Source organism: Anolis carolinensis, chromosome 5 (genome assembly GCF_035594765.1).
Source record: "Anolis carolinensis isolate JA03-04 chromosome 5, rAnoCar3.1.pri, whole genome shotgun sequence".
Classification (NCBI taxonomy): Eukaryota; Metazoa; Chordata; class Lepidosauria; order Squamata; family Dactyloidae; genus Anolis; species Anolis carolinensis.
Window position 1 is genome coordinate 103223721 of NC_085845.1, and position 72089 is coordinate 103295809.

Below are 72089 nucleotides of genomic sequence, written 5' to 3' on the forward strand. Positions count from 1 at the left end.
AATTCATGCTAACTCTTAATAACCGCAGTATTTCTTTCTAAGTGCTTGGAGCCTGGTTTTTTAATTTTTGTGTATGTGTGTGTGTCAGGAGCAACCGGAGTTGCTTCTGGAGTAAGAGAATTGGCCGTCTGCAAGGATGTTGCCCAGGGGACGCCCGGATGTTTTGATGTTTTTTTTACCTTCCTTGTGGGAGGCTTCTCTCATGTCCCCGCATGGAGCTGGAGCTGAAAGAGGGAGCTCATCAGCGCTCTCCCCGGGTGGGATTCAAACCTGGCAGCTTTCAGGTCAGCAACCCCACCTTCAAGTCACGAGGCTTTTATTTGTGTCCGATTGATTGTTTGGTACATGTCTGGGGCCTCTGTTTTGCCCTTTTTTCAGATGGGGACAACATTAGACCACCTCCAAAGTACTGGGACTTCTCAAATTATCCAGGAATTCTTGAAAATTATTGGTAATGGCTCTAAGGACCTCATCAAAAAAAAATCAGGCCATTCAATGCTATGGTGGCCAATTGCAACATTCACACTTGCCTCCAAAAGACAAGAGTTCTTTCTCCCACCCTGGATATTCCACAGATATATAAATCTCCCTTGCTTAGTTTCCAACAGACCTCACAACTTCTGAGGATGCCTGCCATAGATGTGGGTGAAATGCCAGGAGATAATGCTTCTGGAACATAGCCGCACATCCAAGAAAACTCACATCAACACATTCAATGCCTGGTTACAATAAGGCACACATACATAGACAAAGACAATAGACAAAGCGGCCCATTTTGCCTGGTATCATGGCCAAAAGAGAAGAGCAGCGGAGTGAATCTGTCGCTCAGCGTGGAGCTTCCCCTCAGTGACACCTTTCCCATAAGACGTGAAACCTTTGGTTTTGTACATTTGGTACGGAAAAATTAAATTGGAAAAAAACTTTTGCCACCATTTTATTAGATCAGCCCTTATAAAAACATGGAATAAATACAAATTAAGAATGTATAATAAAATCCTGAGATGGATATCCCCTCTAGAGGCCGTGTAAAGGAGACTTTTAGGGTGGTCCCAGAGGCCAAAATACGATGACCTACAAAAACCACAAGGGTCAGAGCACATACTAAAATCCCAGCAGGAATTAAAGGAAGAAAATCTAAATATCTCATGGTTACAATTCGGCCAACTCAAAGAATACTTTTAAAAAGATAAAACAAAGGGCTTTATGGGGAAAAATAGCCTATGGGACAAAATATTGTTTTCAGAAGGAAAAATAATTTCAAAAATTTATAAAAAATGTATTGGAACGGAATACTGAATCAGAATTGGTAAAAAATAATATGATAAAATGGTCCAAAGATTTAGGAAGACCGATACAAATGGAAGAATGGGAGGCCTGCTGGGGCAGGCCTACCAATTAAAGTAGAATTGGATGAAAATGTTCTATAGGTGGCATATCACCCCTAAAAAATTAGGATTGATTAACAAAAGCATGAACTTCAAATGTTGGAAATGCGGAGAAGAAGACGGCACATACCACCATATCTGGTGGAAATGCAAAAAAGCCAAGGAATACTGGACTATGATTCATGAAAGTATCCAAAAAAATGTTAGATATCAAATTAAAAAGACTCCCAGAAGTTTATCTATTAGGAATCTTTAAAAAACTTTGAGACACAAACGAAGAGAAACTTATGACCTTCCTCACTACATCAGCCAGAATTACCTATGCTATTAATTAAACTGGCATAGAAAGGAAGATTAGCTAAATAGATAAATAAATAGATCTAAATAGGCCAATAAAAAAAGAATAATAAGAATAATAAGATAAGAAAACATAATAGAGCACTCATCCGCACTACGAAGAAAGAAAGAAAGAACTCAAAACTTGATCGATGAAGCAAATGAAGAAAGAGGAGGAAGAAAGTTAACCCTCTCCGAGAAAGTTAACCTTCTCCGAATGTGAAGTGGAAGTCAAGGCACCTTCTTTTTACCCCTCCTCCCCAATCCCTCTTTTTATAACCCCTTCCCCTCACTCCAATCCCCCTCCCTACCCTTCCCCTTTAAACCTTAATTCTTTCCCCAGTTCCCCCCTCTACTTTTTATATGTGTAAAAACGCAATAAACAATTTTTTAAAAAAAGACGTGAAACCTCCAGCAGCATGGTTGGCATGGGGCTCCATCCCCAAGACAGGGTAAAAACATCCTAAGATGCTAAATTTACCCTGTCTGATGAGGCCCTAAGGCCCCATCTACAGTGCCATATAATGCAGTGTCAAATTGCATTATATGGCAGTGCAGATTGATCATAGGATTCTGTGGAGCCGTGGTGGCGCAATGGGTTAAACCCTTGTTCTGCTGAACTGCTGAACTGAAAGTTGGCAGTTCGAATCCGCGGGACGGGTGAACTCTAGCCCTAGCTTCTGCCAACCTAGCAGTTCAAAAACATGCAAATGTGATTTGATAGATACCGCTTCTGTGGGAAAAGGCAAAAAGATGCTCCCGGCAGTCATGCCGGCCACACAACCAGGAGGTGACAATGCAGGCTCCTTGGCTTGGAAATGGAGAAGAATAACTCCCCCAGAGCCAGAGATGAGCACTGTTTCCAGAGCCGGAAATGAAAGGAGAAGACTTTGTCTTTGTCTATGTATGTGTGTCTCATCGTAACCAGGCATTGAATGGGTTGATGTGAGTTTTCCTGGCTGTATGGCCATGTTCCAGAAGCATTAGCTCCTGACATTTTACCCACATCTATGGCAGGCATCCTCAGAGGTTGTGAGGTCTGTTGGAAACTAAGCAAGTGGGGTTTATATGTCTGTGGAATGTCCAGGGTGGGAGAATGAACTCTTGTCTGTTGGACGCAAGTGTGAGTGTTGCAATTGGCCACCGTAGCATTGAATGGCCTTTCAACTTCAAGGCCTGGCTGCCTGGGGAATAGTTTGTTGGGAGGTGTTAGCTGGCCCTGATTGTTTCATGCCTGGAATAAATAAATAAACTGCAACTCAGCTTTTGCACTTTCTTCTTTCACCTTGGTTATGAGGCTCCTCAGCTCCTCCTCGCTTTCAGCCATCAAAGTGGCATCATCTGCATATCTAAGGTTGTTAATGGTTCTTCCTGCAATTTTAACTCCAGCCTTGGATTTGTCAAGCCCCACACATCACATTTCTTTCTATCTGCACCATTTTAGCATTCGCCATAATCTTTATGCAATAGCCTTACCCTTTCCTTGTTCTTCCTCATGTTTCAAAAATACTAAAAATACCTTTTAAAACAATATTTTAACCTCTCCAGCAAACCTGAGTTCATTCCAAGCTTTAGCTTTTCTGATACATTCAACAATTACTCTTAACAAAAACAGACAAACAAAAGAAAAAAAACTTTATAGAGCAATAGCTAAGGATCCCAGCAGCAATGTGTGTACCAAGGGCAATGAAAGACAACTTAGAAAGTGTCATGGTAACCATTCAAAAATTATGAAGGTTAGATTATTCACATGCAATATAAATGGCTCTAAATTTGAAGGCTGTCCTTCATTTAGTTTCATGTTTCACTTGCAGAAGATTGCACCTTCAATCTTATTTTTAAGCACAGGACAACATACCATACCTCACAACCTCTGAGGATGCCTGCCATAGATGTGGGCGAAACGTCAGGAGAGAATGCTTCTGGAACATGGCCACACAGCCCGAAAGACATACAACAACCCTGTGATTCTGGCCATGAAAGCCTTCGACAACACACAGGACAACATAGTTTCTTCCAATCTGTTTCCCATTTTTTGCATTCTTTCTTATGGAATGTTTCTCAACCACAAAAGACTTAATAGATGTAGTTTCATATTTTTAAAGCGCCTTCTTGAAATGTTAAATTATATCTCTAGATGCATACAGATTTTATAAATGAGATGTGTGAATGGTAAATTCGAGCCATAGAAATCTAGGTCTTTTGTTTCTCTGAGGCTACACGTTCACAAGCTGCTCTCTTTATTATTTGTAGAACACATCCCTCCTACTCAATTATTCATCTTTGTCATCAATGATCCTTTAAAAGGATTGAAATTGCCAACATGTTACAATTGGATCTACATAGTTACAACACAAGTTCCTGGAGCAAGGCATACAGAGGTGAGGCACACAGGGGAGACAAACAGGAATGTTTGTGTTTGTGTTTGGCAGGGGAGGCCCAGACTTCTGTTCCATTGTTTACTTAATTCTGACAAAAATGGATGGCAAGAAAGCTCATGCAGTCACCTGCAGCAGCTATGGAAACCTTGTGGGATGAGTTTCATGATTGGAATGTAGTAAAAACTTCTTAGTAGCTAAAGGGGATGCTGGGGATATAGCATATCTCTTTTTTAATTAAGGCCTTTGACAAGGTTCCCAGTGACATTCTCACAAAAAGCTAATAAAACATGGGCTAGACAATGCTATTGTTAGGTGGATTGGGATGGATGATGATGGATCCACACCAACATCCAAACTTAGTGCAAAAACCCAACATGTCCAAATGAGAATACTGGCAGGGTTTGGGGGTGACTGCCCCTGGCATACGGGAAAGAAAGTGAAAGGAAACAGCGATAGGGGGAGATATGCCCAACTAAACGCACAATTCCAGAGGCTAGCCAGAAGAGACAAAGAACTATTTTTAAACAAGCAATGCATGGAAGTGGAAGAAGACAACATAATAGGAAGGACAAGAGACCTCTTCCAGAAAAGCAAAAACATCGGAGGCATAGAGGAGGATAGCTTTGACGGTGTGGTGAGTGAATTAGAACCAGACATCCTGAGGAGTGAGGTTGAATGGACCTTAAGAAGCATTGCTAATAACAAGGCAGAAAGAGACGATGGATCCCAGCTGAGTTGTTTAAAATCTTGGAAGGTGATGCTGTCAAGGTGATTCATGCCATATGCCAGCAAATATGGAAAACACAAGATTGGCCATTAGATTGGAAAAAATCAATTTATATCCCCATACCAAAAAAGGGAAATGCTAAAAAATGCTCAAACTTCCGTACAGTGGCACTTATTTCCCATGCCAGTAAGGTAATGCTCAAGATCCTGCAAGGCAGACTCCAGCAATACATGGAGCGAGAGTTGCCAGATGTCCAAGCTGGGTTCAGAAAAGGCAGAGGAACGAGAGACCAAATTGCCAATAACTGCTGGATAATGGAGGAAGCCCGGGAGTTTCAGAAAAACATCTACTTCTGCTTTATTGACTATTCTAAAGCCTTTGACTGTGTGGATCATAATAAACTGTGGCATGTTCTTGGTGGTATGGGGATACCAAGTCACCTTGTCTGTCTTCTGAGAAATCTGTATAAAGACCAAGTAGCCACAGTAAAAACAGACCACGGAACAAAAGACTGGTTCAAGATTGGGAATGGAGTACGGCAGGGCTGCATACTTTCACCCTCCCTATTCAACTTCTACGCAGAACACATCATGCGACGTGCGGGGCTTGACAATTCCAAGGCCGGAGTTAAAATTTCTGGAAGAAACATTAACAACCTTAGGTATGCAGATGATACCACTCTGATAGCCAAAAGTGAGGAAGAGCTGAGGAGCCTTATCACCAAGGTGAAAGAAGAAAGTGGGTTGCAGTTAAACATCAAGAAAACCAAGATCATGGCAACTACACCTATTGATAACTGGCAAATAGAGGGAGAAAGCGTGGAGGCAGTGACAGACTTTATATTTCTAGGCTTGAAGACCACTGTAGATACAGACTGCAGCCAGGAAATCAGAAGACGTTTACTTCTTGGGAGGAGAGCAATGGCCAACCTTGACAAAATAGTGAAGAGCAGAGACATCACACTGGCAACAAAGGTCAAATAGTCAAAGCAATGGTATTCCCCTTGGTAACCTATGGTTGCGAGAGCTGGACCATTAGGAAGGCTGAGTGAAGGAAGATTGATGCTTTTGAACTCTGGTGCTGGAGGAAAATCCTGAGAGTGCCTTGGACCGCAAGAGGATCCAACCAGTCCATCCTCCAGGAAATAATGCCTGGCTGCTCACTGGAGGGAAGTATATTAAGAGGCAAAGTTGAAGTATTTTGGCCACATCATAAGAAGACAGGAAAGCTTGGAAAAGATCATGATGCTGGGGGAAATGGAAGGAAAAAGGAAGAGAGGACGACCAAGGGCGAGATGGATGGACGGTATCCTTGAAGTGACTGGCTTGACCTTGAAGGAACTGGGGGCGGTGACGGCCGACAGGGAGCTCTGCCATGGACTGGTCCATGAGGTCACGAAGAGTCGGAAATGACTATGCGACTGAGAGAGAGAGAGAGAGAGAGAGAGTTCTCCCTTATCCAAAGAACATTGAACCCAGCCAATGACGTATCTGGACCAAACTTGGTGCACAGACTCAACATGGCAAATTGTGAATACAGGCAGAGTTTGGAGAGGATTGACCTTGGCATATGGGAGTTGTAGTTTACCTGAATCCAGAGAGCACTGAACCCAGCCGACAACAGATCTGGATCATACTTGGCACACAAACCCAATATGGCCAACTTTGAATGCTGACAGGGTTTGGGGGTGACTGCTCTTGGCATACGGGTGTTGTAGTTCTGCCTTATCCAGAGCACTGAACCAAACTTGACACTGAGACAAAACATAACCAACTGTGAATACAGGCAGGGTTAGGAGGTGACTGCCCTTGGAATCTGGGAGTTGTAGTTTTCCCATATTCAGAGAATACGAAACCCAGCCAACAACATATATGGGACAAACTTGGTGCATAGCCCCAACATGGACAACTGTGAATGCTGGCACAGTTTGGGGAGGACTGACCCACGATTTTGGGAATTGTAGTTCACCCACCTGTGCATCACAATTCAAGAAGAATATTGACAAGTTAAAATATGTCCAGAGAAGGTCAACCAAATTGATCAAAGGTTTGGAAACCAAGCCCTATGAGGAATGGCTAGGTAACTGGGTATGTCTAGCCTGGAGAAGAGAAGGCTGAGAGGGGAAATAGCGATGTTTAGCTATTTGAAAGGATGTCACATTGAGGAGGGGCAAGCTTTTTTCCTGCTGCTCTAGAGATTAGGACAAGGTCTGTAAAAGAATGTACTCTGAATTCGGACAAACTTCTTTTGCTTAAGAAATTGTCACATATAAGCAAAAGCTCTTACGAGCCTAGTTGATATTAACCAATAACATAATTATTCTGTTTTTGGAAGTTTCCTGTTATCACATACAATATAATTAAAAATGAAAATATTTAAAAGTTTAGTAGTTATATAATTCTTTCTGTACTCCCTAGACTAGGCCTTTCATGACAGAAACAGAATCTGCCTCTTCGATCATCCTCAAAGGTATATTATTTTGCTAGAATCTGTTCCCCTGGCATAGTTTTGCTATTTGAGGCTCACATCCATCCTATGGTGAGGCAGCAAAGCAAGATGTTTTGAATGATTTAACGAAGCATAACTCAAATGACTATCGTGAGTCATTATTTTGTAGTACAGGCTGAGCATCCTTTATCTGGAATTCTGAAATCAAAAAAGCTCCAGAAGCTGTCCACATGGATGCCTGAAAAGACAGCAACACCTTTGATTTATGGTGATTCTGTGTATGTTCATGTTTGTTCATGTATGAAATTATTACAAATATGGTATAACATTAACTTGAGACTATGAAACATAAACGAATTTTGTGTTTAGACTCTGATGTCATCTCTAAAATATCTCAATAAGTACATATATAAAATGCAGATATTTCAAAATCAAAAACAAAAGAAGATCCAAAGAAGATCCAAAATACTTCTGCTCCCAAGCATTTTAGAGGGGGGATAGTTAAGTTGTATTGAGAAAACTAGTGAAGAAAATGTTGTGTTTACATATGTTGCAGCCACACAATCCTTCCTTTTCTAACATAACATGTCTCTCCAGAAATGTGAGCGACTAGCAGTGTGAAGATCAGATTTCGTTGCCAGTGCAAACAGACATGGAAAGTGGGTTTCTGTAAAACTGGCATGCTGAACAATGCCTCCAAATCATTTGGGCTGGTGAGTCAGATTTTCTAACAGCATTACTTGATAGATCATGCACATGAGCCTGGGATTTGCGTATTTGTGCTCAGCTTCCTGGGTTTTGCCTCCTCCATGTGGGCTACACCAAAGTATAAGAATCTGCTTTTTGTGGCAGATTTGTGTGGAAGGGCCTTCAAAAACCGACAACAATGCTAAACAGGATTGCCTTCTCATTTTAACTGAATTTTGTCCCACAGCTTTCCTGTTTCCTCTTCCCCACAGCAGCCTCGCCAACTGAACAAAACACTACACAGAGGATTAGAATATTAGGATTAGAAGAGGGTGATGGGAAAGCTTGCCCAAAATCGAATGGTGGGATCTTTTATAAACAAAGTCCTTCTAATGCAGTGGTTCTCAACCTTTTTTTGACAAAGTCCTACAGTAGAGTCTCACTTATCCAACATAAACAGGCCGGCAGAATGTTGGATAAGCAAATAGGTTGAATAATAAGGAGGGATTAAGGAAAAGCCTATTAAACATCAAATTAGGTTATGATTTTACAAATTAAGCACCAAAACATCATTTTATACAACACATTTGACAGAAAAAGTAGTTCAATATGCAGTAATGCTATGTAGTAATTACTGTATTTATGAATTTAGCACCAAAATATCATGATGTATTGAAAACATTGACTATAAAAATGCGTTGGATAATCCAGAATGTTGGATAAGTGAGTGTTGGATAAGTGAGACTCTACTGTATATGATCAGGGCCCACTTGACCAGAGCCCACTTTTTCAAGGGACCACTTAACCAGAGATCACTTTGACCAGGGACCACTCTCCAACATTACTGCCAAAAGGGTAATGAATCAGTTTTTGGTCAACTTTAGATTCGGTTTGGTTATTTGGGATGCTGATTTAGAAAATTGCATTGGGTAGACCACATCAGCTCTAGTTTCTGAGACAGAACATATGCCATCCAGTAGTCGCCATCTGCTCACCCACAAAAAACTATATTTAATAATCTAGAGATGTGGTCAGCTTTGCGGAAAGGAGCAAAATTAAAATCAATAAGATAAAATAAAGAAAGAAAAAGGAAGGAGATTCACGGACCGGATTTTTGTTCTTGTGGTCCATTGCTGTACCCTAGCCCACCGGTTGAGAACCACTGTTATAATGCTATAAGGTATGAGCTATAAGATATGCCCCGGTGTTCATGTTCATGCTCCGGTGGCAAAGTGTGTTAAAGCACTGAGCTGCAGACTGAAAGGTCCCAGGTTCAAGCCCCAGGAGCGGTGGGAGCGGCCGCTGTTAGCTCCAGCTCCTGCCAACCTAGCAGTTCGAAAACATGCCAATGTGAGTAGATCAATAGGTACCGCTCCGACGGGAAGGTAACGGCGCTCCATGCAGTCATGCCGGCCACATGACCTTGGAGGTGTCTATGGACAACACCGGCTCTTTGGCTTAGAAATGGAGATGAGCACCACAACCCAGAGTCAGACATGACTGGACTTAACGTCTGGGGAAAACGTTTACCTTATGAGCTAAACTCAATCAATCTAACATACACTATGAGTCAATGTTCTATTTTTGCATTTCTATTAAGTATTGAATAGCTAGATATATTCCTAAAGTACAAAAATGTGGACTCACCTGGGAAAAGTTATATATGTTTGAATTCTGTAGCCCTCCCTGTGAGAGTTAAGCACATAACTTTGTATCCCCTATCAACATCCATGGGTGTTAAAAACACAGGTTTAGTTGCTCTGTGCCCATTATGATGATGGTTCATTGGAATCTTCCCAATGCAGTTCTGTAGGGTCCCTAGGCTACTCCTCTGTAAGCAAATGTCTTGTTTACTTCATTGTTGGGAGAATGCCTTACTCCCAATACACAGAAAGCTCAAAATGACCCTGCTCATGACAGTGTGTGTGTCCCTCTATTTATCCTGGAGCACTTATGTTTATGAATGCTGCAATGGTTTCTGCTGGTTTATACGTTCTTGTCATATTGGCAAATAAAAAGGGTTTTAGCCACGAGTCTCAAAAGCTCTTTGTGTTTTATGCGAAACTTGGAAACAACACAAAGCCAATAAGTTCATTTCAAAAGTGAAAATGGATTTTTAAGCAGGCGATCATATCCTTAATTAATCTTCTGTGTCACTCAGTGCCCTAAGGAAATGAATTAAGCCATTTGCTGCAATTGAACAAACTTGTTCAAAAAGTGCATACAAGGCATTGCTGGAATTTTAACTTGAACTGGAGCCAATAAGCTTTAAGAATGTCTGCCAGCCACAAAGGGCACAAACAGGGCCGGCCGGAGATATTTTTTAATGGGAAGCGGGGGTGCTGAAAAGCGCCCCCGCCACCCGCGCCCTGGCCCCGCCCAGCGTGCCCTGGCCCCGCCTCCCACGCTGCGTGGGAGGCGGGGCCAGGGCGATTAGTGAGGGGGGGCGGGGCCACAGTTGGCCCCGCCCCCGCCCAGCGTGGCCATTTTGCCCTTAGTAACAAACTAAGGGCAAAAATGGCTTATCTGGCTGTGCGCATGCGCACAGCCAGATAAGCCATTTTTGCCCTTAGTTTGTTACTAAGGGCAAAATGGCCTAGGTGTGCTGTGCGCACGGGCACAGCACACCTAGGCCATTCGGGCCTGACTTCCTGGTCGCGGCCGGCGACCGCCCGGGCGATCGCCGGCCGCGACCAGGAAGTCAGGCCCGAATGGGCTATCTGCGCTGTGCCCGTGCGCACAGCGCAGATAGCCCATTCGGGCCTTACTTCCTGGTCGCGGCCGGCGATCGCCCGGGCGGTCGCCGGCCGCGACCAGGAAGTCAGGCCCGAATGCCCTAGCTGTGCTGTGCGCGTGCGCACAGCACAGCTAGGCCATTTTGCCCTTAGTAACAAACTAAGGGCAAAAATGGCTTCTCTGGCTGTGCGCATGCGCACAGCCAGAGAAGCCATTTTTGCCCTTAGTTTGTTACTAAGGGCAAAATGGCCTAGCTGTGCTGTGCGCACGCGCACAGCACAGCTAGGGCATTCGGGCCTGACTTCCTGGTCGCGGCCGGCGACCGCCCGGGCGATCGCCGGCCGCGACCAGGAAGTCAGGCCCGAATGGGCTATCTGCGCTGTGCGCACGGGCACAGCGCAGATAGCCCATTCGGGCCTGACTTCCTGGTCGCGGCCGGCGATCGCCCGGGCGGTCGCCGGCCGCGACCAGGAAGTCAGGCCCGAATGCCCTAGCTGTGCTGTGCGCGTGCGCACAGCACAGCTAGGCCATTTTGCCCTTAGTAACAAACTAAGGGCAAAAATGGCTTCTCTGGCATGCGCACAGCCAGAGAAGCCATTTTTGCCCTTAGTTTGTTACTAAGGGCAAAATGGCCTAGCTGTGCTGTGCGCACGCGCACAGCACAGCTAGGGCATTCGGGCCTGACTTCCTGGTCGCGGCCGGCGACCGCCCGGGCGATCGCCGGCCGCGACCAGGAAGTCAGGCCCGAATGGCGCCCCTAGCAGCCAGCGCCCGAGGCGGCCGCGTCCGCGGCCGCCTAGTAACAACCGGCCCTGGGCACAAAGGTGCTCTCTGAAACCCTAGGGATTTGTTTTCTGGAGCCTTAAGACTTTTTTAAAAAATCCACAAAACTCTGCTGAAGACATCAAGGGTTTTATTTCTAATTTCCATAGAAAATGAAGTGTTTCTTAATCAGCCTGAAAAAAAATCCTTGTGAGTAAAGTCCATTTTTCCAAAGAGAAACTGAGAAAATGTAGCACGGCCTAGACAAAATCTTGTCCAAGTTCATGTCTGATTTTTTTTAATGTTGTTTTAAAAGATATAAATAAAATATATACATTATATTTTAAGAATAACATAATTAAAAATAAGTTACATTATAAACATGCCAAAAATAATTAATGGTTCTGCATCTGTCATGCACACACATTTCAATCATGGTAAAGGTAAAGGTTTCCCCCTAACATTAAGTCTAGTCATGTCCATCTCTGCTTATCATCTCCACCTCTAAGCCGAAGAGCCGGCTTGTCCATAGACACCTCCTAGCTCATGTGGCCAGCATGACTGCATGGAGCACCATTACCTTCCCACTGGAGCAGTACCTATTGGTAGGTAAAGATTTCCCCTAATGTTAAGTCCAGTTGTGACTGACTCTGGGGATTGGTGCTCATCTCCATTTCCCACCGGAGCAGTACCTATTGATCTACTCACATTTTCATGTTCTCGAACTGCTAGGTTGGCAGAGGCTGGGGATAACAGCAGGAGCTCACTCTGCTCCCCGGAGTTGAACCGGAGTCAGCAAGTTCAGCAGCTCAGCCATTTAACCCGCTGTACCACATACATGGACATTAAATTCAGTTTTTCATCTCAGTTTATTTTTTAAAATTACACAAAATATACACTTCCTTATCTTTTGACTTCTGCCAACCTAGCTTTTATTACAGGCAGTCCCCAAGGTTTTTTTAATTTATCATGTTTATGATTTATTTATCATCAGAAGTGAATTGAGAATACAGAAGTGAATTGAAAAACTATAAACAAAGTTAAAAATTTGGCATTACGCTAAATTTCCTTTGACCAGAAGCTGGCCACTTGGAGTGCTCCTGGTGTCACTGTGAGAAGGTCCTCCATTGTGCATGTGGCAGGGCTCAGGATGCATTGTAGTAAGTGGTCTCTACACTTGCATGCCGTTAACTCCACTTTGTAGCTCTGTTTCTTAAGGTTAGCGCTGCATCTTGTGGTGCCAGAGCGCAGTCTGTTCAGCGCATTCCAAGTCGCTCAGTCTTCTGTGTGCCCAGGGGGGAATTTCTCATCTGGTATCAGCCATGGATTGAGGTTCTGGGTTTTAACCTGCCACTTTTGGACTCTTGCTTGCTGAGGTGTTCCTGCAAGTATTTCTGTAGATCCTGATTTAAGGCATTGGCTTGCTGGCTATCCAAACAGAGAATGGGCCAGAGATGTCAATGTCTTGGTCCTTTTATTACAGGCTGCTACTTCCCGAAGGATGTCAGGTGATGCAATACAGGCTAAACAGTATAATTTCTCCAGTGGTGCAGGGCGTAGATATCTTGTGATAATACAGCATGTCTCATTAAGAGCCACACCCACTGTTTTAATGTGGAGAGATGTATTCCACACTGGGCATGCTTATTCAGCAGCAGAGTACCAAAGCGCAAGGGCAGATGTCTTTACTGTGTCTGTTGTGATCCTCAGGTTGCGCCAGCCAGCTCTCATATGATATTATTTCTAGCGCCCACTTTTTTCTTGATAGTAAAGCAGTGTTTCTTGTAAGTCAGAGCACGGTCCAGGGTAACTCCCAAGTATGTTGGTGTGCTGCAATGCTCCAGTGGGATTCCTTCCCAGGTAATCCTCAGAGCTCAAGGTGCTTGTCTGTTCTTAAGATGAAAAGCACACGTCTGCATTTTAGATGGATTAGGAATCAGCTGGTTTCCCTGTAATAGGCAGTAAGAGCACCTAAAGCTTTGGAGAGCTTCCATTCAAGCATTTCAAAACTCCCTGCTTGAGTGTTGATGGTATGATCATCAACATAGATGAAACTCTCTGTCCCTTCTGGCAGTAGCTGATCATTTGTGTAAATGTTATACATTGATGGAGCAAGCACGCTTCCATGAGCCAAGCCGTTCTTCTGTTTTCGCCAGTCCGAGGTACAAACATATGACTTACAAATGACTCCTAGTTAAGAACAGGGGTGAAACAACAGGAAGTGAGAGAAGTCTACCCCTTGGAAGGAAAATTCACTTCTGGAAGAGTTATCATGGAGAAAAGGTGTCTCCACTGAAGCTTTCTCACCAGTCCTTGTTTCCACAACAAGCCATATTTTAAAAAATCCAATTATCACAGAGACAGAAAGGGAGGTGAAATATTTTGAACAAGGGTACAGACTGAACATGCCCAGTATAATCGCATGTCTATAACCCCTCCCACACCAAAGAGGTACAGTCAAACTGGCAAATCAACATACACATAGAATACATATTAGCAAATATATACATTAACAAATAAATAGTGAAAGGCTTGGGAGGCTGCTATTTCCAGCAGCCACAAATGCAGGCAAAACGTCAGGAAAGAATGCTATTGGAACATAGCTATACAGCCCAAAAAAAACTCCACAGCAACCCAGTGATTCTGGCCGTGAAAGCCTTAGTGGAGGTGGATGTATGTGGTGTTTGGATTTCTGTAGAGAAATATGACTTTCAGACTTCAGTGAGCACAAATATAGTTAAAGACTATCGATAAAGAATTATACCCTGTATATTCAACACAGATAACTACATTCTATCTATAACTGGACTTTAATAAGAAATGTGCCTGTATGGTGAACTAATACAAGATGTTTATGAGTAAACAAGAATACTTTGTTTTTTTAAATCTCTGAGTGCATATTTTAAACCAAGAGGTTTCAAGGAAGTCTTTTGGGCAACTGCAACTTCAAAGAAACATCTTTAAAATTCTGCTAACCAAATATATTTTGTAGAGGCATGTCTTTGTTTCCTGATATATTGAAAACATTGACTACAAAAATGCGTTGCATAATCCAGAACATTGGATAAGCGAGTGTTGGATAAGTGAGACTTTACTGTATCGTGATATTTTGGTGCTAAATTCGTAAATACAGTAATTACTGTGTATTGAACTACTTTTTCTGTCAAATTTGTTGTATAACATGATGTTTTGGTGCTTAATTTGTAAAATCATAACCTAATTTGATGTTTAATCGGCTTTTCTTTAATCTCTCCTCATTATCCAACATATTCGCTTATCCAAGCTTCTGCCGGCCCGTTTACGTTGGATAAGCGAGACTCTACTGTACCTCACAACCTCTGAGGATGCCTGCCATAGATGTTGTGGGCGAAACGGCAGGAGAGAATGCTTCTGGGACATGGCCATAAAGCCCGGAAAATGCACAACAACCCATTACTAGCTTTGGGTTGTTGTATGTCTTTCGGGCTGTGTGGCCATGTTCCAGAAATATTCTCTCCTGACGTTTCGCCTACATCTATGGCAGGCATCTTCAGAGGTTGTGAGGTATGGTCATACCAACATATTCGCTTATTCAACGTTCTGCCGGCCCGTTTACGTTGGATAAGCGAGACTCTACTATACCTCACAACCTCTGAGGATGCCTGCCATAGATGTTGTGGACAAAACGGCAGGAGAGAATACTTCTGGAACATGGCCACACAGTCCGAAAGACATACAACAACCCTGTGATTCCGGCCATGAAAGTCTTCGACAACACATTACTAGCTTTCTTTCTATGTCCGCCTGGACGTGTGAGGCGCGAAGAGGGCGTGGCTACGCGGGAGGGCGTGGCCTCGGGGGCCGCGCGCCGCTTTCTCCGCCCCATCTCCCTCGTGCTGCTGCTGCTGCTTAGGCAGCGAGGCAGGCAGGCGGACAGGCGTGCGAGCGAGCGAGCGCGCGGGCGGGCAGGCGAGGAGCGCGAGCCGCCCTTTCCTGCCCGCCGGGCCATGGAGGCGCCCCTTCTGTTGTACCTGGAGGCCGGCTCGCGCAATGGGAGCAGCAGCAGCAGCGCGCCGTCCCACAACAGCAGCTCTGCCTGGGCGCCGCTGTCGGGTTACTCTCCTCCCGCCGTGGCTTGCCTGGCGGCCTTGGTGGGCTTCCTGATCGCCTTCACCATCGCGGGCAACGTGCTGGTGGCAGTGGCGGTGCTGAGCGGCGGGGGCGGGGGCGCGCTCCGGGCGCCGCAGCACCTGTTCCTGGTGTCGCTGGCGGGCGCGGACGTGCTGGTGGCGGCGCTGGTGATGCCCTTCTCGCTGGCCAACGAGCTGCTGGGCTCCTGGCCATTCGGGCGGGCCTGGTGCCGGCTCTACCTGGCGCTGGACGTGCTGCTCTGCACCGCCTCCATCGGTCACCTCTGCGCCATCAGCCTGGACCGGTACTGGTCGGTGACGCGCGCCGTGGAGTACGGCAGGCAAAGGAGCCCCCGCCGCGTCAAGGCCGCCGTGCTCCTGGTCTGGCTGCTCTCCGCCGCCATCTCCTCCCCGCCGCTGCTCCTCGGGGAAGCCGACGACAGCGGGGGCCCGGAGGAGGAAGTCCAGTGCCGGCTCAACGACCAGACCTGGTACATCCTCTCCTCCTGCGCGGGCTCCTTCTTCGCGCCCTGCCTGGTCATGCTCCTCGTCTACGTCCGCATCTACCGCGTGGCCAAGACCCGCACCGGGAAGCAGCAGCAGCGGGCAGCGGAGGAGGGCCTGAGCGACGCGGAGGCGGAGGACGACAGCAGCGGGGGCGGCGGAGGCAAGGAGGCCCCCCTGGGGTCCCGATCCAGCCGGCGGCGCCGCCAATCCGGGTACTTCTTCTCCTCCCGCCGGCGCCGCCGCCGCCGCCCCGCCTCGGACGGGCTGAAACAGGCGCGGGAGAAGCGTCTGACCTTCGTGCTGGGCGTGGTGGTGGGCGCCTTCGTGCTCTGCTGGTTCCCCTTCTTCTTCTGCTACAGCCTCTACGGGATCTGCCGCCAGGCCTGCCCCGTCCCCGAGCCCCTCTTCAAGTTCTTCTTCTGGATCGGCTACTGCAACAGCTCCCTCAACCCGGTCATCTACACCGTCTTCAACCAGGACTTCCGACGCTCCTTCAAGCGCATCCTCTTCGGGAGGAGCCGGAGGAGGCGGCGGAGGAGGACGCTCAAGGACCGGCTCTTCTCCCTCCACTGACCCTGCCCTTCCCAACCCTTGGGCCTCCGGGCTTTTGGACTTCAGCTCCCACACTTCCTAACAAGGAGGCGCAATGGGTTATTTACAGCGTTTCCCAACCTGGGGGTCGGGACCCCTGGGGAGGTCGCAAGGGGGTGTCAGAGGGATCGCCGAAGACCATCAGAAAACACTACAACTCCCAAATGCCCCTCCAGTATTTTCTGTTGGTCATGGGGATTCTGTATGAGAAGTTTGGCCCAATTCCATTGTTGGTGGAGTTTGGAATGTTCTTGGATTGTAGGTGAACTATAAATCCCAGCCACTACAACTTTTAAAGGTCCCTCAAGTATTTTCTGTTGGTCATGGGGATTCTGTCTGAGAAGTTTGGCCCAATTCCATTGTTGGTGGAGTTTGGAATGTTCTTGGATTGTAGGTGAACTATAAATCCCAGCCACTACAACTTTTAAATGTCCCTCCAGTATTTTCTGTTGGTCATGGAGATTCTGTATGAGAAGTTTGGCCCAATTCCATTGTTGGTGGAGTTTGGAATGTTCTTGGATTGTAGGTGAACTATAAATCCCAGCCACTACAACTTTTAAATGTCCCTCCAGTATTTTCTGTTGGTCATGGGGATTCTGTATGAGAAGTTTGGCCCAATTCCATTGTTGGTGGAGTTTGGAATGTTCTTGGATTGTAGGTGAACTATAAATCCCAGCCACTACAACTTTTAAATGTCCCTCCAGTATTTTCTGTTGGTCATGGAGATTCTGTATGAGAAGTTTGGCCCAATTCCATTGTTGGTGGAGTTTGGAATGTTCTTGGATTGTAGGTGAACTATAAATCCCAGCCACTACAACTTTTAAATGTCCCTCCAGTATTTTCTGTTGGTCATGGGGATTCTGTATGAGAAGTTTGGCCCAATTCCATTGTTGGTGGAGTTTGGAATGTTCTTGGATTGTAGGTGAACTATAAATCCCAGCCACTACAACTTTTAAATGTCCCTCCAGTATTTTCTGTTGGTCATGGGGATTCTGTATGAGAAGTTTGGCCCAATTCCATTGTTGGTGGAGTTTGGAATGTTCTTGGATTGTAGGTGAACTATAAATCCCAGCCACTACAACTTTTAAATGCCCCTCCAGTATTTTCTGTTGGTCATGGGGATTCTGTATGAGAAGTTTGGCCCAATTCCATCGCTGGTGGGGTTTGATTGTAGGTGAACTGCAAATCTCTACAACTACAAGGTCTATTTTCCCCAAACTCCACTAGTGTTCACATTGGGCATATTGAGTATTTGTGCCAAGTTTGGTCCAGTTCCATCAGTGTTTGAGTCCACAGTGTTCTCGGGATGTAGGTGAACTACAACTCCTAAACTCAAGGCCACTGCCCACTAGGGCCATAGCCAGAAAATAATCTGTAGGGGGTGTGTGCGGGTGGTTGAAACTTTTTTTTAGCGAATCATCAAGAATAGTTCCATATGGCAAAATAATTTAGAAATCAGGCAACATCAATAAACTTCAGTGGACATTCAGGACAGATAAATTTCAGTGGACACTCATGGGGATTTGGTTAACCACTTAAAATTCATGAGTAAACCAGGTTTTTTTAAACCTGAAAAATTTTGTGGGGGGGGGGGTTGAATCCCTACCCCCCCCCCCTTGGCTACAGCTCAGCCTGGGAGTGTCAGAAGGGTCGCCAAAGACCATCAGAAAACACTACAGCTCCCAAATGTCAAGGTCTATTTTCCCCAAACTCCACTAGTGTTCACATTTGGCATATTGAGTATTCGTACCAAGTTTGGCCCAGATTTATCATTGTTTGAGTCCACAGTGCTCTCTGGATGTAGGTGAACTACAACTCCTAAACTCAGGATCAATGCCCACCAAACCCTTCCAGTATTTTCTGTTGGTCGCAGTTCTATGTGCCAAATTTGGCTCAGTTCCATCCTTGGTGGAGTTCTGAATGCTCTTTGATTGTAGGTGAACTATAAATCCCAGCAACTACAACTTCCAAATGACAAAATTAACCCCCCCCCCCAAATCCCACCAGTATTCAATTTTGGGCATATCGGGTATTTGTGACAAATTTGGTCTAGTGAATGAAAATACATCCTGCAGATCAGATATTTAGATTACAATTCATAACAGTAGCAAAATTACAGTTATGAAGTAGCAACAAAAATAATTTTATGGTTAGGGGTCACCACAACATTAGGTGGGGTCCCGGCAGTAGGAAGGTTGAGAACCACTATGTTAAACCCTTGTGCTAACCAGAAGGTTGGGTTGCTGACCTGAATGTTGTCAGTTCGAATCTAAGACGGGGAGAGCACGGATGAGCTCCCTCTGTCAGCTCCAGCTCCCTATGTGGGGACATGAGAGAGGCCTCCCACAAGGATGGTAAAACATCAAAACATTGAGGCATCCCCTGGGCAACGTCCTTGCAGATGGCCAATTCTCTCACACCAGAAGTGACATGGAAAAAAAAGTTTCTAACTGGGATTTCGGGGAGTTGAAGTCCAAAACACCTGGAGGCCCAAAGATTGGAAACCACTGCCTGGAAGGAAGGGAGTGGCCCTGCGTTGTAGAGCCTGGCAGGACCATTAAGCCAGGCATGGGAGGGCAAGGAAGAAAGAAGGAAGAGGGGAATGTGGTAGGAAGAAAAGAAGAAAGTAAAGTGGTAGAAGGGAAGAAGAAGGAAGGTAATATAGGAAGAAGGAAGGAAGATGAATGAATAAAATGAACTTCAACAGGGACAAATGCAAGATACTCCACTTGGGCAGAAAAAATGAAATGTAAAGATACAGAATGGGGATTCATGGCTCGATAGCAGTACGTGTCAAAAAGATCTTGGAGTCCTCGTGGACAACAAGCTAAACATGAGACAAGCGGCAGCTAAAAAAGCCAATGAGATTTTGGCCTGCATAAATAGGAGTCTAATGTCTAGACCAGTGGTTCCCAACCTTTGGGCCTCCAGGTGTTTTGGACTTCAACTCCCTGAAATCCCACCAGCTTACCAGCTGTTAGGAACTGTGGGAGGCATCCCCTGGGCAACGTCCTTGCAGATGGCCAATTCTGTCACACCAGAAGTGACATGGAAAAAAAAGTTTCTAACTGGGATTTCTGGGAGTTGAAGTCCAAAACACCTGGAGGCCCAAAGGTTGGGAACCACTGGTCTAGATCCAGGGAAGTCATGCTACCCCTCTATTCTGCCTTGGTCAGACCACAACTGGAATACTGTGTTCAATTCTGGGCACTGCAATTGAAGGGAGATGTTGACAAGCTGGAATGTGTCCAGAGAAAGGTGACTAAAACGATCAAGGGTCTGGAAAACAAGCCCTATGAGGAGTGGCTTAAAGAGCAGGGCATGTTTAGCCTGCAGACGAGCAGGTTGAGAGGAGACATGATGGCCATGTATAAATATGTGAGGGGAAGTCATAGTGAGGAGGAAGCAAGCTTGTTTTCTGCTGTCCTGGAGACTAGGACGCAGAACAATGGCTTCAAACTACAGGAAAGGAGTTTCCACCTGAACATTAGAAAGAACTTCCTCACTGAGAGCTGTTCAGCAGTGGAACTCTCTGCCTCGGAGTGTGGTGGAGGCTTTTAAGCAGAGGCTGGATGGCCATCTGTCGGGGGTGCTTTGAATGTGATTTTCCTGCTTCTTGGCAAGGGGTTGGACTGGATGGCCCATGAAGTCTCTTCAAACTCTATGATTTTAAGGAAGGTAAGATAGATAGAAAGAAGGAAGGAAGATAGGAAAGTAAGAAGGATGGGAAGGGAGGAAGACTGGAAGGTAGAAGAAAGAGAGGGAGGTATAAGGAAGGAAAAGAGGAAGATAGGAAGGTGGGAGGAAGGAAGAGATAAAGATAGGAAGGTAGAAGGGAGGGAGGAATTTAGTAAGGAAGGAGGATGAAGATAGGAAGGTAGAAGGAAGAAATATAGAAGGGAGGGAGAAAGGAAGATATAAGAGAAGGGGGAAGGAAAATAAAAGGGAGGGAGGTAAGATAGGAAGGTAAAAAGAAGGACAGGAAGGAGAGTGAGATAGGGAGAAAGATAGGAAGATAGAGGGGAGGAAGAAGGAAGGACAGGAGATAGGAAGAAGGAAGGAAGAAAGTGAGATAGAAAGGGAGGAAGAAGGACAGGAGGCAGATAGGAAGGCACAAAGAAGGAAGGAAGTAATATGGGAAGAGGAAGGTAGAAGGGAAGAAGGAGAGGGAGGTATAAGGGAGGAAGATAGGAAGGAGGAGGAAGGTGGGAGGGAGGTAGAAGGAAGGAAAGAGGAAAGGAAGATAAAAGGGAGGGAGGTAAGAGGAAGGTAGAAGGAAGGGAGTGAGATAGAAAGAGGAAGGTATAAGGAAGGAAAAGAGGAAGATAGTAAGAAAGGAGGAGGAGGAAGGTAGGAGGGAGGGAGGGAGGGAGGAAGATAGAAGGAAAGAAGAAGAGATTAAAGTAGAAGGAAGATAAAAGGGAAGAAGGGTGGGTTTTTTGTGTGTGTGTCAGGAACTCTGGTGTGAGAGAATTAGCTGTTGCCCAGGGTACACCTGGATGTTTTACCATCCTGTGGGAAGCTTCTCTCATTTTCCTGCATGGGAAGCTGGAGCTGATAGACGGGAGCTCACCCCTCTCCCCGGATTCAAACAGCCAACCTTTCGGTCAGCAATTCTGCCAGCACAAGGATTTAACCCATTGCACCACTGGGGGCTCCTAGGAGGGAGACAAGATAGGAAGGTGGAAGGTAGGAAGAAGGACAAGAGGGAGATAGGAAGGTATAAGGAAGAAAGGTGGAAGGAAGATAGGAAAGTAGAAGGAAGGGAGGAGTTATGGGATGTGTGCTTGTGTGTGTGGATTCATCCTTCATCCCACAGAGAACCAGGATATTCCTGGCAAGGTGGAGCAAGAAATCGAGCTTGATAATTGCAGGCCCTTAGGATCTTTTCTACCCGAAGGTGTTTATATAATTTGCCAAGATGTGGTAAAAGAGTCATTGAAACTTACTATTTTTTCTTAAATAAATGTTTCTAATCTGTTCTCAATTTTACTGACTTCTTAATCATGGCAGGGGCGGGAGTGGAAGGTGAGGAATTAGAGGATCTTTACAAAACATGAGTAGCAGACAGACTTGGCTTCAGATCTAGGGGCCATCTGGTGGCGAACTTTGAATGTACCAATGCAACAAGTTGCCTTGATTAATATGTTAGGAAGGGCTTCTTCAACTTTTGCACTTGGGACCCCTTTTTTGGCCCGAGAAATTTTTACATTACTCCAGGTATATAGGTGTGTAAAAGATGTATACAAACCAGACATGTACTGATAATAAATCAGCATTTTCAAGGCTTGCTAAACAGGCTACTTTTCCTTTTTGTGGAGTATAGTTGAAACATTTTCTGCTAAACTCTCCTCGTTGTTGCTAACAGATTTGTGTAAAGAGGTGTTGTTCAGAAACCTAATAGTGTTGCCAAATTTTTGTGATCCCCAATATTGAGCTAAGGGGACCCCATTTGGGATCAGGACCCACAGTTTAAGAAGTTTTGCATTAAGATAACCAACCCCATCCAAGGATTCAGTGGTTTGTTTCTTATTTTGCTTTGATTTTGCTATTGGCATAATAAGTAGAAGATTCCTAATACAGTAGAGTCTCACTTATCCAACATAAATGGGCCGGCAGAATGTTGGATAAGCGAAAATGTTGGATAATAAGGAGAGATTAAGAAAAAGCCTATTAAACATCAAAATAGGTTATGATTTTACAAATTAAGCACCAAAACGTTATGTTATACAACAAATTTGACAGAAAAAGTAGTTCAATACGCAGTAATGTTATGTTGTAATTACTGTATTTACAAAATTAGCACCAAAATATCATGTTATATTGAAAACATTGACTACAAAAATGTGTTGGATAATCCAGAACGTTGGATAAGTGAGACTCTACTGTATGTTTTATAAGTGCCAAACTATTTTCTGACGTTGAAGGCTTTCATGGCCGGAATCACTGGGTTATTATGAGTTTTCTAGGCTATATGGCCATGTTCCAGAAGCATTCTCTCCTGACATTTCACTCACATCTATGGTAGGCATCCTCAGAGCTTGTGAGGTTTGTTGTAGACTAGGCAAGTGGGGTTTATATATCTGTGGAATGTCCAGGGTGGGAGAAAGAACTCTTGTCTGTTGGAGGCAAGTGTGAATGTTGCAATCGATCACATTGGTTAGCATTGAATAGCATTGCAGCTTCAAAGCCTGGCTACTTCCTGCCTCTGCAGGAGTCTGCCATATACCATGTAGCTGTGGTCAAGTCTACATAGGGACCATCAAACATAGTGCCCAAATACAAATCTAGGAACATGAAAGGCACTGCAGACTAATTCAACCAGAGAAATCAGCCATAGCAGAACACTTGAAGCAACCTGGACACAGCATACAGTATTATTTGAGAACACAGAAATGCTGGGCCACTCTAACAACCACCATATTATTTATTTATTTGCTACATTTATATGCCGCCCTTCTCACCCCAAAGGGGACTCAGAGCGGCTTACAAATTAAATTTACATACAATATTATATTAGCATAGTACAATACTGGTAATAAATTACTATATTGTACTGTATCAATATATTGTAATATTATTAGTAATATTACATGTAAAATATAATATATAATTAATATTATTATATTATTAGTATTACATATCGTATTACAATATAATATTATGAATATTATATGTATATACAATGTTATATTTATTATATATTATTGTAAATTATATTTGTGTGTGTGTGTGTGTGTGTGTGTGTATATATATATATATATATATATATATATATATATATATATATATATATATACATACAGTAGAGTCTCGCTTACCCAACGTAAACGGGCCGGCAGAACGTTGGATAAGCGAATATGTTGGATAACAAGGAGAGATTAACACCAAATTAAGTTATGATTTTACAAATTAAACACCAAAACATCATGTTATACAACAAATTTGACAGAAAAAGTAGTTCAATACGCAGTAATGTTATGTAGTAATTACTGTATTTACGAATTTAGCACCAAAATATCATGATGTGTTAAAACATTGACTACAAAAATGCGTTGGATAATCCAGAATGTTGGATAAGCGAGTGTTGGATAAGTGAGACTCTACTGTATATATAAAACTAGCATAGCATGTTATTGTGGGGAGGGGCCTCCAGCGTGTATTAGACTACACAGAGAAGCCACTGAAATCCACAATTTCAACAGAAAGGCAGAAACCATGAAGATGAACAAAATCTGGCTACCAGTATTAAAAAATTCTAAAATTAGGACAGTAAATAAAGAGCAACACTCTGAAAACAGGGGAATTCCAGATATGAAACAATGAGGGCCAGCTAACACCTCCCAACAAAGGATTCCCTGAGACAGAAATTAGCCAGGCCTTGAAGCTGTAAGGCTTTTCAATGCTAAGCAATGTGATCAATTGCAACATTCACACTTGCCTCCAACAGACAAAGTTCTTTCTCACACTCTGGACTTTCCACAGATATATAAACCTCCCTTGCCTAGTTTCTAATATATCTCACAACCTCTGAGGATGCCTGCCATAGATGTGGGCAAAATGGCAGGAGAGAATGCTTCTGGAACATGGCCATACAGCCTAGAAAACTCACAGCAACACAGTATTTTCTGATGCTTTATAAAACTGCTCAGTGTGCTTCAGAAGCAAGGAGTTGATGCCCAGTCATCAGGAGAGAACATTTCTAGTTGGCGTTTCCTCCCGCAATTACTCCTGGAGAAGATCTGTAGATGCAAAGGGGGGACCTGCTGAGTTATATTATGCACATTGCTTGCTCCAGGCATAGCAGAAAGTGGCATTTCTCTTCAGACCTTTTTCCATGGTAAACAAATCTTTGAGATTAAACTGAGCTTAATTGAATGAGGCTGGCATCTTGAGCTGGCCAAATCAAATTGATCCCCCTCAGACAGATACCAAATTGCTTTTCCATTTCTCCTCTCCAAGAAATGGATATTGCCTGAAGCTCTTTTGCTTAGTTGGAGTGGAGAGTAGGCCCTGCCCTCTTCCTTCAGTCTCTGCTGCCCCTCTGGCAAATCTGTGGGGCTTCCATGAAGCTTCAGGTTTCCAGGAAATGTTCATCATCCTACTGCTGTGCTCGGCTTTGCCAAACTTGAACCAGTATCGGGTTCACCTTTCTGTTACCCCCCTTCAGATGTAGAACAATAAGTGGGTTCAACCAAAAAGGCAGAAAGATAGTCATGGATGTTCCAGGGGAACTTGTACGGATTTAGGTCACCGTTCATTCACATCCACTGGCATCAGAGATACTGTTTGAAAAGGTGCAGGAAATAGTAATCATGCACCATCACTGTGGGACCTCAACATATCAGGTTCAGGTTTAGAAGGTAAGAGTTTTCCTTCCTTCACCAGAACACAAAGAGTCAATACCTTTTAAGGATCCCTTTATCTTAGATGTTGGGATGTGCACATCTCTTGTGTGCAGCTAGTGGTGGTGGGTTGAGCATTGTTACCTGCTTTATGCACAACCACATGCTGGCAACTGAATTATGTGCAGAGCTTATAGGTTTTTATCAGTGGTTCTGAAATTTAGGACTTCAGGACCCAGAATTCCTGACTGTTCCCCAAATTGGTGGAACAGATAGCAGACAAAGCCCAAAACACCTAAAGCAGTGGTTCTCAACCTGTGGATCCCCAGATGTTTTGGCCTTTAACTCTCAGAAATCCTAACAGTGTTGGGAATGGAAGTTAAGCTCTAATCACCCTCTTTATGAGGTAAATTCCCATTAAAATAGCAGAGTAAAAATTGCAGTGGTGTGAGTTTTCGGAAGGCCTCTGTATCATCAGGAAGGCAAAGGGATGCAAAGTTAGCTTTAAAGTTTAAAAGCACTTATTGAGGTAAAAAGAAATCCATTGATGGATAGAAAAGATTTGGAGCTAACTATCTAATCTATCCTGTTCTAATACACATAGACAGATTAAAATAACAAAGGTATAGATAGCTACATCTTGACTAATAGAGGACAGAGGTGCGTCTTCTCTGGAACAAAGCAGGAAGCTGGAATGGCGATCAAGCCTCATGGGTCACTTCTTCTCTAGGGCTATAAATATTCCAAAAGCCAAATTGGGGAAGTTACGTCAAAGCCCTAGGAGAGATCACATTTCTAGAAACATCATAGGGTGGGCTGATCTAAATAGGACGGGAAGCAGGAAACAATGGTGAAGCTTATCTAGGCATGCTTTGAAAACGGGGAAAGGATTCCCTCAATCTAACTCTATCATCTATCTGACTACATTTAGACTTGAGTAGTCCAGGGTGATTCCCAACAAACAGCTGGTTAGGATTTTTGAGAGTTGTAGGGCAAAACACCTGGAGACCCACAGATTGAGAACCACTGATCTAGAGGACCAAAGTTTAGGAACCTCTGGCTTACATGGAGATGCTGAAAAGTTATTGCATAGCCTATTGGAAAATAACTGCACCCAGTCTCTAGGCATATATCCTTTTGGCAAATGTGAATCTCCATGAATATGTGGAGACCACCTTTTAGTCAAGAAAAACATAACCTTGTTAAAAGTCAACTATTTGAACAAGTGATATTCACAAGCATTCATGTAATGGTACACAGGTAACTCAGTTGTTAAACTGAAGAACTATGTCTTTAAACTGACAAGAATTAAGACATGCCACTACAAAAATATATTTGATTAGCAGAGTTTTAAAGACTTTTTTTGGAATTGCAGTTGCCCAAAAGATATACACTCCCTTTAAAAACCTCTTAGTTAAAATATGCACTCAGAGAGATAAAAAACACAAAGTCTTCTTTGAAAAATAACGTATCTTGTTTACTCATAAGCATCTTGCATTAATTCACCATACAGGCACATTTCTTATTAAAGTTCAGTTACAGATAGGATGTAGGTTTCTCTCTGTGTTGAGTACACAGGGTATCATTCTTAATAGTCCATAGTCTTTGAGTATAGTTGCACTCACTGAAGTTCATAAGCATACTTCTCTACTAAAATCTCTAAAGCATACTTCTCTACTGAAGTCCAAACAGCAACATGCCTTCATTGAAGTCTGAACATATACTGAAAACAAAATTGTGTCTTGAGTCTGAACATGCTCAGTGCAATCACATGTCTATAACTCCTCCCACACCAAAGAGGTACAAATTGGCAAATCAACATAATCAACATACACATAGAATACAGGTTAGCAAATCAAACAGCGAGAGGTTTGGGAGGTTGAGGTTTCCAACAAAAGTAGCCACAAGATGCGCTGATGAACCCCCACCCCCCACCCCGCTGCTTTTTGTTTGTTTGTTTGACTTAACTTTCTGCACATAGATTCAAAAGTGTGCGTGTGTGTGGGTGGGTGGTGGGGAGCGGGGAGGAGGTGTCGGTTAACCAAGTAGACTCTTGAACCTCTAAGGCAGGATGTCAAACTCATTTTCATTGAGATCCACATCAGCTTTATGGTTGGATGGAGAATCCATGGATACAGAGGGCCAACTATATTTTTTTATATAGTGGTTGGTGCTCTTTAGTTTTTACCCAGTTTGGGTTCACAGATGTTACTGAATGACATCTCCCATCACTTTTGAATATGAGGGAAATGGGAATTGCAACCCAAAAGCCCTTGTGGCTTTGAGGCTGGGGAAAGTCTAAGGGGCATTTTGAAGTCAGACATATCCACAAGCCATTTGTCTAAATCAGTGATGGCGAACCTATGACACGCGTGTCAGCACTGACACGTCTAGCCAATTTTGCTGACACACGGTGGTCACCTCTTGGGTTGTTAAGTGTTTTGTGGCCAAACTTGGTGTCATTTCATCCAGTTGTTTTTTTTGTTTACTCCGTCCTACAAATGAACAGTACATTTATATATACAGTAGAGTCTCACTTATCCAACATAAACAGGCCGGCAGAACGTTGGATAAGCGAATATGTTGGATAATAAGAAGAGATTAAGGAGAAGCCTATTAAACATCAAATTAGGTTATGATTTTACAAATTAAGCACCAAAACATCATGTTACACAACAAATTTGACAGAAAAAGTAGTTCAATATGCAGTAATGCTACGTAGTAATTACTGTATTTACGAATTTAGCACCAAAATATCACGATGTATTGAAAACATTGACTACAAACATGCGTTGGATAATCCAGAATGTTGGATAAGCGAATGTTGGATAAGTGAGACTCTACTGTATATAGATTATTATTATATCCTATTATTATATTATCCTATTAATATATTTTATATCATTATATTATATTTTATTATATTTTTATATTCTATTATTATATCATTCATTCTATTATTATTCTAATATTGTAGTATATTATCATATTATTACAATTATATTATATTATATTATATTATTCATCATTCATGGGTATATTGAAACTAGAATAGAGAGAAATCAGTGTGGAAACTTTGTGAAGCTTAAACTGCAAGAAGTACCATAGATTGTTGTACATGGAAATAACGGTAGTAAATAGTTTTTGATTTATTAAATACAGTTATATATTACACTTATACATTTTTGTTATTTAAACTATACATATTGCGAAATTATGAGGTTTTTTTCCCTCAAAGTGACACACCACCCAAGTCATGCAAGGTTTTTTTGGCGAATTTTGACACACCAAGTGCAAAAGCTTGCCCATCACTGGTCTAAATTCAAATACCATTATCCTGACTGAACAGAAGAAACTGCAGTCCTTCAGATGTTACTATATCACAACTCCCTCAGCTTTAATTATGATGTGTAATGAGGAGGAATACAGTAGTCCAGCATTTGAAGGGCCACATAAAGTGACATGGCAGGTTGGATTTAGCCCGTGAGCCTTGAGTTTGACCCATGTGCTCTAAGGGAATGCAGTGATTTGTTAGTTTAGGCTGGGATTCACAGGATTTAGTGAATTGAGATTTTCTGCAACTTTTGTCAATCAAAACTTTGTTGACAAAAAGGCTGGCAGTTAACATGTATGGAGAATATAATACCATAGAGATCAGGCATGGGCCAATTCCGACCTTCCAGGTGTTTTGGACTTCAACTCCCAGAAATCCCAGTCAACTTGACAGCTGTTAGGAATTGTGGGAGTTGAAGTTCAAAACACCTGGAGGGCTGAAGTTTGCCCATGCCTGATTTAGATAAATGCATTCATCATTGAGTAATTTATGATGCTTATACAGACAGTCCCTAAGTTACAAAATCTGACTTACAAATGACTCATAGTTACAAACAGGGTGAAATAATAGGAAGGGAAAGAAACCTTGTTTTTGCCTAAGCCACATTTTTTAAAATCCAATTATCACAGGGACAGAACATGAGGTGATATCTTTTGAACAGAGGTACAGGCAGCAAAATAAATGCCACGGGAGTGTTAACCCATCCCTAGGCCATCCAATTAAAAAGATAGATAGATAGATGGATGGATGGATGGATGGATGGATGGATGGATGGATGGATGGATGGATGGATGGATGGATGGATGGATGGCTGGCTGTGATTACAATTAAAATGTACATGTTCTAACTTACAAACTAATTCACTAAGAACAAACCTTCAGGACCTATCTTGTTTGTAACTTGGGGACTGCCTGTAATGTATTATTGCTCCATGGTGCATTTCCTTCCTTTCTCTCTCTCTCTCTCTCTCTCTCTCTCTCTCTCTCTCTCTCTCTCTCTCTCTCTCTCTCTCTCTCTCTCTCTCTCCTTCCCTCTCCCTCCCTCCCTCCCTCCCCCTCTCCGCATCTGTTATGAGAAGTATTGCATATTAACATTTTCTATACTTGCTATGGTTCCATGAATGTGCCTGTGTCAAAACCAACTAAGATTGCAATTTAACAAGTAGTCATATCATGATTTACCTTAGCTCCCAGTTTTTTGGGATGTGGGAAGCTGGTGGCGATGGGAAATTATTCATATAGACCCAGGTGGGAACATTCATAAGTCTAGATTGACATGTCACAAAGCAGTAAAGGGACCCACTAATGTCAAGTTCAGCATGTTCTAATGGTACAGTGACTCAGGCTACAGTTCATATGCTCATATGAGTTGTAAGGGAAGGTGCCAAGAGCAATGTCTTCCTACCCATAAATATTCCAGCTATGGGCTGCAATTTCACTGAGAGTCAAAATTCCAAAATTAGTCATCATGTGAAATAGAAATGGTTAGGGCAAGATGCTTTTACTTCATAGGAACTATCAGTGTGTCCAGTAATATGTGTCTATTTTCCTTTTTCATTGTCTTATCTGTTAAAATCATATATCATAGTGGGGAGAAAACTATTGATACTGTACAATTTCAATGTGGAATTATTTCTGATGAAATATGGTCATGGATAATTTAAGGAAAGAGGCTTGCTGATAGCTCTTAGCGAATGGGTTGAGAGCCATTCACATGTTATGGTGAATGGCTCAATAAAAATGCCAGAAATCAATGGGCTCCCATTGTGGGCCTATACATCTTTTCAGAAATAAGTTCTGTTGAGTTTAGTGAAACATGACATGGGAATATGGAATCATTGCTTCAGTTCCAAGTACATATGTTTAAGACCAGGCAACTGGTACCAAATTGGGATGGGTAGCCAATACACCAGAAGACAGGAGCAGAATTCAAAACAATCTTAACAGATTAGAGAGATGGGCCAAAACAAATAAAATGAAGTTCAACAGGGACAAATGCAAGATACTCAATTTAGGCAGAAAAAATGAAATGCAAAGATATAGAATGGGGGACGACTAGTTTGACAGCAGTACGTGTGAAAAAGATCTTGGAGTCCTTGTGGACAACAAACAGCCTACAGTGTGATGCCACAGCAAAAAAGCCAGTGGGATTTTGGCCTGCATAAATAGGAGCATAGTGTCTAGATTCAGGGAAGTCATGCTATCCCTCTATTCTGCCTTGGTCAGACTACACCTTGAATACTGTGTCCAATTCTGGGCACCGCAATTGAAGGGAGATATTGACAAGCTGGAAAGTGTCCAGAGGAGAACAACTAAAATAATTAAGGGTCTAGAGAACAATCCCTATGAGGAGCGGCTGAAAGAGCTGGACATGTTTAGCTTGCAGAAGAGAAAGCTGAAAGGAAACATGATAGCCATGTATAAATATGTGAGGGGAAGTCCTAGAGAGGAGGGAGCAAGATTCCTGGCTCACATTGGCTAGCATAGATAGAGTACCTCTATTTTTTAAAAAACCTTTTGCAGTGGAGTAAGATCTCACAGCTCCTTTAAAAACCCTCTGCTTGGTTTAATTGGGAAGAGAAATACGTACACAAACCTGAAGCTGGCAACCCAAATCTGGAACCTCTTGAGAAAATGCAGTCTTGAATCCAATGGATTCCTGTGTTATCCCTAGACACACTGTCAGTGATTGATGGCTAACTGAAGAGCCATCAATCATGGCCATGATTGTGGCCACTCAGACACATCTTACCAAGCCGTAGCCAAGGGGCCAGTTTAGGGGTTCAAACCACCCCCCAAATTTTTCAGGTTTAAAAAACCTGGTTTATCCATTAATTACACTGGGTTTTTTTCATGTCAGGAGCAACCAGAGTTGCTTCTGGAGTGAGAGAATTGGCAGTCTGCAAGGACATTGCCCAGGGGATGCCCAGATGTTTTGATGTTTTTACTATCCTTGTGGGAGGCTTCTCTCATGTCCCCACATGGAGCTGGAGCTGATAGAGGGAGCTCATCCATGCTCTCCCCGGGTGGGATTCGAACCTGGCAGCTTTCAGGTCAGCAACCCAACCTTCAAGTCACAAGGCTTTTATCCCCTAGGCCACCGGAGGCTCCTAATTTTAGTGGTTAACCCAATGGTTCTCAACCTATAGGTCCTCAGGTGTTTTGGCCTACAATTTATTTATTCATGTACAGTAGAGTCTCACTAATCCAAGCCTCACTTATCCAAGCCTCTGGATAATCCAAGCCATTTTGGTAGTCAATGTTTTCAATATATCGTGATATTTTGGTGCTAAATTCGTAAATACAGTAATTACAACATAACATTACTGCATATTGAACTACTTTTTCTGTTAAATTTGTTGTATAACATGATGTTTTGGTGCTTAATTTGTAAAATCATAACCTAATTTGATGTTTAATAGGCTTTTCCTTAGTCCCTCCTTATTATCCAAGATATTCGCTTATCCAAGCTTCTGCCGGCCCGTTTAGCTTGGATGAGTGAGACTCTACTGTATTTACTTCATTTCTATCCCACTTTTCTCCACCCCAAAGGGGACTCAAAGTGGCTTACTAACATTAAAATGCATCTCAACAAAATCAACAATCTAAAACATGGGTAATTAAAACACATACTCCCAGAAATCCCAGCTAGTTTACCAGCTGTTAGGATTTTTGGGAGTCGAAGGCTCCCCATGCCGAGTATATGAGAAGAAAAAATTAGAGTCCCTCCAGAACTATCTCAACCAAATTTTGACTCGTCACCCTATCATTCCCTACCTTTCTACCAATTTACATTGCAATAGCTGACATAGTAGAAGCGAACAAAATGTGGTCAAAATGTGGTAGCCAGCAGGCAAAGCCTAAAATGTGGGATGGGACGGGATGGGAATTTGACCTGAATTGCAGGTGAAAACTGAGGAAACTGTGAAAACTGAGGTGTTCACCACTGGTTCATCTAATCCAAGCCCTGCTAAAGAAACTATGAAACAGGAGCAATGAGAAGAAGCTGTGTCATTGTTAGACCTTTATATGAACAAGACGGTTTCTGATGACCAAGTGAAAGCTCAATTAGTGCAAAATCCACAGACTCCATTACCAGGATGTGTATTTCCCCTGGATAAGAAGAGGCATCTAAGATTTCAACCCAAATGGTTCAGAAGATTCCCCTGGTCAGCCTACTCATTTCATGTACAAGGTGCACTCTAAGTACAAGGTGTGGTGTTTGGATGAAAAGTTGGAGGTAAAGGTGGTCATTCCAAGCTTGATTCATTGACTGCTAAACCATTAGTGTGATGGAAAAATGCAATAGAAGTCTTCAATAGACACCAAAAAACAGAGTACCATCAGGATAACTTGTGCTTGGCTAAAAATTTCTTGCTAATTCACAGTGGAAAGTGTCTTGATGTAACCTGTCATCATGATAAAGGTTAAGTCACTCCTGACACACACAAAAATGATAAAGGCAATAAGAAGAAAACAGAAGAAAACAGAAAGAAACTTCTGCCAATTGTGGAAACGATTGTCCTTTGTGGCTGACAAGAGGGAGAAAAGATTCAGCACCTATTACCTGTAAAGAACCTTTTCATAATTATGGAAAGTTCAGGGCCTTGTTGATCAGGAGACACTGACCAGAAAAGTCATCTCAGGGGGAAAATTTCAACCGCTCCAGAATGTTTTTTCTGACTACAGGCCTGCATCCCACCCAACCTATGTCTTAGAGCATGATATCAAACTATTTGAAATCTTGGGTCTCATTTACATAGGCATGGAAACCCAAGCTCACCCTGAGTGGGCTCCTGGCTGTACTTGTGATTTTCCTCTATTTCTTGTGAGTATCACAGGGTAAACTTGTTAAATCTGGCTTTTGTCCCACTTCAGTAAGAATTTAGAAAAACTCCAGAGTTAACTTGAAATGTGGGATCAGATGGACCACGTAGACTCCATATCCATGGAGTCCAGATTTCGTATCTATGTTGCTTTTGGAAACAAACTCCACAATTATTTACTACTTTAGCGGGGAGTTATATGTTATTCTTGAATTCACAATTGTGGGCAGTTCAAAAAAATTCCCCAAACTCCACCAGTGTTCAAATGTGGGCATATTGAGTATTTGTGCCACGTTTGGTCCAGATCCATCATTGTTTGAGTCCACAGTGCTCTCTGGATGTAGATTAACTACAACTCAAGGTCAATGCCCACCAAACCCTTTCAGTATTTTCTGTTGGTCATAGGAGTTGTGCCAAGTTCAGTTCCATCGTTGGTGGAGTTCAAAATGCTCTTTGATTGTAGGTGAACTATAAATCCCAACAACTACAACTCCCAAATGACAAAATCATCCCCCCCCCAACCCCACCAGTATTCAAATTTGGGTGTATTGGGTATTTGTGCCAAATTTGGTTCCAGTGAATGAAAATACATCCTGCATATCAGATATTTCCATTATGATTCATAACAGTAGCAAAATGATCGTTATGAAGTAGCAACGAAAATAATTTTATGGTTGGGGGTCACCACAACATGAGGAGCTATATTAAGAGGTTGCGGCATTAGGAAGGTTGAGAACCACTGGGGTAGAGGATTCAGGCTATGATTTCTAGCAACTTCTGCTGTTATATGTTCATTCATAACGTTTTTGTGACACAGGAGGCAACACTTTTTGACCCACCCTCATATTATTTTAGCCTGCCTTAATGGAAGCATAATTTCCAAATCGAGGGAACAGTCCTACTATATTCTGCACTGTTCAGGCATCATCTGAATTACTACATTCAGTTCTGGGCACGTCATTTTAAGAAAGATATAGACAAGTTGGGGCAACAAGGATGATAAGAGGAATGAAGAATAAAACACGAGAAAAGACTGGAAGAAGTGGGCATGCTCTGCCTAGTGAAGAGAAGGGGAGACATGACTGTACTCCTTAAATATTTAAAGGGCTGCAAAGACAAGAAGTTCAGGTTTGTTGTTGCCGCAGAGGTTAGGGCCAGGTCTAATTATATTCTCTGAACATTTTCAAAAAGATGCTGGACAGCTACTTGCTGGGGATGTTTTCATTGAAAACCTTGCACTGAAAAAGGGTGTTGAACTCAATTTTTATGAGGCCTTTTCTAATGCTATGATTTTATGATTCTATGGTAGATGCTTTAAATGTGGCTCTTTGTTATACATCCATTGTCATTCATGAAAGGATGACATAGCCTTTTGAATATCTTCATATTGTTGCAACAGACTATCTGGACTATGATGCAGTTCTTTGAACAAAGGACTTGTTTGCAAGTAGATGTAAGAGCATACTTCAACAGCCATGAAAATATTGCTTTTGTGGTATCCTAGCAAGGAAGCATTGTTCACAGTTTTATATCTGTGGCCCCGTCCACGCAGCTGAATAAAATTCTGTGTTTTCTGGAATATATGGCAGTGTGAACTCAGATAACCCAGTTCAAAGCAGATATTGTGGGATTTTCTGCCTTGACATCCTGGGTTATATGCCTGTGTGGAAGGGCCCTATATTATCATGACCAAGAGGTGAGATGGATGTTTTCATATCATCATAACCAGCAACAAGGGGGATTCTGGATGATTTTGAGAAAATTTCACAACTTGGCACTTAGAATGAGAAGTAGGACTGTGATAATAATAATAATAATAATAATAATAATAATAATAATAATAATAATAATAACTCAGCCACTATCAGGACCTCAAGACTGAACCTCAAAGACTCTGGCAGAAACCAGTGCAGGTGGTCCCGGTGGTGATCGGCACATTGGGTGCCGTGCCAAAAGATCTCAGCCAGCATTTGGAAACAATAGACATTGACAAAATCACGATCTGTCAACTGCAAAAGGCCACCCTACTGGGATCTGCACACATCATCCGAAAATACATCACACAGTCCTAGACACTTGGGAAGTGTTCGACTTGTGATTTTGTGATACAAAATCCAGCATATCTATCTTGTTTGCTGTGTCATAAAATAATAATAATAATAATAATAATAATAATAATAATAATAATAATAATAATAATAATAATACTTTATTTATACCCCGCCACCATCTCCCCGTGGGGACTCGGGGCGGCTCACAATGTTACAAAAGTAACAGAGCAAATACATTAACAATATACACAGTTTAAAACACAAGAAGATGACAAAACAGAAGTTAAAACAAAGGTTTATACAACAGTAATAATATCAAACAACCACCAATGCAATTCAGCCAACTTCAAAGGTGGGGGGGGGGGGACTATAGCAGCAATATAAGATAAAATCATTAGATTAAAATACCCTGATGAAAGGAACCTAATAACATTCAGAATAGAATTATATAAAGGTAGAAGTGATAGAAGTGGTAGAGCCCCCGGTGAGCTGCTGAATTTGCTGACTGAAAGGTCGGTGGTTCGAATCCAGGGAGCACAGGGAGCTCCCACTGTCAGCTCCAGCTTCTGCCAACCTAGCAGTTCGAAAACATGTAAATATGAGTAGATCAATAGGTACCGCTCCGGCAGGAAGGTAATGGCACTCCATGCAGTCATGCCGGCCACATGACTTTGGAGGTGTCTAAGGACAACACCAGCTCTTTGGAGAGAAACACCAACCCCCAGAGGCGGACACGACTGGACTTAACGTCAGGGGAAAACCTTTACCTTTACCTAGAAGTGGTATACTTTATTGACAGGAGCATAATATTTGACTAATATCCTTCAATGAGAGGCTTGCTTACTCTCCCTTCCTCCTAAAGACAAACTTTAGTGGACGTTTTCTTCATTCGTAGTGTTCTTTTTGGAGCCAGCGGGGTCTTCTTTGCCCTAGTAGTTGGATAATCTGCTTGTAGTTTCCATGAAATATTGATTTTTGGCCCATTAAACCTATGGTTGGTGCAGTAATATGCCAAGACCCATGCTAAGTACGAAACTGTGTTGCTTAGCAACTGCTCAAGTTACAGAAAGGGAGCAGTTTAACCTTGGAAACCACTGAGAAGGGCTTCTATCTGGGCTGGTGGCATTTGCGGAAGTCATAGAATTGTAAGAGTTGGAAGAGACCTCATGGGCCATCCAGTCCAACCCCCTGCCAAGAAGCAGGAAAATCACATTCAAAGCACCCCTGACAGATGGCCATCCAGCCTCTGCTTAAAAGCCTCCAAAGAAGGAGCCTCCACCACAGTCCAGGGCAGAGAGTTCCACTGCCGAACAGCCCTCACTGTGAGGAAGTTCTTCCTGATGTTCAGGTGGAATCTCCTTTCCTGTAGTTTGGATGTAGCTCATGAATTCAATGCATTAAGTTTTATTACCTGATTGCTGACATTCAAATTCATATATATTGTGAATGTTATATATCTAGACAGTCTGCGCATTTTCCAGCTAAAGTGGCCAAGCCTTCTACATAAGGAGGAAACAAAAGCCCCCTTCAGCTTATACTTGAGTGAGGGTCCTGGCCGGTTTATATTCAGGTCATCTTATATTCGGGTCAGTTTATAGGTAATCAGAGTTGGACAGTCTTATCTTATTAAAGTCTTATTATCTTAAATTACAGTTTTATGTAAATATTCAAAAACATTTAACCTACTGATGCTTCAATTAATGTAATTTTAATGGTATCTACTTTGATTTTTATTTTTGAAATTTACGAGTAGCTGCTGCATTTTGTCAGAGTAATTTGCAACGCAGCAGTAGTTGGATGGGGTCAGTGGAACGCAGAACAAAGAGACATCAGAGACGATGGTAAAACTATACAAGTTTTACTGTACAAGACAAACAGACTTGCAGACAATAGACACAGGACTCTCACTCTAGGCAGACAGAACAGAACTGAACTGATGCAATCAGCAATGCATACACACTTGTGTCTGGACACTCCCCAGTTCCAGCCACACATCAAGGTCATAACAGCTTCTCAGTAATTAACTCTTTCCAGACTATAGCACACTCTGGATGATGCAATCAGTATGCAATACAAACCAAGACACAAATTTCATTTAAACACTATCAATACACAAATCCCACATTAACACATTTCCCACCCTCGTCTTATACTCGAGTCAATAAATTTTCCCTGTTTTTGGTGGTAAAATTAGGTGTCTCGGCTTATATTCGGGCCGGCTTATACTCAAGTATATTCAGTATCTGCTATGAACTGTATTATATGGCAGTGTAGACTCATATGATCCAGTTCAAATCAGATAATCCAGATTATCTCAATGATATGGCAGTGTAGAAGGGACAACTGTGCAGTGATGTAACAAATAGCTATTTGATGACATATGGCTGGGTGCCCTTATGTGGCCTCACTAGAAGCAATGTCCCCACCAAGTCTCTGGCAGGGATCCAGTCCGATCCACATCTCCAAAACTCCAGGATTGCTCTGGAGTTTCCTGGAGCTCTGGAGTAAATCCCATGTCCTCACATTAACATCTGAATGCCCTGGTTCTGCAGTCACTCCAACTGCCTGTCTCCTGGGGCCGTTCTACACAGCCATATAATCAAGTTCAAAGCAAACAACCTGGATATTATATGGCGGTGTAGAAAGGGCTCTGGATTTCCTGCAACAGCTGAATTATTTTGGCCAAGGCACATAAAAAATATTCCCTGCAGAGCTTGGACTGCAATACTAGAAAAAGTTAGCAGCAGCAGCTAAGTGATCTTCTGGGAATTATTTTTAAGAGCTTCATTAAAGTATGATTCAAGCTTCATAGATCAGCCCCAAGACAGCAGTGTTTTTGTTGTTCAATGAAGTCTTGCTGAAAAACAAAGTTATTAATTACTTGATGTATTCCTCTCATAACTTCATGGGATAATTCCTTTGGAAATGACAGCTCCAGCTGGAGCCTAATTATTAATAGAAGTTAATATGTCATGTTTCTACTCAGGTTTTGATGCAGGGTTCTCATCATTTTCCTGGAATGATTCTTATGAGCCATAAGATACATTGGGGTGGGGGGAGTGGTGGGAAATATAAATTGATTGAAATCACCACATGGGAACAACCTGGAACAACAATTCACAGGCTACCTGGCTGGATCTATTCTGCCATATATTGCAGTTCAATGCTGTTCATACTGCATTATATGGTTCTACACTGATTATATAATGCAGTTCTATACAGTTCAAACTTCATTATATGGTCGGTACAGAACCAGCCTGTGATGTCAGAGTGTCAAAACGGTAAGGCCCCTTCTATACTCCCATATAAAATCCAGATTATCTGCTTTGAACTGGATTATATGGCAGTGTAGATTCATAGAATCCAGTTCAAAGCAGATTATGTAGATGATCTGCTTTGATAATCTGAACTACAGTAGAGTCTCACTTATCCAAGCTAAACGGGCCGGCAGAAGCTTGGATAAGTGAATATCTTGCATAATAAGGAGGGATTAAGGAAAAGCCTATTAAACATCAAATTAGGCTATGATTTTACAAATTAAGCACCAAAACATCATGTTTTACAACACATTTGACAGAAAAAGCAGTTCAATAAGCAGTAATGTTATGTTGTAATTACTGTATTTACTAATTTAGCACCAAAATATCATAATATATTGAAAACATTGACTACAAAAATGGCTTGGATAATCCAGAAACTTGGATAAGCGAGGCTTGGATAAGTGAGACTCTACTGTATATGGCAGTGTAGAAGGGACCTACAGAGTCCAAACAGATAGTGTGAATGCGTAGAATTCTCAAAACTGAACACTAGATGACAGCATTCTGCAAATCATCCACAGCATCTGTGTTTCTCATTCTCAAAGGAGTCCCTGAAAATGTGGTCAAAGGCCCAGAGCTTTTGTTGTCATTGGAATACTCCCACTGCAGTAGCAGTAGAAAGAGTTTTGTAATATTTTGCCTTGTGTGTAAAATACTCATTTCTGATAAAATCATGCATCCTAAAAAAATAATCTCAAAAGTAGAAAATAGCACAGCTTTTATAATAGGACCAACCTAATAGCTTTACAAATTGCTGTAGTATGACAACCAGGCCTGTAGCGAGGGGGTGGTTTTAGGGGTTCAAACCCCCCCCCGAAATTTTTCAGGTTATAAAAAAAAACTGGTTTACTCATGAATTTTAACTGGTTAACCAAATCCCCATGCTAAGTCTATGAGACAGAAAACATTAAGAGTCCCTCCAGGCACTATCTCAAGCAGATATTGACAGGTTTGTAGCGGGGAGGGGTGTGTGCTAGGGGTGAACCCCCCCCCCCGAAATTTTCAAAATCCCCCCCCCAAAAAAATTTCTGGCTACGGCCCTGATGACAACATAGGGATAGTTAATTCTAATCCAGTTTCAATTAAAAAAAACAATAACACTGGCGACACTGTGATCATGAAATAAGTAACTTCATCACGCTTATATAGCATAATGGAACATATATTCTCCCAACACATGTTCTCCCCCACTCACTTCAAAGAAGGTGACAGCAAGCCTGACCCTTCTCTCTTTCACTTGTGAGCATGCACGCACACGTGAGTCCTATATTGCTCATCCACACATACACCAACCCCAGTGGCAGATGCTAATTCTAGGTTTTGAGAGCTCACTTCTCAGGCTATCACAATGTGGTATAATTTTGTGAAACAGAGACCCCTTCTACACTGCCATATAATCCAGATTATCAAATCTAACAACAACAACAACAACAACAAGCCAGTCAAGGTGGTCCCAGTGGTGATCGGCACGCTGGGTGCAGTGCCTAAAGATCTTGGCCTGCACTTAAACACAATCGGCACTGACAAAATTAACATCTGCCAGCTGCAGAAGGCCACCTTACTGGGATCTGCACGCATTATTCACCAATACATCACACAGTCCTAGACACTTGGGAAGTGTCCGACATATTATCCAATACAACAGCCAGCAGAGTGTCTGCTGTGGACTCATTTTGTTGTGTTTCAAATAATAACATATTTCTAATCTGCCCTCTCTCCCCGAAGGGACTCATTATCTGCTTTGAACTGGATTATCTGAGTCTACACTGCCATATTATCCAGTTCAAAGCAGATAATCTGGATTTTATATGGCAGTGCAGAAGGGGCCAAAGACTACAGGGAATTTGCAGCATCTGAAGAAATCATTGGCCTCCTTTCCTTGAACATTTGCTGAAAATATTAACTGAATTACTAAATTCTTTCTGAAATTCCATCATGTTTGGACAAATTTGAGATTCCCTTTTTATGACTTTTTTTTAGAAGGACATTCTTCATGTTGTGTTGACAGAAGAAAAAGCACTTCATTGGGAAGTGTCTGTCTACATGAAAAACAACAACCGTACTCACTTCAAATCTAATGCCAGCAGTCTTTAGGATACATACCGCAACAGAGAATACTCCAGAGTAACTCCCAGGTATTTTGGTGTGCTGCAGTGCTCCACTGGGATTCCTTCCCAGGTAATCCTCATAGCTCAAAATGCTTGTCGGTTCTTAAGATGAAAAGCACATGTCTGCATTTTAGATGGATTAGAATTCAGCTGGTTTCCCCTAAAATAGGCAGTAAGAGCACCTAAAGTTTCCGAGAGCTTCCGTTCAATCATTTCAAAGCTCCCTGCTTGAGTGGTGATGGCACGATCATTATCATAGATGAAACTCTCTGTCCCTTCTGCCAGTGGCTGGTCATTTGTGTAAATGTTAAACATTGATGGCGCAAGCATGGTCCCCTGAGGTAGGCCATTCTTCTGTTTTCACCATCTGCCTCTCTGACCCTGCCCTGGAAATCAACAAAAAAGCTCCTGTTTTGTAGCAGATTTGCTATGAAGCAGGTGAGGTGGTAGTCCTTTGTGATATTATAAATTTTTCTCATGAGAAGGCGATGATTTATAGTATCATATGCTGCTGACAGGTCTATGAAGGCAGCTCCTGTAATCTGCTATGCTGATGGATGCAAAGGGATCCATCAGTTTTCTGAAAATTCCTGTATTAGCTGCATATTTCTTCTCATCAGGAACAAAAAAGATCTGTATAAGTGCATATGCAGCTTTTAAAATTTGTATCTATAGTCTTCAAATTCTTGATTATATGTTACCATGCATACAATCTTCATCCACTTGCTCTGAAATATTTGCTGTTCCCAACAGCATCCCTTGCATGCATTTCTCCAAGTATTTTGCAAATATCACATCTCTATTGACCTTCTTGAGAAGGTTCAAATTTCTGCTTCCTAATTATATCTATGCTTTTCCCAAACTTGTCTTTTTGGAGTCTCAAGATGTTTTGTACTCTATCTCTGCTAGAGCATCATCATCAGAGGTCTTTCCAGTCCAAACCCTTTGAATTTTAGGGTATATGTTAATATCAACCTACAAAAAGGAACTTACTGAAGTCTGCCTAAGGCCTCTTACAGACAGCTGAATAAAATCCCACATTATCTGCTTTGAACTGAAATATATGGCAGTGTGGACTTAGATAACCCAGTTCAAAAGAGATATTGTAGGATTTTCTGCCTTCATATTCAGGGTTATATGGCTGTGTGGAAGGGCCCTGAGGTGTCCATGGTAATTTCTGATGCTTTTTGTTAGGTTCAAGAGCTGCAATGCACTCTAAACAGCGAAGAAGCACTTATCTCTAGATGTGAATTCAAGTAGCAAGATCTTCTTTCTGTTGTATGCTCAGAGGTCTAGAAACCAGTGTTTACCTCCAGAAGCTGGAGTTATGATTTTATAAGATTTGAGATTAGTGTTTATTGTCATTACTGACTGATCCACAGTTTAAGGCTGGATCTACACTGCCATATAATCCAGGTGATCAAAGCAGATAATCCATATAATCTTCTTTGAATTGGATTATAGGAGTCTACACTGCCATATAATCATGTTCAAAGCAGATAATATGGATTTTATATCGCAGTGTAGAAGAGGCCTAAGAAGCAGTGATCTAGATCAGTAGTTCTCAGTCTGGGGTCCCCTGATGTTTTTGGCCTTCAGCTCCCAGAAATCCTAACAGCTGGTAAACTGGTTGGGATTTCTGGTGGTTGTAGGCCAAAACTATCTGGGAACCCCAGGTTGAGAACCACTGATCGAGATCAAGAGTGGGAAAAGTGCTTACTGAATACAGCCATTTTCATATTATGATATCTTGGACTAAAAATGTAGTAACTATAATATCTTGGTTTGGAAATACAGCAATTTTATTTATTTTCCAATGGAATGGCTACTTCATAAACCTAACAACTGGACTATAATTCAGTATATTTAACAAATATAATTTAAACTAAAGGATAACATGCTTCTCAGCTTTTCTACAAATCAAAAAGTGGATTGAAGGACTTGCTGTCATGCTGTTGGGAAAGAAACTTCTCCCTTCCTAAGCTTTCAAGTAAATGAACTTTTTTTTTGCTGTAATTTGTATTTGAAGCCAACTGATGTTTTGCATTTCAAGGTAAAACCACTACCACTGTCCTTTCAACTGACAATAGTTTAACTGAATCAATATCAATACATCCTTTAAGCTCCAATCTTCCATGACAGATGGCATGAACTTGTCTAATTTGAAGCCATTTTGGCTTTGGCATGCTGCTTTTATAAAGAATATGTCCATATTTCAGATTTCCAAATAGTTTATCTTACTTCCAGAAAATGAGCATTTTTTTCGCCTATACAAGGGAGAGGCATTTAAGCCCTTTTAGGCCTCTTCCACACAGCTGTATAAAATCCACATAAAACTGGATTATATTGCACTGTCAACTCAGATAACCCAGTTCAAAGCAGATATTGTGGATTATCTGCCTTGATATTCTGGTTTATATGGCTGTGTAGAAGGGCCCTTAGATTGGATCTACACTTCCCTATATCCCAGAATCTGATCCCAGATTATCAGTTTTGAACTGGATTATGTGAAGCTGGATCTACACTGTCCTATATCCAGGATCTGATCCCAGATTATCTGATTATTCCAGATTATTTGGCAGTGTAATCCATATAATCCAATTCAAAGCAGATAATCTGGGATCAGATCCTGGGATATAGGGCTGTGTAGATCCAACCTAAACCCTCTTCTACACATTTTCTGCTTTGAACTGGAATATATGGCAGTGTGGACTCAGATCTGGGATCAGATCCTGGGATATAGGGATCAAATCCTGGGATATAGGGATCAGATCCTGGGATATAGGGCAGTGTAGATCCATCCTAAACCCTCTTCCACACATTTTCTGCTTTGAACTGGAATATATGGCGGTGTGAACTAAGATCTGGGATCAGATCCTGGGATATAGGGATCAAATCCTGGGATATAGGGATCAGATCCTGGGATATAGGGATCAGATCCTGGGATATAGGACAGTGCAGATCCATCCTAAACCCTCTTCCACACATTTTCTGCTTTGAACTGGAATATATGGCAGTGTGAACTCAGGTAATCCAGTTCAAAGAAGATATTGTGGGATTTTCTGCCTTGATATTCTGGGTTATAGAGCTGTATGGAAGGGCCCTAAGTCTACACTGCCAGATAATCTGGGAAAAGAAGATAATCTGGGATCAGATCCTGGGGTATAGGGCAGTGTAGATCCAGGCTGTGATGTTGTTTGCCAGCATAGGGGAGAGTAGGGACCATGTTGGGAATATCCCATAAACAACTCACAGTTGAGGCTGAATCTACACTGCCATGCAATCCATATCATCAAAGTAGATAATCCATATAATCCAGTTCAAAACAGACAATCTGGATTTATATGACACTGTAGAAGGGGCCTGAGGGCCCTACATACCAGGATCTGATCCCAGCTTTTATGTTTATCCCAGATTATCTGTCAATGTGGGCTCAGATAATGGGAATTGCAACCCAATAGCCCTTGTGGCTCTGAGGTTCAAGGGAAAGGTTACAGGATATTTTAAAGTCAGACATCATATCCAGGAGACTTGTATCTGAATTCAAACTCCACTATCCTGGCTAAAGATAACAAACTACAGCCTTCCAGATGTTATTGTATCTCAACTCCCATCAGCTCCAGTCATAATGTCTAATAATGAGGAAAACAGGAGTCTGTTCGCTAGTAGGGAAATGAACAAAAACAATTCCCAAGAGCTGAGTTTTGGGCCCCTTCCACACAGCTGTATAAAATCCCACATTATCTGTTTTGAACTGGGTTATATGGCAGTGTGGACTCAGATAAGCCAGTTCAAAGCGGATATTGTGGATTATCTGCCTTGATATTCTGAGTTATATGGCTGTGTGGATGGGCCCTCAGATCAGATTTGGAAAGGGTGAGGGGTGCATCTCTCTTCATTTTGTATAGGGCCAGGAGTAAGGCTGAAGGAGAGCCTAATGCAGACTTAGTAAAATACTTTGTTTTACCAATAAAATCAAAGAAAAGTGAAAAATCGTTTCAAAAGACTGCATTTCCCAGAATTACATAAGAGTGTTCTGGGTAACAAAAAAAAATCACATCAAGTCAATCAAACCAAGCCAATATTCTGCTATCTGGTGAGTTCATTGCAATGGAGATTCCAAGGAGAGCAACCTGATCTGTTTGAAAACAACTTTCTTCCCTCTGCTTCCTTACAAGAAACAAGGGGAGCTGGACTTTATTATATGCAAAACAAATCTCCATGGTGTGTGGGATGGGAAGGATGGGGGGTGATGCTCCTTTAGTGAAACACACCCAGGAAATTTGGGATTTGTGGTCTTCTGGAGGAGCAGTGAGGGAGGAGACCTTGGAAAACAGAGGCCCCTTCCACACAGCTGAATAAAATCCCACATTATCTGCTTTGAAGTGGAATATATGGCAGTGTGAACTCGGATAAATCAGTTCAAAGCAGATATTGTGGGATTTTCTGCCTTGATATTCTGGGATATAGGGCTTATACTAGACTCTTACATCCCTTCTGCTCTAAAAAAACAGTCTTAGGACAGCAGATGCAAAGATGTAAAGATGGTCTTAAAGATAACCCTAAAAACTGTGGCATAAACACTGGGAGAACTGGGAATCCCTGGCCCTCCAGCAGTCTAACAAGTCAGCTGTTGTTACCAACCGTACTGTGGGTTTTAAAGAAGCATGAATAAAAGGGAGAAAGGAGTTCTGTATAGGCCCTCTCCACACAGCTGTATAAAATCCACATTGAACTGGATTATATGGCAGTGTGAACTCAACAGTTCAAAGGAGATATTATGGAATTGGCTGTCTTGATATTCTGGGTTATATGTCTCTGTGGAAGGGCCCTTAGATGCCTCTCCCAGTGCATAAGAGGTCCCTATGCTCAGTCCTAGGCAATCCTGCAACCATCGCAACATATAATAATAATAATAATAATAATCATCATCATCATCATCATCATCATCATCACAATAACAACAATACATCAAACAGTCCTAGACACTTGGGAAGTGTCTAAGATGTGATCCAATACAATAGCCAGCATAGTGATCTTGTTTGCTGTGTAATAATCTTGTTATGTATATAATAATAGTAATAATAATAATAATAATAATAATAATAATAATAATAATAATAATAATAAAGATTGAACTTCAAAGACTCTGGTAGAAACCAGTGCAGGTGGTCCCAGTGGTGATGGGCACACTGGATACCATGCCAAAAGATCTCAGCTGGCATTTGGAAACAATAGACATTGACAAAATCTGCCAACTGCAAAAGGCCACCCTACTGGGATCATCCGAAAATACATCACATAGTCCTTGGGAAGTGTTCAACTTGTGATTTTGTGATACGAAATCCAGCATATCTATCTTGTTTGCTGTGTCATAATAAAATAATAATAATAATAACAATTTTTTATTTATTACCCGCCTCTCCTGGTGGCTCAAGACAGGTACAACAAATTCAAAAATGAATGAACATAAAAACACAATAAATTACTAAATTACACAGATAAACACACATATATGAAAGTGTAGTCCAGGGTGGGAGAAAGAACTCTTGTCTGTTTGAGGCAAGTGTTACTGTTGCAATTGGCCAACTTGATTAGCATTGAATAGCCTTTCAGCTCCAAAGTCTGGCTGCTTCCTGCCTGGTGGAATCCTTTGTTGGGAGGTGATTAGCTGGCCCTGATTGTTTCTTATCTGGAATTCCCCTATTTTTGACTGTTGTTCTTTATTTAGTGTCCTGATTTTAGAGTTTTTAAATGCCTGCTTGTCTAGTTTCCAACAGACCTCACAACCTCTGAGGATGCCTGCTATAGATATGGGTGAAACATCAGGAGAGAATGCTTCTGGAACATGGCCATATAGCCTGGGAAACACACAGCAACCCTGTGATTCTGGCCATGAAAGCCTTTGACAACAAAATAATAATACTACTAATAATAATGATAATGATAATTATTATTATTATTTATTACCTGCCTTTCCTGATGGCTCAAGGCAGGTACAACAAATTCCAAAACAAATGAACATAAAAACACAATACAGTAGAGTCTCACTTATCCAACACTCGCTTATCCAACATTCTGGATTATCCAACACATTTTTGTAGTCAATGTTTTCAATATATCGTGATATTTTGGTGCTAAATTCATAAATACAGTAATTACTACATAGCATTACTGCGTATTGAACTACTTTTTCTGCCAAATTTGTTGTCTAACATGATGTTTTGGTGCTTAATTTGTAAAATCATAACCTAATTTGATGTTTAATAGGCTTTTCCTTAATCCCTCCTTATTATCCAACATATTCGCTTATCCAACATTCTGCTGGGCCCGTTTATGTTGGATAAGTGAGACTCTACTGTACATAGATAAACATACACACAAAACTTATACTAAACACAGCTACAGATAAAAACTCATGACTGAAAGTTGACTGGGCAGGTTTTCTGGATGTTTGTTTTCAATTCCTACACTTGGTTTAACTATAAGGGCTCCTGAGTTATTCTCCCCTTGCAGAAATAGATATAAATATATAGATATAGATACTGTATATAGATATAGATATATAGATATAGATACAGATACAGATATAGATATATAGATATATGTTGTGGAAGGCTTTCATGGCCAGAATCACTGGGCTGCTGTGAGTTTTCTGGGCCATGTTCCAGAAGCATTCTCTCCTGAGGTTTCACCCGCATTTATGGCAAGCACCCTCAGAGGTTGTAAGGTCTGTTGGAGACTGGGCAAGTGAGGTTTATATATCTGTGGAAGGTCCAGGATGGGAGAAAGAACTCTTGTCTGTTGGAGGCAAGTGTGAAGGTTGCAATTAATCACCTTGATTAGCCATGAATAGCCTTGCAGCTTCAAAGCCTGGCTGCTTCCTGCCTAGGGGAATCTTTTGGGAGGCATTAACTGGCCCTGATTGTTTCATGTCTGGAATTCTCCTGTTTTCAGAGTGATGTTCTTTATTTACTGTCCTGATTTTAGAGTTTTTCGTGGCAGGAGCGACTTGTCAGGAGAGTTAATATTTATAAAGACAGATATAATTCTGGCTAGGATGGGTTAGTAATGCTGTCATCAGGACATGCTGCCGTCGTGAAAGAAACTGCTTTGAAACGGGAGCCGATCATTTTGAAACGCCCCATACTAGTAGAGTGTGCTGGGAGTCTTTTTATTTTGCTTCCCTGTTGTGAAAATGTGAAAATAAGAGCCCATTTCCCCCCTAGGTTTGCGTGATGAAGAAAACGGGGGGCTTCTTGACAGCACAACCATTTACTTTAGTTCGTTGGTTGTTGAATCTCTCAAAGCGAGATCCAAGGCGGCTATTTCTTTCCAAATCCCCTATAATTAAACAGCAGGCCATGATTTGGGGTCTATTTGGATTTGGGAAGGAAAGCACCCCGAATCACACTATGTAACAAAAATTGGGGGGAAATCTGTTCCTAGTTGGAAAGTGTTATTTCCTATTTAATTGTGTGGCAGTTCCTTTGAAAGTAGTTGTTATGCTTCAGAACCCCTAGTTTCCAACAGTCCTCACAACCCCTGAGGATGCCAGCCATAGATGTGGGCAAAACGTCAGGAGAGAATGTTTCTGGAACATGGCCATACAGCCCGGAAAACTCATAGCAACCCAGTGATTCCGGCTATGAAAGCCTTCGACAAGACATCCCAAGTCAAGACCTCATTACACTATGCAATACGATGTTTGTTCTTGGGTTATAAATATTTCTAAATTGGTTCTATGATAATAAAAAAAACACGGGAAACGTTTCTTTTGCTATTGTAGTGGCAGCCACAAAAACGAAGTTTTATATTTCTGTGGAATGTCGGTGGGAGAAAGAACTTTTGTCTGGTTGAGGCAGGTATGAATATTGTAATTGGCCACCTCGATTGGCCTTTCAGCTTCAAGGTCTGGCTGCTTCCTGCCTGGGGGAATCCTTTGTTGGGAGGTGTTAGCTTGCCCTGATTGTTTCCTGTCTGGAATCCCCCTGTTTTCTGAGTGTTGCTATTTATTTACTGTCCTCATTTCAGAGTTTTTAAAATACTGGCAGCCAGATTTTGATCATTTTCATGGTTTCCTCCTTTCTGTTGAAATGGTGCACATGTTTGTGGATTTCAGTGACTTCTCTGTGTAGTCTAACATGGTGGTAGTTAGAGTGGTCCAGCACTTCTGTGTTCTCAGATAATATGCTGTGTCCATGATTTATTTATTTTGTATCAAAAGCATTGCATAAATTAATATTTTTTTTCGTGTCAAGAGTGACTTGAGAAACTGCAAGTCGCTTCTGGAGTTGAGAGAATTGGCCATCTGCAAGGACATTGCCCAGGGGACGCCCGGATGTTTTGATGTTTTTACCATCCTTGTGGGAGGCTTCTCTCATGTCGCTGCATGGAGCTGGAGCTGATAGAGGGAGCTCATCCGCGCTCTCCCGGGTGGGATTCGAACCTGGCAGCTTGCAGATCAGGAGCCCAACCTTCAAGTCACAAGGCTTTAACCCACTACTCCACCGGGGGCTCCATAAATTAATATAAAACTGATAAAAATAAAAGGAGCACAAGTGGCTAAATTTCTTTTGACCAAAAAACGGGCAACAGCAATCACATTGTCTGTAGCCTCAAACAATTCTTCCATGTGTCCATGATGAATCAACCTGAAAGGAGGAAACCATGAAAATGAACATAATCTAGCTGCCAGTATTAAAGAAATCGGGGTAGTAAATAAAGAACACCACTCAGAAAACAGAGGAATTCCGAGAAGAAACAATCAGGGCCACCTAACACCTCCCAACAAAGGATTCCCCCAGGCAGAAAGCAGCCAGGCTTTGAATTTGCAATGCTAGTTGAATGTTTGAATGTTTGCCATTGTATGTTGGAAACCGCCCTGAAGTCCCCTTGGGGAGATAGGGTGGAATACAAATAAAGTTATTATTATTATTATTATTATTATTATTATTATTATTATTATTATTATTTTATGACACAGCAAACAAGATAGATATGCTGGATTTCGTATCACAAAATCACAAGTCGAACACTTCCCAAGTGTCTAGGACTGTGTGATGTATTTTCGGATGATGCGTGCAGATCCCAATAGGGTGGCCTTTTGCAGTTGGCAGATCGTAATTTTGTCAATGTCTATTGTTTCCAAATGCCGGCTGAGATCTTCTGACATGGCATCCAGTGTGCCCATCACCACCGGGACCACCTGCACTGGTTTCTGCCAGAGTCTTTGAAGTTCAATCTTGAGGTCCTGATAGCAGCTGAGTTTTTCCTGTTGTTTTTCGTCAATGCGACTGTCACCTGGGATGGCAACATCAATGATCCAAACCTTTTTCTTTGCCACAACTGTGATGTCTGGTGTGTTGTGTTCCAGAACTTTGTCAGTCTGGATTCGGAAGTCCCACAGTATCTTTGTGTACTCATTTTCCAATACTTTTGCAGGTTTGTGATCCCACCAGTTCTTTACTGCTGGCAGGTGGTACTGGAGGCATAAGTTCCAATGAATCATTTGGGCCATATAGTTGTGCCTCTGTTTGTAGTCTGTCTGTGCGATTTTCTTACAGCAGCTGAGGATATGATCAATGGTTTCATCGGTTTCCTTGCACAGTCTGCATTTTGGGTCATCAGCTGATTTTTCAATCTTGGCCTTAATTGCATTTGTTCTGATGGCTTTATTAGTTAAGGTGATCAGTTACAATATTCACACTTGCCTGAAACAGACAAGAGTTCTTTCTCCCACCCTGGACTTTCCACAGATATAGAAACTCCACTTGCCTAGTATCCAACAGACCTCACAATCTCTGAGGTCCCTTCCACACAGCTGAATAAAATCCCCCATTACCTGCTTTGAACTGGGATATATTTATTTATTTATTTATTTATTATTTTTTTCAAACTTATATGCCGCCACTCCCCTAGGGCTCGGAGCGGCTTACAAGAACCAGCTAAAATCAACAATTTAAAAAACATCTTAAAAACATCTTTAAAACATCCTAAAAGCACCTTGGCAGTGCTAAAAGCATATATGGCAGTGTGGACTCAGATATTCCAGTTCAAAGCAGATACTGTGGGTTATTCTGCCTTGATATCCTGTGTTCTATGGCTGTGTGGAAGGGCCCTGAGGATGCCTGCCATAGATGTGGAAGAAAGGTCAGGAAAGAATGCTTCTGGAACATGATCATACAGGCCGGGAAACTCATAGCAACCCGTAAGATAAGGATGTACTTTCAACCATCTCCTTTCTCTTGAAAATAGCACCTCCTCCTGCTCCTCTACTGCAGGTAGTTTCCATCCTTTGCCTTTGGCTTTTCTGGGAAAGAGAAGGGAAGAAGCAACGTTGCTGGGAGGAAAGGAGCGGGGGCCGTTTGGGGTCGTCCTTCCCCCGCAGAACAACACAACGAGAAGCTTTTTTTCCTGGAACCGTCCCGCTGCTGCTAATGGGGGGCGATTGATCCGTTGTCAAGAATTCGCCTGTCATCGCAGCCAAACCTTTCACAGGCAAACGATCCCCAAGAAAGGCCGGCCAAGAAAAGGCAAGACCCACATCGAGATGGGGAGGGCATCGGACTTCCCGTTTTGAAGTGATGTTATTTTTAGATATTTGAGTGTTCTTGAGATGCTGAGCAAAAGGCGGCCTACACAGGCAGTTTCCGAATTACAAACATCCGACTTACAAACAACTTATAGTTAAGAATTGGGGGTGAGTCAACAGGAAGTGGGAGAAATCTCCCCCTAATCCCACCCGGGGAGAGCGCGGATGAGCTCCCCCTATCAGCTCCAGCTTCATGCGGGGACATGAGAGAAGCCTCCCACAAGGATGGTAAAACATCGAAACATCCGGGCGTCCCCTGGGTAACGTCCTTGCAGACGACCAATTCTCTCACTACAGAAGCAACTCCGGTTGCTCCTGACACGAAAAAAAAAACATCCCGAAAGAGTTATCATGGGGAGAAAGGGGTCTCCACTTAAACTTTCTCATCAATTCTTGTTTCCACAACAAGCCAGGCAGCTTTTCTTTTCGTGTCAGGAGCAACCGGAGTTGCTTCTGGAGTGAGAGAATTGGCCGTCTGCAAGGACGTTGCCCAGGGGACGCCCGGATGTTTTGATGTTTTACCATCCTTGTAGGAGACTTCTCTCATGTCCCCACATGGAGCTGGAGCTGATAGAGGGAGCTCATCCACGCTCTCCCCGGGTGGGATTCGAACCTGGCAGCCTTCAGGTCAGCAACCCAACCTTCAAGTCACAAGGCTTTTATCCCCTAGGCCAGGGGTCCTCAAACGTTTTAAGCAGAGGGCCGGTCCACGGTCCCTCAGAGTGTTGGGGGGCCAGACTATAGTTTAAAAACAAATATGAACAAATTCCTATGCACACTGCATATGTCTTATTTATAGTGCAAAAAAAAAAAGTCCAACGAAATGTTAAGGTTTGCAAAGACACTGTGCTATATTTGTGTGTTAACTGGAAAATGAAGTGCGTGAAGCCGATTGGCTGAACCTGCAAAGACCTGTAATTTGATTTGAAACTGTTTCTGTTCTGCTGCTGGAGAACAGGTTTGAACAAGTTTTTGTTCAGTGTGAGTCTGTGTGGTGACTGAGTACTACCTGGGGAAGATGGCTCTGTACTCAGAGAGTCCTTGCTATTTCTGAGGCCTTGTTTGCTACTGGGAAAAGAGGATGAAGAACCAGTACTGTATTCTTCACTGAAGCAGATTTATGGACTGAAAAAGGACTGTTTATGACTGCCTGCTTTCTGTAAGCAATCAGAGGGACCATTGTGGATATCATTGTTCTTTGGATGTCTTGGAATTAGTAAAGTTCTTGTATTATTTGTTCTGCAAATCTGAGCGGTGCGTCATTGTTCTGCAGGGTGACTCTGGGCTCATGGGCACATGTAAGAGCTTCCATTTACCATCTACAATGCGCAACACGAAAGAACAATAACATATTTAAAAATAAGAACAATTTTAACCCACATAAACCTACCAGGATGTCAATGGGAAGTGTGGGCCTGCTTCTTGCTGATGAGATAGTCAAGTTAATTAGGATGGTTGTTGTTAATGTTGTTGTTGTTGTTGTTGTGTGCCTTCGAGTCATTTCAGACTTAGGGCGAGCCTAAGTCTAAAACCGAGGGCGAGGGCTGGATAAATGACCTTGGAGGGCCGCATGTGACCCCCGGGCCTTAGTTTGGGGACCCCTGCCCTAGGCCATCTGAGGCTCCAGAGTGGTTAGCCAGGCAGCTAACCACTCTGAACAAAGGATTCCCCCAGGCTAGGATGTGAGGCTGGGAAGGCCATTTAATGCTAACAAAGGTGATTAATTACAGCATTCACACTGGCCTTCAACATACAAGAGTTCTTCCCCCCACCCTGGACCTTTCGCAGATATATAAACCTCCCTTGCTTAGTTTCTCCATACCTCACAACCTCTGAGGATGCCTGCCATAGATGTGGGTGAAACATCAGGAGAGAATAGTTCTTGAACATGGCCATACTGCCCAGAAAATATACAACAAACCAGTTTTGGGTTGCTGTGAGTTATCAAGGCAGAAAATCCTACAATATTTGCTTTCAACTGGGTTATCTGAGTCCACACTACCATATATCCCAGTTCAAAGCAGGTAATGTGGGATTTTATTCAGATGTGTGGCAGGGGCCTCAGTGAGGCTTAATTCCAAGGAAACTTATCTTGAAGTGACATTATCTAAGGCCCCATCTACATTCCTATATAATCCAATTTCTGAATCCAGATGATCTGCTTTGAACTGGATTATATGGCCGTGTAGTCTTGTATATTCCAATTCAAAGCAGATAATCTAAATTCAGCAACAGGATTATATGGCAGCGTAGATCCAACCTGTACAACAAGATCGGCTTTTGGGGTGGGGGGACCCCTAGGCAGCTAGATGTGCATCAGCAGGCCCCAATGTAAACAACATCTCAGAATCAAAATGGTAGACATTTGCTGAAGTGTTTTGTCACATTTGAAAGGTGAGGTGAAAATGGTCAGGGTAGATGGAGGTCCTGGAAAGGGTGAGTTTCTACAAGAGGTTCTGGTTAGTTCAAGTCGCTGCCTCCAGAGGCCAAAGAGAGAGAAGGACTCAGGGCCCTTCCACACAGCCGCATATCCCAGACTATCAAGGCAGAAAATCCCACAATATCTGCTTTGAACTGGGTTATCTGAGTTACTTATAACTTTCCCCAGCTCTGAACCAAATGCTGACAAAATGCAAGGAATTATTTTTTTTTGTTTCCTGGCTTTCTCCCAGTATTGTACTGAAAACCCCTATATTGATTCTTGCCTGAAAAAGGTAAGAGCCTTTGGGGAAATGTGGCGAACAGAAAAGAGGAGCCAGGCCAGGTTCTTAGTTTAAGTGCTAGTGGAGGAATTATTAGCTTGAACTTTGAGGAGCCAATGCCATCAGGAGGAGGCATACCTTGTTGTGTTTATTATAGGTGGTTCCCCATCTATGCAATGCAGCAACAGACAGCAAAAGGAGACCTGAAATCCATGCACTATTTCCTCCTAACTCTAGCATAAGTTCACAGTATCAATGACAGGAATTGTTAATGGCTCCTTCACTTCTGGGGAGGTAAATTATCGTGAATACAAATGGATCTGTGACACTTAAAACACCTCCACAGAATTCTGCCCTAAATGGGATTCCCAGTAGAAGATATCATCCCCGTGGTATGATGCTATGATAATTGGGAATCACAGTACAAGATATCATCCCCATGTTATGATATTAATAAACCAATGATGGGCAACCTTTTGCACTTGGTGTGTCAAAATTCACCAAAAAAACCCTAACATGACTTGAGTGGTATGTCACTTCGAGAAAAAAACCATAATTTCGCAATATGTATAGTTTAAACAACAAAAATATATAATTGTAATATATAACTGTATTCAATAAATCAAAAACTATTTACTACCATTATTTCCATGTACAACAATCTATGGTACCTCTTGCAGTTTCCACACTGATTTCTCTCTATTCTAGTTTCAATGTAGTCATGAATAATGAATAATATAATATAATAGTAATAATATAATATACTACAATAATAATAGAGTAATAATAGAATGATATTATACACACACACACACACACACACAATTCCCATGGAGTAAACAACAAAACCACTGGACCAAATCACACCAAATTTGGCCACAAAAGACATAGTCATCCAATCAATCTGCATGCCGCAGTGTGTCAGCAAAAATGGCTAGGCATGTCAGTGCTAACACGCGTGTCATAGGTTGGCCATCACTGTAATAAACCAATGGGAAGTCCGAAGCTATGGCAAAGATAGTCAAGAGACTCTTATTAATGCCCAATGAGACAGCTAGAACTCCTTTTTAATGAGTCATCAGAATGCACAAGTACAACAAGCCCAAATATGGAGAACTATTTATTTATTGTGTCAGAAGCAAATTGAGAATACAGTTATAATGTATTATTGTTGGAAATCATCCTGGACTACACAAGTCTCATCTATTAGATATATAGTGGATAGATAAGACTCAGGGAAACCTCTCTATAGTCCCATGCATGCCCAGATAGGCTTCGCTGAATTTCCCTCTGTTCCTATCCTGTTTACATCTACCCCTTCACCTTATTGTTTTAGCAATGTGATCTCTTCAGGGATGAGGTAACTTCCTCTATCTAGATTGGAATGTTAATTGTCCCAAGAAGGCTCGGACCATGTGGTGGTAGCCTTTATTCCTCCTTTTGTCTTCTACATGAGAAGAACACATTTTGCTACTCTCCTGGCAAAATGTAGCTATTTAGATATTCTTGTTATTTTTACCTGCTTACCTTCCTTAGTGCTAGCTTAGACAGCTAGTTAGCTCCAAAACCTTTCCTATCCACAATGAATTTCTTTTTACCCCAATAAATGCTTTAAGGAGACTTTGCAATCCTTTGCCATCCTAAAGAAGAAAGGCTCCCCTAAACTCACCTCATGTAAGTTTCTGCTGCTAATGAATCGTGGTTCTGCCACTCGGCTATATTTCAGGGAATTTCCCTCAGAAAGAGGGTTATTTTTGAGTCTAATCGCTCATAGATTCCCAACCATTTTTTTTTAAAACCCAAACAAAGTTAAAAACTTGGCATTGTGCTAAATGTCCTATGACTAGAAGCTGGTCACTTGGTGCCTCTGGTGTCGCTGTCAGAAGGTCTTCCATTGTGCATGTGGCAGGGCTTTTCTCCACACTCGCATGTTGTAGCCCCATGGCTCTGCATCTTATAGTACCAGAGCGCAGTCTGTTCAGTGCCATCCAAGTTGCCCAGTCTTCTGTGTGCCCAGAAGGGAGTTTCTCATCCAGTCTTAGCCACTGATTGAGGTTACCTGCCACTTTTGGACTCCCATTTGCTGAGGTGTTCCTGCGAGTATCTCTGTAGATCTTAGGAAGCTGTTTCTTGATTTAAGTCATTGGCGTGCTGGCTGACATCTGAACAGATGATGGGCTGGAGATGTCAATGCCTTGGTCCTTTCATTATTGGCTGCTACTTCCCTATAAATGTCAGGTGGTGCAATGCCGGCTAAACAGTATAATTTCTCCAACGGTGTTGGGCGTAGACAGCGTGTGACAATGGGGCCCTCTGGGCCCATGTTCCCACAGGTCATGGATTAGAGTCCTCCCCACTCCGTGTATTCTTCCATCTGTAGGTCATACATGTTGAAATGATTGTGGGGATGATTAAGAACCACATCCACTATTTTAACATGGTGAGATGTATTCCATACTGTACTCAGCAGTAGAGTAGCAAAACACAAGGATAAATCACTGTATCTGATTGTGATCCCCAGGTTGTGTGGGTCAGCTTTCATATGATATTGTTTCTAGTGCCCACTTTTTGTTTGATATTCAAGCAGTATTTCTTGTAGGTCAGATCATGCTCCAGAATGACTCCCAGGTATTTTGGTGTGCTGCAATGCTGCAGTGATATTCCTTCCCAGATAATCATCAGAGCTCAAGATGCTCATCTATTCTGAAGGTGAAAAGCACACATCTGTGTTTTAGATTAGGAATCAGCTGGTTTTCCTTGTAATAAGCAGTAAGAGCACCTAAAGCTTCAGAGAGTTTCTGTTCAACTATTTCAAAGCTCCCTGCTTGAGTGGTGATGGCACAATTGTCAGCATAGATAAAACTCTCTGTCCCTTCTGGCAGTGGCTGATCATTTGTGTAAATGTTAAACATTTACTTAGTTCTTCTCCATAAACATTTATGGAGAACTAAGAGGTTGCTGTTGGGGTGAGAAAATAATAACTATAAGGAGTTGGAAGAGTGACAGTTGAGTCTTTCTGTTTGTCCAAGGAGGCAGGGACATGAGATCACTGTGCACCTACCTTATCATCCATATAATAAAGGATGACAGAATCACCACTGAAGTTGTAGTGGGAGATATACTCTATGAAGCTGTCCATAGTTAGCAAGTGTTAAAGATGGCTGACCAAGAAGTAATCACAAATAGCCAACAGTGAGTGAACTGTAACCAAGTGCAGTGGTAGAGCATTGACTGTGGCTCCATCTACACCAGTGGTTCTCAACCTATGGTTCCCTAGATTTTTTGGCCTCCAACTCCCAGAAATCCCGACAGCTGGTAAACTGGCTGGGATTTCTGGGAGTTGTAGGTCAAAACACCTGGGGACCCATAGGTTGAGAACCACTGATCTACACTGATATATAATGCAGCTTGAAAGTGCATTACACTGGTCAGTGTAGACTCATAACAGTTCAGTGCAGCTAAACTGTATTGTATGAGTCTACACTGGCTGTATAATGCAGTTTCTGACTGCATTATATGGCAGTGTAGATGGAACCTGAGAGAAAATACAAGTAAAATCTTCTAGAAGAAGGGCCTTGAGAACTTTGACAACTGGCCAGTCATCCAGGAGGTTCAGATATGGGGGAAAAGACATCACAGATTCCCCGAGGAAGAAAATACAGAAGCAAATTCCAGCCCAGAACAAAGACATGAATAGAACAGAAGCTCACATAGTGCGTAGCTCAATCATCCATGCAAGAAGGGGGAAAGTGATACAACAGTCAGAGTATCTGGAATACTATGAGTCTAAAACAATCTGATTGACTAAGTCTGTTCAGGGCTGCACTCAAGCAACCAGCTGAGAAAGCAGTTCATCTACTTCGGACTTTTGAAAGAAAAGATGTAATGATAAGCATGGAGTAAAACCAGCAGGGACATAAAAGTGGAGTTTCAAGGAGGAACAGGGAATGTAGAAAGAGAGCAAGGAGACGTGGGTATGCTTTATAACTGGAAACTGTCTTAATAAAAGACCCAATGGAAAGTTGCTCTTTTTATTGCCTCAAATAATACGAAAAATATAGAATAATTTTTTTTAATGGTGGGTAAATTAGATATTCTCACAACAGCATTTCTGCCTTGAGGGAATGAAATAGGTCCAGTGGAGGCAGGGAAGGGAAGTATATTGAGCAAAACATTGGTGAACCTTCCCTCCCTGCTCTCTGCTTCTTGCTCTTTTACACTTTTTGTTGCCTCTGGCCTCTCTGCCATTTCAAAGGACTTCTCATTGAGGACAGCTTCAATTTATATCAGCTTCCCAAGTATCTCAAACTGACATGTCTAATTCACCTCAGTTTGAGAGAGGGTGAAAAAAGAAAGGGCTGCTGGGGTCTGGGAGACAGAAGACGCCTCTATAGCCATTATATGCATCAGTAAGTGTAACAAGAAATGCTTAGTGACATTTTTATTGGTGATAAACTCTCATTTCTCGTCAAAATCAAAAGTGAAAGATGTTCCATTTTAATTGAAGCAAATTCATTGGTAACTGTGATGTTAATATTTTCCAAATATTGTCTGGCTACTATATTATTTTGCCAAATGTGCACATATTTGCTTATCTGTGTTACAGTGGATATTAATGATTAGTTATGATGTCGAAACACTTGCAGATAAATAATTATCAATTCAGTGAATAATCAATTTTTTTTTTCATGTCAGGAGCGACTTGAGAAACTGCAAGTCGCTTCTGGAGTGAGAGAATTGGCAGTCTGCAAGGACATTGCCCAGGGGACGCCTGGATCTTTTGATGTTTTACCATCCTTGTGGGAGGCTTCTCTCATGTCCCCACATGGAGCTGGAGCTGATAGAGGGAGCTTATCCGCGCTCTCCCCGGGTGGGATTCGAACCTGGCAGCTTGCAGATCAGCAGCCCAACCTTCAAGTCACAAGGCTTTAACCCACTACTCCACCGGGGGCTCCTAATAATCAATTGGCCAGTGAGGAGTAGTGATTTAAATAGTGGACTCAAAGTCTGAGAGATCAGGGTTTGAATCTCTGTTTGCCTATGGAAATCCAGTGGGTGACCTTGGGCAAATCACACTGTCTTGGCCAAAAGGGCAAACTCCCTCTGAAGAAACCCTGCCAAAAATACCTACGAGAGGGTCATCATAAAGCAGGAAGCAGCATAAATCAGGAATAACTTGAAGAGAGACAACAACCGTGAAATTCAGCTTTGTCAGTCCTCATTAAGTCTTGTCTCTTATTATCCAACTAGGATTAGGAAGCGCATGTCAGGTGTTTCAAAAGGAGGAGAAGGGATGTCATGGTTGAGAACACCCCCTTTTTATGGCCAAAGTGTAACTTTATGCTTAGTTTGGTCACTCGCCAAGTTTTGCATTCTGAGTCTGTTTGATACCACTTCTGTAGTGATACTGAACCAGTATTGGAACTGGACCTACTAGGGCTACTGTGAAGTAGGGGTGTATACCAACTACGACAAACACATATACATTAGGCTTGTGCATTTCAGTTGAACCTCGATCTGTTTTCGCGCACCTCTCAAAAACAGGCGGGTTGCCAAGTAGCTGTTTCCAATCCACAGCCGAAAGATTTGGGAAGATCCAGCCCATTGGTGAGAATGGGGAACTTACAAGACTTCTCTTTCCATTCCTGGGATCTTTCCTTTATTCCTTTCAAGGGAATCTGGGTTTGTCCTTAGACACAGCTTGTGTAAGACACGTTACAGTGTTCTTCTATTCTGATTGGCCCAAAGGCAAAGCTCACGGGGAAACCCCGTGCGAGCCGTGTGGTGCCGAACAGGGGAGAAGGAGCCATTATCGGCTGCCACGTGGTCCCATAACAGACGGAAAAACATGATGACCGAGCCCTTACTGTTACAGCCATCCAGCCAAGTTGAACAAGCCAGATTGGCTGAAGGGAACCGACCATGCCGAATCTGTGCATAAGCCTAATATACATTGTCCTCTTTATTGAATCTGGTTTGCTTCTTAAATGCAATGATAAACATTATTCTCACAGTGACAAAAAATGAGGAAGAGATGCTGCATACTTCTCCATTCACTATAAGAGGAAACTTAGATTAAAAAGCAGTCACTGTAGAATGCAGAGTGAAGAGACAGCCAGTGAATGCTAGATCCTTGTGTGCCCCAGGGCCATGACTTGCCATAGCACACATGTCAATCATAGCTATACGTCTTCAGCTTGAATCCTGAGTCAGGATTTCGGCTTTCTCCTGAATTAACTTAAGTTGAAGCAAGGCTGTATTAAGACAATCTTGCCCTGGATTAAGCCGGATCATACCTGTGAGTGCTTATCCAAATGAGGCCTCTTCCACACTGCCATATAAAATCCAGCTTATCTGCTTTGAACTGGATTATATGGTAGTGTAGACTCATATAATCCAATTCAAAGCAGATAATGTGGGTTTTCTAATTTGATAATCTGGATTATATGGCAGTGTAGAAGGGGCCTAAGCAATCAATGTTGCTGAGCCCATGGTCAGCCCTACCCTTCCATTTTTTTTATTTTTGTGAAGAGTGAAAAATCATATCCACATTATACAAACTACCACAAAAGCAAGTGAGGTGATCAGACTTTATTGGCCCGCCACAGTCTCTAACTCCCCCAATGAAAAATATGCTCCAAAACCAGTTAAAAATTGAGCTAAAGCATAGGTAAACTTCTGTTTTTTTCTTTTGTTGCATTTGTTAGTTTTTATTTGCCCCATAACTGTCACTGAGAGACCCCCATTGGAAAAAAAATATTAACCCCAAACCAGCCAAAATAAAGTTAAAACAAAATGGCAAGTACTGTAGCTGGTCTTTTTGTTATAATTTTATTGTAAGGATTGATGAAAACTAGGTTGGGTTGGGTGGCAGGGATAAAAACTGAGCCCTACTCCAATCCATTCACCAAATCTGTCTGTAAAGCAACTGGATGTGGTGGTTGTACTTTCAAATCAATTCTCATGTACAGTAACCCTATCATAACATTTTCCTGGTAAGGTTTCTTCTGAATAGGTTTTCTGTTGAATTCCTCTGAAGCTGAAAGAGTGTAACTTGCCCAGGATCACCTATATCAGTGGTTCTCAACCTGTGAGTCCACAGGTGTTTTGGTCTACAACTCCCAGAAATCTCAGCCAGTTCACCAGCTGTTAGGATTTCTGGGAGTTGAAGGCCAAGACATCTGGAGACCCACAGATTGAGAACCACTGACCTAGATGGTTTCCATGGCTGAATTGAGATTCAGATCTTGGTCTCTCAACTTCTTCCTCCAACCATTACACAGTGCTGCCACTAACATTTGTTATATTGTCATTAATACAGGGTCAAAGTATCTTTCTCAGTTTACTTACATCGTAGAATCAAAATCTGCCCAACTTGTTTTCCCTCCATCTTCTGTCTAGTTGGAAGTTTTTAAGCAGCATATGATTTGGGTAAATGGCCAAAGAAATCTGGAGAAACACAAACTTCCAGTGTTATATTGCAGCAGGGTATCTCATTTGCAATAAACAATGCAATAAAGCTCAACAAGGAAAACGTTGGGTTTTATCTGATTCTGCAGAGAGTATGTGTGCTTCAGTACAACAGGCAAGGCAAATAGCGGCTGTCCAAAAAAAGAAAAGAGAGAAAAGGAGAAAGCAGATAAGCCTGCCTCAGCTCTCCCCAGCATCTTATAAACAGCAACCCAGTCAGGCCCTACATCTCAGGATCTGATCCTAGATTTTCTGTTTTAAACAGGATTATATGAATCCATGCTGCCAGATAATCTGGGATAAACAGAAAACCTGGGATCAAATCCTGAGATATAAAGCCTGTCTGGAAGGGCCCCCAAAGATCTATAAGTTTGATCACCAAAACAGAAATCATAGGAAAAGTGGAGACTGGTAAGAGAAAAGGTATCCTTGCCTGCATTTTGAAAGAAACCTCCAAATGATCCCTACAAGGTTCAAAATGTTTTTGTCTACATATGCAAGGCACAACAGACTTTGTACTAGTTTCATTTCATATGTCCAAATTGTTAGTTCTGAATCATTTGCTGAAACATTGTTGACATTGCTTGTCTTTCTTCTGTAAAGGAACCTATTACAGTAGAGTCTCACTTATCCAAGCTAAACGGGCCAGCAGAAGCTTGGATAAGCGAATATCTTGGATAATAAGGAGGGATTAAGGAAAAGCCTATTAAACATCAAATTAGGTTATGATTTTACAAAGTAAGCACCAAAACATCATGTTATACAACAAATTTGACAGAAAAAGTAGTTCAATACGCAGTAATGTTATGTTATAATTACTGTATTTATGAATTTAGCACCAAAATATCACGATATATTGAAAACATTGACTACAAAAATGGCTTGGATTATCCAGAGGCTTGGATAAGCGAGGCTTGGATTAGTGAGACTCTACTGTACTTATTCTTTGCACTTTATTTCTGCTTCTGGTCAGGTCACACAATCTCTTTAAAAAATTAATGCTCAGAAAGACATCTACAGTGTTCCCTCACTACTTCGCGGTTCACTTTTCGCGGATTCGCTATTTCACAGTTTTTCAATAAACTCTAAAAGACTATTATAAATAATAAAAAATTACAATTTACAGCCTAAGGAAGGGAGGAAGGAGAAGCCAAAGGGAGAGAAAAGGAGCCCAAGCGGCAACGGGAGGAGAAGGAGGCAATTTATCAACACATGATTGGTTGATAAAGACTTAAAATAGTGTATAACTACTAAAATAATGTATAAATATTAAAATAAATATAGTGTCCCTACTTCGTGGATTTTCACTTATTCCGGGTGGTACTGGAACCTAACCCCAGCATTATTGCGAGAACACTGTACTTTGTAAGGTCACATATTTATTACGTTAGCTGATTCAAATAATAATAGTTTGGAATGTAAAGAGTGCAATGTGGGCTCCTCTCCAACTATAAATCCTCATTCATCTTACCCATTTCACACTCCACTACCAAAGTTACTCCTGGCAGCTTCCACATTACTTCAGAAAGCTGTGCTAAAGGCTGGGCTTTAGCACAGCAGGTTAATCCTCAGCTGCAATAAATCTTACCAATCAGAAAGTTGGCAGTTCGAAGCTCGGGTCGGGGTGAGTGCCTGACCTTCAGCCTAACTCACTGCCCACCCAGCAGATCAAAAACCAATGTGAGTAGATAAATAGGTACCATTTAAGCATGGAATTATTTTAATTGCACCATAAAGGAAATACGAGAAAAATGTTGGCAATCAAAAATAAAGGAGGAAGTCTGTGAATAGGGTTCTTTGACATGGAGGATGGAGCAACAGCACCCCCCTGTGGCCGGAATCCAGCATAATCTCCAGGACTCCGGAGATAGGAAATGCCTATATATATATCTGTTGTCTGTCCTCTCTGTGTATAATGGCATTGAATGTTTGTCGTATATGTGTTCTGTGATCTTTCCTGAATCTCCTTCAGGGTGAGAAGGGCGGAATATAAATTCTGTAAATAAATAAATCATTCTAGAACCTGGTGACTCTTTCCCTAACCAGTTATAGAAGCTGCGGATGCTATGAAATCTCTCACTCCAGATTTTTTTTTTTCGTGTCAGGAGCAACTTGAGTCACTTCTGGAGTGAGAGAATTGGCCGTCTGCAAGGACGTTGCCCAGGGGACACCCGGATGTTTTGATGTTTTACCATCCTTGTGGGAGGCTTCTCTCATGTCCCCGCATGGAGCTGGAGCTGATAGAGGGAGCTCATCTGTGCTCTCCCCGGGTGGGATTCGAACCTGGCAGCTTTCAGGTCAGCAACCCAACCTTCAAGTCACGAGGCTTTAGTCCACTACGCCATCGGGGGCTCCTTATAAAATGTTATTATCGTTCATAAAGCTTATTGTGTGAAGTTTGAATCTGGACCACTTTGGCATCAGTGTTGTCAAATTCACAAGATCTTTTGCTCAAAATTTTAGGTAACATGGAGTTTAACAAAGTGAAAGCACAGGTGTGTTTTGTAGGTGCACACTCTGCACTCAAATTATAATCTGCTTGTATTTCCTCACCCGCCCCAGAATACAAAATCGTATGAATTTCTGGAGAAGTCAGATAGACTTGGAAGGGACCATCTCTCCCACTGAATGCCCCTTATTTATCTAGCAGTAGCATCGAAAGCTCTGCTAAAAGCTCTTCTCCCTCCCTTCCCTCCCCTCTCATCAGACATTATTTGAACATGATTTGTTCTTTTTGACAAGGTCAAGCTGTTGTGGAAAGGTTAAACAAATGGACCTTGTAAGCTCTTTGTCAGGAAAGCTGTTCAGAATGTGTTCTTCTTAATCACCGTTCTTCCTGTATTCCTGGGAAAGGGCATAATTGGCAAAATCTGATAATTCAGAAAGAAAACAGCTGGGGGATGGGACCAAAGGGGTGAAGGCTAGGGGTTCCCTTCCTTCCAAGAGCCAGATTTACTAGAAACCCTTGGTATATTTGATGGAAAATGTGTTGTGAGCCCCTTTCTGCTGTGCACAGAACATTCCTTTGGGGGCTGGAGTTTAAACCAGCATCTCTAATGCTGTCTAGGCCTATTTTGTCAGGAGTGTAATGAGGGGAAACTTTCCCAGACAGAAGTAAAAGCATCTCTGTAGTCAGCACTTGGTTAGAGGAATCCAGGCATTTTAAAACTTCAAAACAGGTTGAGGTCTCCCTTAATGGTGCTAAAGAGTCAAGAGTCCTGAAATAAAGGTATTTTTAAAATGTGCATAGAATGAATGTTTCATTGCTGGTTGTTGAGTGGGCTCTTGAAACAAACTATTTGTTTATTCTTGACTTAAAGTCGTGATTACTCTTCTAGTACATTCAGCATTTTAAGGTTCTGGCCTGCTCTATTCCAACTGAAACAATGGGGATTTGTTTCCATTGTTATTGTCAGGAATATTTACTCTGAGACTCAAAAATAAAGGCTAAAAAGAGCACCAGATTTCTTGCCTTATGTAGATTTACAAAGTTATGTAATGTGACTTAATGCTAAATTGAAAATCCTGGTTCAGGTAACCAATTGGTCTATGGTGGAATTTAACATCTTACCACTCTTCAACAATTAAACACACCTTATGTCTCAGCATCATGGATCATCATTATGGACACAGGAAGGATGGGACATTTATCTAAGCATATCAGTTCAAGTGTATTGATAGAGTTCTGTCCTCAACACTCCTCCATTCCCAAACCATTTAGCTCTAAATAGGTGCATCTGAGGACTTGTAGAGGCAGATGAGTGCCATGGCGGTCAAATGTCACATAGGGGCTGATTTGGGGCAAGGTGGGGTTGTCTTGCCCCATATTAGACAAAGTTAGGTTAATATTCAAATTCTGCTACAGAATTTTGACTATCTTCCAACTTTGGGTATATGAGAACAGTTGGGCCAGTTCCAAAACTGAAACTTGGGTGGCCTGAAGGCACAAGATTTATTTATTTACAGTATTTATATTCCACCCTTCTCACTCCAAAGGGGACTCAGGGAAGATCACAATGCACATATACATGGCAAACATTCAATGCCTTTAGACATATGACATATATAAACATACACAAAGGCAGTTTAACATTTTCCAGTTTCGGCTTCAATTCCAGCCACGGGGGAGCTGCCGCTTCACTGGCCACTTGTTACACCGAGTCCTTGATGGAGTACTTCCTCATTATTCCGCACACTGCTGGAAGGTTTTATGATGTCATAAATTAGTTAAATTATCCTCCCCGCATAAAGTGGTACCTAAATTTTCTACTCAATAGATGCAACTGTCTTTAGAGCTGCATAGGTCAACAGTGAGCTAGACTATTAATGGTCGGGAGCTCACTCTGACCTGGGCTGGCTTTGAGCTCATGACCTCTCAGTCAGTAGTGATTTATTGCAGTTGGCTACTAACCAGTTGCGCCACAGTCCGGATGGCACTTCTCTCCCCCCATCCCTGCATATTGTGCTGGTCTTTAACTGCGACATGGGTTCTATTTACCGGCTTCTGTTTGCAGTGATATCAGATGGGGTGACAGGCCATCCAGGAAAGGAGGGGTCAGAGGATGGGCCTTTCATCCTTTCCCCCTTCCATTGGCACCCCATCACCCTGGCCAAAGTTATTGTAGGTGTTGGAAATAGCAACCTTCTACAAGCCTCTTATACTAGTTATTTGTTATGCATATAATTGAGATTGCTTACTATATTGTATGTATATATTGGGATGCAGTTTTCTCTTAACTCTATGTTGTTTGAAGTTGTAGAAGGGACTACAGACCATGTGACCCAGATCTGAGAATGTTCAAAGTGAGACTCCATTTTAGAATCTGTCTGAATCAGAAGTCAGTTAAGTCAGTTGATGTCAGAGTATTGAGCCTGTTTGCATCAGATGTATAGTACAGTTGATGTTTGCATCAGTTGATGTATGAAGTCAGCTGAGTATAGTTGAATATAGTCAGTATGCTGTAGTGAGTAGTCAGTTTATATTGAGTCAATGTTCAGTTTAAATTCTACACACTTCTTCAATAGGTTATTGTAGCCCACATGTCAGGCATAAAAAAAGAAAAGATCAGCTGTTAACATCACCTAGATAGGATTATTTATCCGAATTACAGCTGGGAGTTGGAGGGCAAGGCTACCTTGCCACGAACCTATACTTTTATCTGCCATGTTGAGGTTGATAACATTTTCAGCAGCAATTACTAGAGTTGCTGGCTAGATGGTAAAATTCTACTCAATAGATATTAGTAAATCCTACTGAAGTAATCAGAATAGACATGAAGACTAATGTTAAGTCCTGTTGATTCCAAAAGGATTTCATTTTAGATAACATTTCCTAGATTGGGTCCATTACCTTTAAAGCGCTGTACTTACTGGCCCGTAAAGGCTACTGTTAATATCTCAGGCCTCCACTACTGAGCCAACTAGAGTCAGTTGAAGTGTGGAGGTTTCTGGGTTTGAATTCTTTCTCGGCCATAAAACTCAGCCCCCTTCTATTATTATTATTATTATTATTATTATTATTATTATTATTATTATTATTATCTGCATTTCTATACCGCTTTTCTCACCCCTGGGGGGGAGGGCTCAAAATGGTTTACAACATAATAAATGGCAAAATTCAATGCCTTACATATATAAAAAGATGTATATCACATATCTAAATCAAAAGCATACAACTGTAGATTAAAACCATTAAAACTATAAAAACATCAAACATAGACATATGCATGAAACATGTTATTACAGCAATTAACATACACTGTCTTATAAAAGCCAGATTATCTGCTTTGAACAGGATTATATGGCAGTGTAAACTCTGGTTTGAGAGAATTGGTAATCTACATAGACGTTGCCCAAGGGACGCCTGGATGTGTTACCATTCTGCTGGGAGGCTTCTCTCATGTCCCCGCAAGCTAGAGCTGACAGACAGGAGCTCACCCCATCTTGCAGATTCGAACTGACAACTTTTACATCAGCAACCCAACCTTCAGGTCAGCAGTTCAGCTGGCACAATGGTTTAACCTACTGCGCTACTGCGGCTCTATTGGGGGTACAGTTATAAAATATTTTTTAAAACACACAAAGTTTGAAAACCTGGCATTATACTAGATTTTTTTGACCAGAAGCTAGCCACTTGGAGTGCCTCTGGTGTGTAATGTGGATTATCTATTTTGATAATCTGGATTATATGGTAGTGTAGAAGGGGCCTCAGTGGCTGGGTTTCGACCAATCACCATTTCTCAAGCTAACCAGAGATCTTCTTATAGCCTTCCTTAGTATTGTCAAATTTATCCCTTCTGTTAATGAGGCACTTAAAAGTATATTCAGCAATAAAGTACATTCCTGTATTATTACAATACTATATAAATGAAAACTTTAACTGCATGGATGTCCGTCAACACATCACATCCACATCAGCTCAAGGAAAGAAAAGCTCACAAATCTGCCATGTACTCAGTTTTGAATCTGGAAATTTAGAAAACTGTCACTGGTATTTCAGGAAAGTCTATGTGAAATATAATATCCACTGAAATATTGAAGTTGTACCATTTTTGCTGACTTTTCTGGTAGCCATTTCAAAATATGTCAAGATTTAGACATTTGTTTATAATCTTCACTTACAAAATCAACATTGTGAATCCTTGCTAAACTGCAGTCTCTTAAGTGTATAACTTTTTTACAGCCATTCTTCCTTCAAGCAAAATGTACATCAATCTTCCAATGTATTCTTGAGCAATGTCAATTAGTTTTCAGCAAAAAAATTAATTTCTATGACCCAATTCTTTTTAATGCATCACAGAAAAACATCTTATACTGTGTAAAAAGGCACATTTTTACCACACATTTTTAAACATTGTTAGGACTGTAACACCAGCATTGCTTAGGTGACTCAGGCCCCTTCTACACTGCCATATAATCCAGATTATCCATATTATTCACTTTAAACTGGATTATATGAGTCTACACTGCCATATATTCCAGTTCAAAGCAGATAATCTGGATGTTATATGGCACTGTAGAAGGGGCCTCAGAGAGTAAGCCATACATGTTTATTTATAAATGTCGATGTGGGCTTGAAAGCAGCAAGCTCAAAAGTAAAAAATGGAAAAAATACAGATATTACAATGGAATTAAAAAGCTTGGATGTATGCAAATAGTCATAGTAACCCTTCACAACTGTAGTGATCGATGATAACCCAATCAATGTTGTAGTATTGAATTAAATAGTGATGTAACATCTCTGTAAATTTTGAATGCATTGCTTTTATATGTATGTTCTCTTTTTAAAAAACTAATATTTTTAAATGGGGTGAGGGAGAACGCAATACCCACCCCTCCTTTACAGAATAAAAGTCATTTTTGTTACTTTAAGGAAGATCATTATTTGTTTGGGAAAATGTCTTATATTTCATAAACTAATAACACAGTTGGAAGCCACTTTGGGTCCCTTCATGAGAGAAAAGTAGATATAAATGTAGATTTATTATTGAAGATTTATTATAATATATTTACAAATTGTACAGGGGAAAAAACTATGAAAAGCCTTTGTGGCTTCCTAATTTATGGAACAGGAAAGACAAAACAAAATAAATAAAAGTAGAAGAAAAAAAAACATCAGCCATGGTAAAACAGAGAAAATAATTTCGTCTCCACTGTCTTTCATGGTGTCAAACGGCTTTTTTGTGTGTGTCAGGAGCGACTTGAGAAACTGCAAGTCGCTTCTGGAGTGAGAGAATTGGCTGTCTGCAAGGATGTTGCCTAGGTGATGCCCGGATGTTTTGATGTTTTTACCATCCTTGTGGGAGGCTTCTCTTATGTCCCCGCATGGAGCTGGAACTGATAGAGGGAGCTCATCCACGCTCTCCCCGGGTGGGATTCGAACCTGGCAGCCTTCAGGTCAGCAGGCTTTAACCCACTACTCCACCGGGGGCTCATTTCCATAAAAAGAACTTTAAAAGACCCATTACCAAGAAAGAGCGATTTGTTAATATATGTAGTGTTACATAAAAGCCTTCCTCTTTTATAGTTTTTAAAAATTGATATGTGAATATCTGGTTTTATCCCATCATTCTAAAAGTTTTTTCCAGAATATTTTCCCTCCTCCCCTTGGCCTTTAACATATCATATCTAATACTAATGATACTTAATACTGTTTTAATCTTCTATACACATAATAAAAGTGAAAATCTGTATGTGTGTACACATGCCCACATGCACAGACAGGCTCCTGCTTCCACAAATAGCTATAACCATCACCTATGAGGAGCCACTAATGGCCCTCCCTCCAATGACATTGCAGGTTATAGTGAGCGCTGTGAACATGTCCAAGAGCCCTGCCAGTGTCCTCCACAAACACCATACTGCCCACCACCCAAGTGACAGCTTTCATACTGGGACAATTTCCTCCTAGATTTTATGTGTTTACTACAGACATCCCTTTCTCTCTCAATTGGTGTGGAATTTGCATGACCCAGCCCATTGCCTTTCCCTTAACCCTTTCCCACCCTTTCCTAAGGCACACAGCAAACAGAGAGGAATTGATCAGCAACATACTGGAGGGTTTTAGGGGACTGACACAACATGAGGGAAGTTGTAGTTCACCCTGCATCAAGACACAACACTGTGACCCCCACCAACAATGGCCCTGGACCACATTTGGCACTCAAACCCCCCAATACCAACTGGAGGGATTTGGGAAAATTGGCCTTGATATTTGGGAGTTGTAGGTACTGGGATTTATAGTTCACCTGCAATCAAAGAGTACTTTGAACCCCAGCAATGATGGACCTGGATCTAACTTGGCTCAGGGAACCCTCATGACCAATAAAAGATACGGGAGGGCTTTGCGGGGAACTCACTTTGATTTATAGGATTCAGAGGCGGTCCACCGGCGAGGCCATTTAGGCGGCCGCCTGTGGCGCAATCATTCCGGGGGCGCAGTGAGGCCCCCTGGAGGATGGCGCCAACCCTTCTTCGGGCCTTCTTCGGCTCCTTCTTCGGGCCTTGATGGCCTTCTTCGGGCCTTGCGGTCCTTCTTTGGGCCTTGCGGGCCTTCTTCAGGCCTCCTGGCCCACCAGAAAGCCCAGTGCGGGCTCCGGAGTGCCTGACGCAGGCTCCAGAAGGCCCAGCGCAGGCTCTGGAAGCCCGCATCGGGCCTTCCAGTGGGCCGGGCGGGCCTTCCGGAGCCTGCTCTGGGCTTTCTGGAGCCCGCGTCGGGCACTCCGGAGCCCGCGTCAGGCCTTCCAGTGAGCCGGGCGGGCCTTCCGGAGCCCGCTCTGGGCCTTCTGGAGCCCGCGTCAGGCACTCCGGAGCCCGCGTCGGGCCTTCCAGTGGGCCGGGCGGGCCTTCCGGAGCCCGCTCTGGGCCTTCTGGAGCCCGCTTTGTGCCTTCTGGAGCCCGCATTGGGCACTCCGGAGACCGCGCTGGGCCTTCTGGAGCCCGTGCTGGGCCTTCCAAAGCCTGCGTCGGGCACTCAGGAGCCTGCGTCGGGCACTCCGGAGCCCACATCGGGCACTCCAGAGCCCGTTGCAGTCTGTTGGAAGCAAGGCAAGGGGGGTTTATTTGTCTGTGGAATAATGCCCAGGGTGGGAGAAAGAGCTCTTGTCTGTTGGGAGGCAGGTGTGAATGTTGTAATTAATCACTTTGATTAGCATTTAATGGCCCTGTGGCTTCAAGGCCTGGCTTCCTCTTGCCTGGGAGAATCTCTTTTTGGGAGGTGTTAGCTGTCCCTGATTGCTTCCTGTCTGGATTTCCCCTGAGTGTTGTTCTTTATTTAGGCTTTTCCTTAATCCCTCCTTATTATCCAACATTTCAGCTTATCCAACGCTTTTATTTTTCAGTGATTGGTTTCGGGGGGGGGGGGGGCAAAATTTCTGTTTGCCTATACAGTAGAGTCTCACTAATCCAAGCCTCGCTTATCCAAGTCTTTGGATAATCCAAGCCATTTTTGTAGTCAATGTTTTCAATATATCGTGATATTTTGGTGCTAAATTTGTAAATATAGTAATTAGAACATAACATTACTGCGTATTGAACTACTTTTTCTGTCAAATTTGTTGTATAACATGAAGTTTTGGTGCTTAATTTGTAAAATCATAACCTAATTTGATGTTTAATAGGCTTTTCCTTAATCCCTCCTTGTTATCCAAGATATTCCCTTATCCAGGCCCTTATTGGACCTGCTCTGATAGGAGTTGTAGTTCGCCTATATCCAAAGAGCACTGTGAACCCAATCGACCAGGACCACCATAACCAACTGAACCTACTGGAGGAGTTTGAGGGGAACTGACCTTCATTTCTGGGAGTTGTAGTTCACCTACATCCAGAAACATGGTGAGCACCACCGACAATTTTGGCACACAGAACCCCCATGACCAACTGAACCTACTGGAGGGAAGTGAGGGGGACTGACCCAAGTTTGCCCCCAAGTTGGCTGCACTAAGACATCTATATCTATCTATCTGTCTGTCTAATCTTTTCAGCTATCTAGCTAACTAGCTAACTTGTTGGTCTCAGTGGAATTCGTGTTGAGGTTCGCCCCACTGGAAGGGGCCCGTCAAAGAAGGCGGGGCTAAATCCAGGGGCTTGTCATTCACCGCCTTGGGAAGACGGGGGCGGGGCAGCTTCGTGTGAGGAGCTCCCGCCAATCAGGGATTAGGAGAGGGTGATTGG

General features: G+C 42.2%; 1 protein-coding gene across 1 annotated transcript; it reads left to right on the top strand.

Moving 5' to 3' along the window:
- Nucleotides 1-15301: 15301 nt before the first annotated feature.
- Nucleotides 15302-16788, top strand: adra2c (adrenoceptor alpha 2C). Its single transcript, XM_062982058.1, has one exon. The coding sequence runs from the start codon at nt 15449-15451 to the stop codon at nt 16649-16651; it is 1203 nt and encodes a 400-aa protein (XP_062838128.1). The 5' UTR covers nt 15302-15448; the 3' UTR covers nt 16652-16788.
- Nucleotides 16789-72089: the final 55301 nt, after the last annotated feature.

Bases quoted from the DNA above. Each gene is read 5' to 3' on its own strand.
- adra2c (XM_062982058.1), top strand. From the start codon at position 15,449: ATGGAGGCGCCCCTTCTGTTGTACCTGGAGGCCGGCTCGCGCAATGGG.